General features: G+C 43.8%; 2 protein-coding genes across 4 annotated transcripts in view; both read left to right on the plus strand.

Moving 5' to 3' along the window:
- CASP7 (caspase 7) overlaps nt 1-17,022 on the plus strand; it is a 29,131-nt gene extending 12,109 nt beyond the window's left edge. For all 3 annotated transcript variants that reach the window (XM_035029392.1, XM_035029402.1, XM_035029384.1), the window contains exons 3-7: nt 12,556-12,692; nt 13,160-13,288; nt 14,055-14,230; nt 14,616-14,745; nt 15,448-17,022. In XM_035029392.1, the coding sequence (XP_034885283.1) occupies nt 12,556-12,692; nt 13,160-13,288; nt 14,055-14,230; nt 14,616-14,745; nt 15,448-15,671 (796 nt within the window). In that variant the 3' untranslated portion in view covers nt 15,672-17,022. The remainder of the gene's footprint in view (nt 1-12,555; nt 12,693-13,159; nt 13,289-14,054; nt 14,231-14,615; nt 14,746-15,447) is intronic.
- Nucleotides 17,023-31,205: 14,183 nt separating this feature from the next.
- PLEKHS1 (pleckstrin homology domain containing S1) lies at nt 31,206-54,175 on the plus strand. Its single transcript, XM_035029424.1, has 13 exons — nt 31,206-31,464; nt 33,151-33,197; nt 39,703-39,791; nt 39,903-40,009; nt 41,043-41,177; nt 42,733-42,808; nt 43,689-43,805; nt 45,693-45,818; nt 46,913-47,019; nt 47,501-47,665; nt 48,418-48,519; nt 49,777-49,912; nt 52,363-54,175. Exons 2-13 carry the CDS (start codon nt 33,170-33,172, stop codon nt 52,540-52,542), a joined length of 1,368 nt encoding a protein of 455 aa, XP_034885315.1. The 5' UTR covers nt 31,206-31,464; nt 33,151-33,169; the 3' UTR covers nt 52,543-54,175.
- The last annotated feature ends 11,493 nt before the right edge of the window (nt 54,176-65,668 follow it).

The following is a 65,668-nucleotide window of genomic DNA, read 5'->3' on the forward strand; positions in this document are numbered from 1 at the left end:
CAAATTCTCAGACTTACCTTGGCTTTGTTGCCTATGTGTCACTAGATGGCATCACAACATCGTTTTATTTCCAACCCGTTGGGCCCTGAGTAAACCTGGCTGTTTAACTTACTTTAAAAAAAAAAAAAAAAAAACAATTTTATTAAAATGTTTTCTAATACCCTGATTATTGAAGAACATTTGGAAAACACAGGAAGCCACAAAGGAAAAATATTCAAGATATTAATTTAAAATGCATAAAAGTGTCCGGACTTGTAAACAGAAAAGACTTAGAAGAAATCAGTATGTGCACCGTCGGCATTCATTATGAACCACAGTTTATGGAACAAGTTCTAGAATCATCTGTGCACGCGAAGAGGGCTTCCTCTTGAAGTAAAGGTAACCTTAGCACCTGGCACGAGGTACCTGCCATCCAAGGTCGCAGCCTGGTCCCTGCCCTGGATGTGAACTCAGGTCCTTATTAAATGTCTAGGCATGGCTACGGAAATGACTGCAAAGAGCTCATTGCTGAATTGTAGTGTACCAGGAACTGTGGGAGGCAGGGGCAGGGGAGGAGGCGGAAGGAGGAGAAGAGAGAGCCAGAGGAGTTGGAAGTGGAGTTACCAGGGGACAGGAAGAGCCTGCCTGCCAGGGCCAAGCTACAGTGAGAGTGATGATCAGGCCGGGTCTCGAAGTGCACATTCTTGGAACGGGGGTGGAGGCCCATGGACAGGGTGAGTTTGGTCCTGGTGGCACCACTGAGATCCACCGTAGGTACAAGGCCGGGCCTCACCCAGCAGCCTCCTGCATGTCCTCCCTCGGGCACACGTGAGCTGTGAAATCAGAGGCGCCTTTCTCGGTCCTGCTCAAGGTCCCTGTTAAAGGAAATAAAAAGGCAAAGTAGCAAACAGATTTCACACACTCAGATTTCCCTGGGACCTTGGTGGAACCTTTTGCCTCCCTGCAGAGGGGGGGTGTTTATCCTTGCATTTCCCAAGCGAAGGGGGCAGGAGAAAAGCCTCATTTTCAAAACTTGATAAACTCCCAGCTTTTGAGGCACTCGTTCAGAGCCCATGGGCTTTCTGCTCTGTGTCATCTCTGTGCTCTGGACTTTGTGCTCCTCGAGTGTATATATTGAAGGCCACTGGCTTCTGATTCTTTCTCCTCCGTTGCTACTCGGGTTTCTCCACCAGCTAAGTGTTATATGTAAACAGATCCCCATAAAAATATGTATTTGTATAATTATAAGAAAGACCCAGGCAGCCTGTCTTTTCATTTGGTGGGGAGGGTGTTTCAGAAGCAATGCTTTGGAATTAGAGAAAAGGACAAAGAGAGCAGACCTTCAGCTCATTCCAAAGAATATGTTCCAAATTAAACAAAAGCTCTTTGATCACACCCATTGATTCAAAGAGCCAGGACCCCCCCCCAAAGAAAAGGAATGTTAAAATAAAATCCAGGGAGTTGACTTTTCCATAAAGGAAGTCTTTGAATTCAGGCTATAGAATACCGGATGCTTGTCTCCCAAATTTGTATGTAAACAGTACTCAAGGTTCAGTGTTGTATTTGAGGTGGACTTCCCAGGTTCTGGTCCTGGCCTCCCAGTCACTCGTTGAGGGACTAGCAGCAAGTCCTTTGACTTGTTTGAGCCTCAGTTTTCTCCTCTGCATAATAGGGGTATGAATACCTGTCCATGGGATTGTTTGTGAGACTTGAATAAGATAACTGTCAGCTTGCTGAATAGCCTGATGAGGAAGAAACTGTTAGATCCTTCCTGAGGGGGAGGAAATCCTCCTACTGTAATGTTAAAACTGGAAGATTCCTGAAAACGTGATATGTCGCAATTTCTTCCTCTAACGGTCGAGGAAAGTTAAGACCAGAGAGGTAAAGTGCTTTCTTTACCCATAGTCACCCAGCAAGAACGGGCCCGAGACCCAGGTCTACCTTGGGGTCCAGGACTCCACCCCTTATATCAAGTGCCGGTCCCGACTACAGTGGCATGGAGCCTTTCAACCACATTAATCCACCAGCAGAGCAGTTTTTCTCTCCTACCCAAGTGGGTCAGCAGATTTAATTCTTCATTGAAATTGCTCCCTTTCTGCTTCACTTCACCTGAGGGATGGACAGTGTTACAGCAGGGCTGGCGATGGGCTTTATGATAGAGAGCCAAGGGCCCATTACAGGAGCAGAGAGCCACACCTCTAAAACATGGTCACAGGATCTAGACACTTTGAAGCTCCGCACATGCAGAATTCCTCCAGTTATTTTAGGTTATTGCTCTCCTAGAAGGGAAAAAGTGAGCTGGAAGGTTAAAAGAAAAAAGAAAATGAAGAAGGCAAGTAAATGATCAGGTTTTCATAGAAATAAAAATGTTAAAACACTATTCTAGGGGCGCCTGGGTGGCTCAGTCGGTTAAGCATCTGCCTTCGGCTCAGGTCATGGTCCCAGGCTCCTGGGATCAAGTCCCGCATCAGGCTTCTTGCTCAGCAGAGAACCTGCTTCTCCCTCTGCCTGCCACTCCCCCTGCTTGTGCTCTCTCTCTCTCTCTCTGACAAATAAATAAAAAAAAATTTTTTAAATCTTAAAAAATCACTATTCTAGAAGTAAGTCTAAAATAAAAAAAAATAAAATAAAAAATAGAAGTAAGTCTAGTTATAGAGAAGTACTGTGAGGAGCGCCTAGGTAGCTCAGTCGGTTAAGCGTCAGACTCTTGGTTTACACTCAGGTCATGATCTCGGTCCTGAGATCGAGCCCCGCGTCAGGCTCCACACTCAGCAGGGAATCTGCTTGAGATTCTCTGTCTCCCTCTGCCTCTGCTCCTCCCCCCCATCTAAAATAAATAAATAAAATCTTTAAAGAGAGAGAGAGAATGAAAAGTACTGTGAAACTAGGGCCTGTCGTTTCTCTGGGGCACATGCGACCACAAGTGAGATGCACAGTGTGGCCTTGCATGCTCAAACCTCGAGCTTGCTGGGGCTCAGGGTGTTCGGCCTGACACACTTCTGTTATGAAGAGTCTACCGTTCCTCTGAAGGTGGAAAAGATACTTGCAGTGAGTGTGTCAGAATGCGGCCATTCTAAGTTCTGGAGCCTGCAGCCATAATACAGACATCAGTTTTAGGCTATTGAAAGGGAATTCTGTCCTTGATTTACCCCTGGCTGATTTTTTTTAGTCTTTTATCAATTTTTTTTTTTTTTTTTTTTTTTTTAGACCGAGAGTGCGTGCATAAGCAGGGGGCGGAGGGGCAAAGTTAGAGGGAGAGAAACCTGAAGCAGGCTCCACACCCAGGCAGAGCCCAACGTGGGGCTCTATCCCAGCACCCTGAGATCATGAGCTGAAGTCAGGAGTCGGCCGCTTAACCGCCAGAGCCACCCAGGCACCCCTTTTATCAATTTTTATCGTCGGAGATCTATCTCTCTGTTCCGTTGTGTAGGGGGGAGGAGAGAAACGTGCATGTGGATAAGCTTGGGGGAAGGACTTTTTCTCCCTAGCCTATTTTAAACCAACTTCATTTCCCAAAGTAGGTGTATGCTTGCAAATCTGAGTTTCAGAAAATAATGTGCAGAGACAGTTTTCCCTTTGTCCACAGACCTGAGGACGGCAAATGGTTCGGTGTGCCCAGGGGTCATGGTGTCAGCCCCACGCCTTCTGCTGGCCGTGACCTTGAACCAAGAAATTGAGAAAAGCATCCTTGAACCATTTGCTTAATAAGTGTTTCATTTTTATGTGTTCACATTTTCCTCTTTGCGTTTGGAGGGTGAGGTGGGAAGGGGTAGGAACTCCTGGATCACTCATTTGATTCAAGACCACTGAAAAAGGTTTATCTGCCTCATCTGAAAATTAAAGTATTTGGTCTGCCTCTGTAGTCTTTTATTTGTATTACTACCTTGAATACCTTTATAAGGAGAAAAATAACCTAGAGAATTTGAACTCTGATCCACCACAAAGTCACCTCCTATTTTTGTTCATTGACTTACCTATAATGTTACATATTTTGCCATTTCTGTGTGTGCTTTTCTGCCACCTTTCGTAGGCTGGCACTTTGGTGGGTCACCCCCATCTGCATGCTCATCACTTTAAATAGCTGTGTGGTATTTTATTCTAATGACACTCAGTCTCTTGCTTAGCCATCCCCCTGTTTCCATGTTTTCACTCTTAAAAACGGTGCTGCTGGCTGCATCTTTGTGGATGTTTGGGGTTCCCCCCCCTTTGGATCCCATGCTCCTAGAAAGTCACTTTTTCTCTAGGGAGCTGTCCCGGGGTGGGGAGGATGCAGCAGTGTGGAGCCTGGGCATTTCTGCTGGTCAGCAGAGAAGGGGGAGGCCAGTGTGACTTTCCCAGCCCCAGTGTGAATGGTCCTATGGAAAACTCCAGCGTGCAGTTCACTGCTGATTCAGTCACGGGCCTTCAGGGCCGGGCGGGCTCTGCCAGTCTGCTGTCCCCTGCTGAGCCCCGAGCATGTTGAGTTTTTATTATTACAGAGAAGAAGGAAACTCGCTGCCAGTAGTTGCCGGGCGAAGCCTAGTTCTGATGCACAGGGGGGTGCTTTCAGATGGAGACACGAGGTACCACCTTGACTCTTTCCTTTCCTCTCTGCCTCGCTCTGTGCCTTGGTATGTCAGGACCGTCGGGGATACCCGCCGCCATTCAAAATGTTGAAACCATGAATGAATCATCCCAAAAATATTTAGACAAAGCAGCTACGAAAACCAGAGCTGTAGTTCCGAATGAAACAGCCCTGGAGAAATGTGTGCCTGGTGGTGTGTTTACTTTCCTGCTGATGAATGTCTGCAAACAGATAGAGCTTCTGGGGATCCTATTCATGGAGACGCTTTAGAAAATAAACAGTAGCAGGTTTGCATGTTTCTATCCCCTTCCAAATATAGAAAGGTATAATTCACATCTCAAGCAGTCTAGGGGATCTGTAAGAGGATAAAAACCTGTATTTATCCACTCTGGTGATGGGGAAAATTATACTCACACCCAGAGTGAATTGTAAAAATTCATTGTGCACTTTCTGAGGTTTTTTACTTCTTCATAAAGGAGACAGAGTATTTTTATCCTGTAATGTTTTCTGGTATGAGTTGCTCTAGGCTCTTCAAGGACATCTTTTTATATAAATAACCATCGGAGCTTGGTTGTAATTTTTTGCCCCCTGACTTTGTTGAAATGACTGAGTTGGCCTCGCACTGTGGAATTTGATGTTCCCCCAAAATGGGTCTCTAACCTAAGAAGTTAGGATCATCTAGTTTCTTCCTGATAATCAATGCTGTCATGATCTGTGTTCCTAGAAGAGATTTGAGCTTATCTGAATATGTCTGGGAAGAGAAGATAATGGTCCTTGCTCATACTGGTGAGGAAAGGCAACACGGAGAAACAAGAGAGATAAGGTTAGGAAGCATTGTAGTAAATTAACCGCCCGTTGCATTTTAGTGCACACTTATGAACACTTACTAAGTCGTTCTGCCAGGCTGTCCTGGTTAGTGCAGTCTTGCTTATCTGGCCCGAAGAACAGTGATTTCATGGCCAGATTTATTTTTTAAAATCTGTAGCCAATTGTGAAACACAGGATCTTTTAAGAGGATTTGGAACTTTTTAATTCACTGTTCTGGTTTATCATGAGCCTTGTACTTAATAGCACATTTCAAAACAAGAATCCTGTGTTTCTTCTCAGCATAGTAATCTTGGCCAAAGTCTTCAGAAAGTGAAAAAGGCCAAGGTAAAAGCTGGGTTTATCAGCAGGGAATTAGCAGAGGCAGAGGAGAAGGGGTGGAGTGGGGGGGAGCAGGTAGAACGGGAAATACTAGAATCTGACTTAAAAAAACATACCATGGCCAGCTTTTATTTGCTGTGTCTTCCCATGCCTCTCATCTATACTTTGCAGAATAAACGGGATAATGGTTATGAACAGACCTCGTAAAACATAAAACACTACACAAACATTAACAATACTTGTTGCCGGTGACGTAGGGAGATAGGAAGTTGTTCCTCCACCATTTGCATGGTTCGTCAGATTCAGGAGAAAGGCCGGCTTCCGTTGATCTAGTCCTGAAAGAAGCTCTGTGCGCCCTCCCTTTTGGGGTCTGTGCCATGGCCATGCACACGTGCTCCCGGATCTTCTGCAGAAAAGTCCTATGAACTTAGGACAAGGAGAATGGCCACTTTTAGAAGCTCTTATCTCTGGGGGAGGATCACCAGCTGAAGAAATGTCTAATCTGGATCTCTGAAAGCTTCTTAGTACCCCTCGTTCCCCAGCCCTGGGGGAACCTGCCGTGCGATTGGACTGTTGGCATCTTTCTGCAGTGGCTAATTAATGAGCCCAATCTCTTTGGAGCCCTTGAGGCTCTTGCCCCTGTTGTTTATCTGAGGATCGGCCTGGCTCTGGCAATTGGTTTCCAAACAGACAGTAACTCTTTATGAGCTGCCGGTGCTGGGATTGCTAAGCTTCCCGCCCCTGACTCAGTTACTGCGCCACCAAGACCGTGCAGGGGACTCTCCAAAGGCAGAAGAGGAGTGACATTTCCCGGAAGCATTTCGGTTGCGGTGTTAAAGTAATTGCAGCCTCCAGTTCTGTTTGCCTGGCACCCCTAGGAGACCTTGCAGGTTTCTCAGTAAGTTGTAAATCATACACACGACCCCACAGACAGTCTCACTGCTGCCGAGGGGCACCTTCCACAGGCCGCGCATCCCAAGGTGTATCTGGTTCGACCTTCTGGCCACAACCAAGGGTCCCAAAGGCTGCGCTCCTGTGGAAAGTGGTGTTTGACAGGAGAGGGCGAGCTGGCTCTTCTGCCCTGCATGGGGCTCAGCAGTGGAAGGTTAGAGTCAAGAGGGCCCATGCAGCGGCGCCTGGGTGGCTCTGTCGGTTAAGCATCTACCTTCGGCTCAGGTCATGATCTCAGGGTCCTGGGATTGAACCCCACATCGGGCTCCACATTGGGCTCCCTGCTCAGTGGGAAGTCTGCTTCTCCTTCTCCCTCTGCCCTTGCCCCCCCCCCCACTGCTAATGCTTGCTTGCTCTCTCTCTCTCTTTCTCAAATAAATAAATAAAATCTTAAAAAAAAAAAAAAAAAAAGAGGGCCCAAGCAGTGGGAGGACAGGCTAGTGCTGAGGCCCTGGCACATCAGAGGGTGTGAGCGTCTCCAGGAAGACACCGAGGCCTGGCTCTGATTCTCTAAGTCTAGGGCAAGGCCCTGGAATCTGGATTTTCACAGAGGCAAGAAATGCTGCATAGGGGACTTGGTGTCAGACCTGTGAGTGGGTCTGGGCTCTCACCCCTGTCTGGCTTTGTGTTCTCGGACAAGCTAATGTCATCTTTTCCTATGAGATGGGGCCAGTGCCCTAGACAGTTGTTGTAAAGACCTTATGGGGTCATGTGTACAAAGCAGTGAGTGTTCCAAAATGGTACTTACTATGACTGTATTTATTAATGCCGTTGTTATTGACACAAAGAGGAGAAAGAAGCTCAAAAGACTAGGGAATCAAGTCACATGTGAAATCACAGTGAAACACAGAATCATGGGCTCTCTCAGGAACCCTTTCAACGAGTAGCACAAAAAAGTATGGCTCCAGTAATCTTCAAAATAGGCCAGATAATGAAATCCATTTGTAGCAGGTGATTTTTAACTACTAAATAATTTGTATTTTAACCTTTTGAATAACTTATTCACATGTACTAAAAAAGAGATACAGTCACATTCTTCTTCCTTCCTGCTGTCCTTGCCTCTGACCCCCCTATCACACAGGTGACCACTCATCATGATACGCAACAAATACCATTACTATCCACTGCAGGCCACACACTGTTCTAAATGCTTTGTGAATATCAACTTGTTCACAAGCTGTGAAGCAGATGGTGTAATTTTGTCCTTTTTACAAAGGAGGAAGCAAAGCATAGAGAGGTTAAGTAACTTGCCTGTGATCACTCAGCTATGTGGTGGGGCCAGGTTTCAAAGACCAGCAGTCCAGCCCTGGAATTAATGGGTTTATCCATTATGTCACCCTTCAAGAGTCTTTATGCAAATACAAGCAAACATAAAGATACGGTATTTTCCCCTCATTTCTTCCCAAAGGGTAGTATACTGTTCTCATTGTCCTGCTCCCTCTGTTTTCTTTCATGCTTAACCTACTTACTGGAAATCATCCCACATCAGGACACAGAAAAACTTCCGCATGCTTTCTTGCAGTACTATGTTATTCGGACTAAAGACCCTCCCCTTCATGGTTCAACCAGGAAGCAGGAACTGGATCTTTGTACCTGTCCTGCAGGTCCTGATTGCAGGCCTCCAGTTCTGTTGACAGGAGAGGGCGAGCTGGCTCTTCTGCCCTGCATGGGGCTCAGCAGTGGAAGGTTAGAGTCAAGAGGGCCCATGCAGGGGCCCCTGGGTGGCTCTGTCGGTTAAGCATCTACCTTCCAATCTACCTTGTCCAGTGGCCAGCTGGACAAATTCCTGCCAGCCAGGTCTTTTCATTGAGGCATGCTATTAAGGTTGACGATTGGAGGGGCGCCTGGGTGGCTCGGTCGTTAAGCGTCTGCCTCGGCTCAGGTCATGGTCCCAGGGTTCTGGGATCGAGCCCCGCATCGGGCTCCCTGCTCCGCGGGAAGCCTGCTTCTCCCTCTCCCACTCCCCCTGCTTGTGTTCCCTCTCTCGCTGTGTCTCTCTCTGTCAAGTAAATAAAATATTAAAAAAAAAAAAAAAGGTTGATGATTGGAAGAGCAGCGGGGGAAAAGGGAAGAAGACTCGCCAGTCTACCAGCGTTTGCAGATAGCATTAGGTGTCCTGCACAAGAGGAATACTTAAGCAAGACCCCTGCCCCGTGTGCAGAAGCAGCTGGTAGCAGCTACCCTGAAACGCTCTGCCTCTCGGAATTCATTCCTCTTCCCAAATGTGAGGTTCTCCTACTATCTCTACGGCAGCCTTGCAGCCGGAATTAGCAAAGTGGAAGTGAAGGCACTGCTCTCAGTGGGGTCTTTTTTTTTTTTTTTTTAAAGATTTTATTTATTTATTTGAGAGAGAGCACACGAGAGGGGGGAGGGTCAGAGGGAGAAGCAGACTCCCCGCCGAGCAGGGAGCCCGATGATGATGCGGGACTCGATCCTGGGACTCCAGGATCATGACCTGAGCCGAAGGCAGTCGCCCAACCAACTGAGCCACCCAGGTGCCCTATCTCAGTGGGGTCTTGAAGGAAAAGTGGAACAGAAAGGGTGCTAATCCCCAGGACAGGGTGCTCAGAAGCCTCACAGCTAGTAGGGGGCAGACTCGGATCCCTTGGACTCGGATTCTAGCAGAACGTATCTATTATGTCGTGGACTTCGGGTCTCCGTCTTTTTTTTCCTGGTGCTTTCTGCATCTTGATAATCGTTTCTTCCTTTTGTTTGTCTCTCCAGTTACATGCTTTAGCCTGATCACAGGGGTTACTTACCCAAAGTTAAGCTACAGACGGAGTTTTCCCAAGGCTGGTGCCTCTTAGGAAGATGAAGTCAGTGGGATGGAATGGGCCGCTCTCTAATACGCATCTGCGGTCTGGGAAGACCTGGGTTTAGCAAAAAGCTCTTTCGGTTAGAAGGAAAAACAAATATTGACTGACTCAAATCCAGAAAGAGGAAACAGATATTTTATATCATTTTGAAAATGAGAGTTCAAGTTAGCGGCAGGCTAGGTAAGGGAATTCCCTCCCTTTTGAAATATTTGCCAGGAATAAGAATCACATTTCATATTCAATTTTAAGGTACTTTTTGTAACCATGGAAAGTATTTTCTTTAAAGGGTGTATATCTTTGTTCCCCTTTTGAATTCCTTTAAAAAAAAAGTTTACTTTTTAAATCTATTCTAATAGAAGTGGAGTCCTTTTTTTTTTTTCATGTAACTTATAACCAAGCCAGTTTTTCTTATAAAAGATGCTCACCAGCCTTGTTTTGCTCATCATTGTGGATGGGCTAGTGGCAGCTTTAAAATATCACAGTTGCTGCTGTTGTAGTTTGTTTCAGAATAACTCATATTGCAGAAGGTAGAAGTAGAGTTTTATCTCTTAAAGACCTCCAGCCTGTTAGACTTAATACAAGTCTTATTAGGGTCTTGGAGTGGCCTTCCATTAGCTAAAGACTTGTCCAGAGGCAATGAGAAAATGCAGGGAGAATTTTAACGAGGTCCTGGTCCCTCGTAAGCCCTGACCAGTGTTAGTTGTTATTATAACCTATAAAATGCGTATAACAGAGCCACTTCCATCTCTTTCGGAGGCACGGATTGAAGATTTTGTGTGCATGTGAAAGACCACCTGCAGATAATTTTCCACATGCACAGAGGACACCGTCGGGATGGGTCATTGTCAGGAAATTCAAAAGTAAATCCTACTTCCCCCATGCACAGCATGTCCTTGAACACTACAGAAGCTTGCTTTGTTGATATTCGTCTCCACTGAGCTTTTCTGGAGGCCCAGGAGAGGGAGAGGACTCCATAAGAGTATTTACTGCCCACGAAATCGGCCACGTCATTCTGTGACGGTCACAGAAGGCTCTGTTTTCCAGGAGAGGGGGTCAGGGCTCTGTGAAGGGTCCCGCGGGCAGATGCCTGAGTCCCAGCCCAGTGCTCGTTTGTGCTGCCTCCTTGGGGAAAGAAGCATGGAGAAAAGCTGGCATCGCACCTGTAGACCAGACGGAAAATGTAGGGAGGAAGAGTCTGGAGAAGGTGGAGGCTATTTCTCTTTTAAAAATCAGATGATGGGCGCCTGGGTGGCTCAGATGGTTAAGTGTCTGCCTTCAGCTCAGGTTATGATCCCGGGGTCCTGGGATCGAGCCCTACATCGTGCTCCCTGCTCAGCGGGAAGCCTGCTTCTCCCTCTCCCTCTGCCTGCTGTTCCCCCTGCTTGTGTTCTCTGGCTCTCTCTGTCAAATAAATAAATAAAATCTTAAAAAAAAATAAAGGATTCTCTCCTTCTTCCTCTGCCCCTAAACGCTCATGTGCTGTCTCTCAAAAAAAAAAAAAATGCGGGGCGCCTGGGTGCCTCAGTCGTTAAGCATCTGCCTTCGGCTCAGGTCATGATCCCAGGGTTCTGGAATCGAGCCCTGCATCGGGCTCCCTGCTCTGCGGGAAGCCTGCTTCTCCCTCTCCCCTCCCCCTGCTTGTGTTCCCTCTCTCACTCTGTCTCTCTCTGTCAAATAAATAAATAAAATCTTTAAAAAAAATGCATCTATATTCATAAGGGTTATTGGTCTGTAGTTTATAAAAAGTATTTATGGAGCAACGTATATGCCAGGCATTGTTCTAGGTATTGGGACTTCAGCAATTTTTCAGAACAGATCAAAAAACAATCTTTTCTCTCGTGGAGTTTCCATTCCTGTGGATGACCAGCACGGTTGCTTTCCACTCACACTTGACATTGTTTTCTGTGTCCTCTCAATGATGCTGCATGTTCCATCCTCCATGCCAGACTTTTGGTACCTGGATGGTCAGTGTTGGGAGATTGGAAGGGGACTATTTCCTTTTTTAAATTGCTGTTCCTGGGGCGCCTGGGTGGCTCAGTTGTTAGGCGTCTGCCTTCGGCTCAGGTCATGATCCCAGGGTCCTGGGATCGAGCCCCACATCAGGCTCCCTGCTCCGCGGGAAGCCTGCTTCTCCCTCTCCCACTCCCCCTGCTTGTGTTCCTACTCTCGCTATCTCTCTCTCTGTCAAATAAATAAATAAAATCTTTAAAAAAAAAATTGCTGTTCCTTGGGGCCCCTGTGTGGCTCAGATGGTTAAGCATCTGCCTTCGGGTCAGGTCATGATCCCAGGGTCCTGGGATCGAGCCCTGCGTCGGGCTCCTGGCTCAGGGGGGAGCCTGCTTCTCTCTTTCCCTCCCGCTCCCCCTGCTCATGCTCATGCTCTCTCTCTCTCTATCTCAAATGAATAAACTTAAAAAAAATAAAAAATAAATAAATTGCTGCTCCTTTTCCTCCCTTTTTAATGTAACTACTTCTGACCTCAGGTATTTGTGTTCTGAATGGGGGTTCTTTCATTTAATACTATTGTTGTGCGATTGGGTTCGTGTTGTCATGCTTTGTTCATTCTCATTGTTATATAGTTTCTCCTTATATACATATTCAGCAGTTTATTCACTGCTCTGTAAATGGACATTTGGATTATTTGCTGCTTGGGGCTCCTGCTGAACAGCACTGCTGTGCACATGCATAGATCTGGCCCTTTTGCAAACACATTTGCTCTGCTCTGGGGTCTATCACCGGGAGTGGAGTTGCTCTGTCATAGGATGCGTTTAAATTCAGTTTGGGTAGATTCTGCCAGTTTTCCACAATGGAAGTACAAAGTAGATTCCCAGCAGCTACGAGCGACACCTTGCAGGTGCCGTATCCCCCTATAGCCATGCTGGTGGGTGTGTCCGGGGATCTCATTGTTTTAGTTTTAGGGCAGGAGATCCTGTTTGTTTTAAATACGACAATTAAACAGAGCCATCTGCCCACCTCGGGCCTTTTCTTAACAGAGATTACAGCTTTCTTGGGCACCCCTTCCATGCTAGCAGTAGAATCAGGAGGCCATTCCTGTCCACACATCTTCCACAGCCCCTGACTGGCTTTCTGTTTCCCCAGTAAGAAGAAGAAGAATGACGCGGGGAAATCAATCAAGACCGCCCAGGACCGAGTGCTTACATATCAGTATAACATGAATTTTGAGAAGGTGGGCAAATGCATCATAATAAACAACAAGAACTTCGACCAAAAGACAGGTCAGTGCTGTGGGCCTGGGCTGACCTTTCCTGTCCCCTTGTGTCATCTTCAGCTTGTATCAGACTTTGATTAGAGAAGGGCCGTGCCCATCTGCTGGGGCAGACAGCCGCCCACCCAGTGCTCTTTACGTGCCCAGGAAGAAGGCACGAGGGACATCGGGAGCTTCGAGTCTGAGGTCCCACCACGTGCATTCGCTGATGTGGGACTTGGACCAAAGGGCTACGAATCGAGGGGCGCTCTTTGGTCTCGACTGAAGCAGAGAGTTGCCGTGATGAGGCTCACCTTCTGTGGGCAGACTGAATGACCTTCTCCTTTGAGTTTGCTTCTTATCTCAGTTGCTCATTTCAACTGTGACCTTGGAAGCATTGAGACCGGAGCCCACAAGGCTACACTTAGTGCCCGACCGGATGCGGCTCGCGGGCGGCACTCAGCCAGGAACCGCTCATCATGGCCTTCATTCCCACAGGTATGAGCGTCCGAAATGGGACGGACAAAGATGCTGAGGCCCTTTTCAAGTGCTTCAGAAACCTGGGCTTTGATGTGGTCGTCCATAATGACTGTTCTTGTGCCAAGATGCAAGATCTGCTGAAGCAAGGTGCGTGCCCGTCTCCTCCCCGCACCTCCTCCCTGCTCCGGGATGGGCCAGCACGCCAGCGGTCTCGGGAGGGCGCCTTGGCGGGACACAGCGATTTCAGCCCGGGCAGCCTTTCCTTCCTCTGGGCTACTCCGGCCCAGGCGGAGGCCTTTCAGAACTTCCACCTCTCCCTAAAAAGATGAAATCAGCAACTAGGACAGCAAGTGATAGGTTTGGTATCTACAGAACAGTCTCCATTTCAGAAAGCTAATTCATAGGGAAGGAACAAGTCTGTATCTTTCTGTCCAGAACGGAGTTGAAGTGTCAACCTTTCCCTGGTGGCAGATAGAGAAAAATAATCTCCCTGTATTGCAGATGTTTATGTTTTAAACAGACTTTGCAGATACGGGAACTAAGGCACAAAATGGTGACGTAACTTGCCTGGTGTCGCAGGCCTAACAAACAGCAGGGCCTTGCCCATTCAGTGCCCCCGGACGCTGCCTCCCAGCAGCCGCCTGAACCCCTCCCACGTGGGGGGCACACCTCCTCACGAGGGGCACACCTCCTCACGAGGCAACCCCATCTAGGTTTCAGACCGTGTGAGAATTCTAGAATCCCCTGTCTCTAACTTCTCTGCACTGGTCTTCCTTCTCTCCAGAGAGGTGCTCCTCCCTCTGCACACCTGTCTGACAGTCAGTGGCCACTGCCAGGCTGGGAGGGAGCACCCTCTGGAGGTCCCGCAGGACTTACATCTTAACCTTTCCATCCTCGAACCACTTGCTTGCAGCCTCTGAAGAGGACCACAGAAATTCCGCTTGCTTTGCCTGCATCTTGCTAAGCCATGGGGAAGAAAATTTAATTTATGGAACAGATGGCGTGACAGCAATAAAGGACTTGACCGCCCATTTTAGGGGGGACAGATGCAGAAGCCTTCTAGAGAAACCCAAACTCTTCTTCATTCAGGTAATCCCTTTTTAAGCCAGTGCCATTGAAAAAGGACAAAGATGACAGAGCGATGACAGCGTGACTTGGGTTCTATCACCTTTACAGATGTACGCGCTGTTTCAGTTGGGGTTTGCAAATTTAGGTTTTGTTTTTCTATCCCTCCATGCTTGGCATCTGTATTTGCATCAGCTCAGCCGTTGTGAGGGTTTAAGACACTGTGATATTTTCATTTGCTTTGCTTGCTAATTTGACGCAAGCTTTATTCATTATGTATTTATATTTCAAATTCTCATTGAGCTGCGAATGCATGCCAAGCGCAGCCCTGGGCACCAGGATGCAGCAGTGAAAAGCTCACACATTCCTATTCCCAACTCCATGGAGTGATCTCTGCTTTGGTACTTAGGCTTGCCGGGGGACAGAGCTCGATGATGGGGTCCAGGCCGACTCGGGGCCGATCAATGACACAGATGCCAATCCTCGATATAAGATCCCCGTTGAAGCCGACTTTCTCTTCGCCTATTCTACAGTTCCAGGTATCAGATCCATTGCCTGTGAACCAGACCATGCCATTCCACCATCAGAATGCAGGCTTGAGGCTGCATGCATTTCCTGTTGCTGCAGGGATAAGTCCCCGAAACATAGTGGCTTCAGACCCACAAGCGTATTATCTTATGGTTCTGGAGGCCAGAGTTCCAAATGGGCTGGCAGGGCAACCCAGAATTCCAGAAGGAATATTCTGGAGGCTCTAGGGGGGATATCCACGTCCTTGCTTTTTCCAGCATGTTAGAATTCCCTGGCTTGTGGTCCCCTGCCTCCAGCTTCAAAGCCAGCAACCTCGAATCTCTGTGACTCTTCTCTCCTGCACATTCCTCTCTTGAGGCTTGATTAGAAAGTAGCTCTCGCCCCCCAAAGGGCAGTGGGGAGTTCCAGAGTTCTTCTCAAGCATTTCCTTTGGAAAGCTCCATGTGCCCATTTGTCTCCTACACACTTAGGTATTTGGTATGTATCCATGCAGGACACTGTGTTGGGCATCTTCAGGCAGCCTTCTAAACCTAAGATGCTTGCTCTCTGCTCACACAGCCTAAATCTCACAGGGAACTTGCATGCAAAGAAGAGTAAGATAATTTCAGAAAAGCAGGTGTGAAGGCCTCATATACCGAGAGCTCCTTCTTGGTGGCCCGTGGGGCAGCGGCCAACTCAGCTGATCTGATCTTCTCCTTTCTGTCTTGTTGAAGGCTATTACTCATGGAGGAACCCAGGAAGCGGGTCCTGGTTTGTGCAGGCCCTGTGCTCCACCCTGAACGAACACGGCAAGAGCCTGGAGATCTTGCATATCCTCACCAGGGTGAACAACAGGGTGGCCAGGCACTTCGAGTCCCAGTCTGATGACCCCCACTTCCACGAGAAGAAGCAGATCCCGTGTGTGGTCTCCATGCTTACCAAGGAACTCTACTTCTGAAAAAATAACCATTTCAGGGATGCGTTCAAGCTGAAAAGCTACGGATCATTTGTTCACGAGTCTTTTTTTTTTTTTTTTTTTGATGCTCTTGAAATACCCAGAAATTCTAAAGGATTTTAATTCAGGAACATTTATTGATTCAACAGGAAAGAAACTTTCTGGTGCTGTCTTACGTTCTTATGTTTTTGGAGACTTTTTTTTTTTTTAATAATGTTACCTATTTGATGGCTTTGTAACTTCTTCTTCAGACTAATTTTCTGTTTGTATTTTTCTCCTTGTTGTCCTACTTAGTACATACAACAGAAACAAGCTCCGCAGACTCTTGGCTGTGTCCATCATGATTGGTGGTGACATGGCAGACAGGGTCTACCTGGCCAGGAGGGTTCCAGTGCTTGGAAAAAAGCAGCCTGTATTCACCTGTATTGCAGAAAGTGGGTATTGAGTGCAATTTGAGTGATTTCTCATCGGCTTAGGGCAGATTCTCATGCAGAACTTCCCAGATAAGTTAAAGGGGGAAAAATATTAATGATTCTAATATGTCTGTCTGATAGAAAACAGAAACCATTCTAGGTATTTCAATAGAGGTAATTTCATAGAGGAAATTGACCTACAAAGATGATAAAAGAGAAGCCAAATAAAAGGAATCTGTGACCACCTAGGACTATGAAAAGGTGTGGTCTCCTTAATCCAGAAGCTGGGGTAGCTACCCACAGGAGCCAGCAGTGTGGTGGGGGCTGCCTGGTGAGAGCCAGGACCACCGAGGTATTGTGGAAATTGGAGCCATGGCAGACACAAAGCCCCTGCCCGAGGTGGGGCAAGACCAGCTGGGTCAGATATGGAGAGATACCCTGGCTTCATCTCTCCTGCCCTCTAGTCTTCCTCCCGCACCTTACCTGGAAGCCAGATGACAAGGGCCCTGGGAAACGTGATTTTCTGCAAATACAGAGCACAGCAAAGCCTAGTGAGGCAGGACAGGAACAAGAAATGGATATCAGAATGGCCCATAATGTGAATATAAGTAATCCTATTCCCTGATGTGCAGCGACTCCTTCCTTCAATCATTTATTTACTGAGTTGTCAGATAATCTCCGTATTGCCCACTATGTGCAAAATCTTTTTTTAGCTTTGAAATCTACCTGGAACTTTTTAGATTATTCCAATCCTTATTCTGAGTAAATTCTTTGTTACCTCTAATTCTCTATGGGGGAAAAGTTTATGGCAAAGATTTTTGCACTTTGTTTTCAAGGTTACCTTTTGAATTCTTGACTGTTTTATTCTGGCTTAATAACTGGTTAACATACAGATGTTCATATTTATTGATTAAAATGTGGTTGCTTAATTCCTAACCAGCTCAGTTTGCTTTCCTTCTAAAGTTTTTTATGGCAGTGGAAAAATGGAAAAACAGGATAAGAATTGACCCCACTGACTTTACCTCCACACAAAATATAATTCATGTCTCTTTGAAGCTGGAACACGAACAGAGCAGTAAGTCAATCACTTTGGGAGCTGAAATGCTTCACATAAAGGGTTAATTAACTTAACAAAGCTGTTTGCAATGAGCTACCATTTATTAATTTGGCGACAAAATCGGAGCGAGTAGAAGTATTTTCTTTCAATAAGAAAACTACTTTAGGGCCAGTTTATTAGACCTGTCCCTGGTTTCCTGCCATCTAAAATATACCAAATGTACAAAATTTAAGTGCAGATCATGAATCAAGAATCAACAAGCATCCTCCCTACCATTTGCAGAATTCACCAGCTCTTCTTTGGAAAACAGACTACCCTACTAAAGGAAACTCTCGTAGAAATAAATGTGCCTAAGTGCATTGTAACTGGAAGTAAAAATTACTGTAATTATTTCCCTTGTAAGCTTCATTAAAAATCCCAAGTGGTAGGGTTTTGGGTTTCTTTAAAAATTCTCTGAGAGATCATAGGTACTAAGCTCACAAATAATGAATATTCCTTCATAGATCAGAGATAGAAAGGGCTATTAAGAAAGAGACTTCACCCTTGAATACTTCACTGGGCAGACACTCTTGTTTATCAAGATCAGAGATCCTATTCCAAGTTGGGTATGTGCTCAGTCACACCTCCATTCTTAAACTTTCTGATATTTCTATAAATCGAAATTCCGATAAGAACTCAATCCTGGTGAATACACATTCCTATTAGAACCCAACCTGCCCCTTGCAGGAGTAACAGCCAAAGCCCTGCCTTGGCTCCGGAGAAAGCCAGTGCAGGCGTAAGCTATCCTTGCTGGAATCATGGGCTCAAGTCTGGGCTTCTCTTTGTTTTTCTCAAGGTGCCATTAGCCTATTTTAAGTGTTAGCTGTTAATACATTCACAGTCAGCCTTAGGCTCTGCCCTGAGCCTTTTCTCTGAGCAAATTTCCATAAACCAGCTAAGCCTATTGTGTTTATGAATTGCCCAAAATAGGTCTCAAAGTGCTGGAGTTCAGTGTAGTCACATGGTTTAAAACCTCCAGGAAGGGAAGGCCCCGCTGGGAGAAAGAAGATGATGTCTTCTGGAAGGGCACAGGCCCTACGTGACAAATCCTTTATTTTGTCCAGTCTTGCAGCCCATCGCCTGAAAATCTTGGCACCAGCTCCTCTGGGAACCAAAGATTGCCTTTGGACTCCCAAGGAGCAGACTCCTCCCTCCTTCTAGCTTTTCACCTTTCATGCCCCTTTCCAGCAAATGTCTGGCCCAGTGAGAAGCTGCGATGGTCACCAGGTTAAAGCAGCAATTCATCTGCGTCATTAGCCGGGAGACAAGTAGCAGCCCAGGTGTCTCTAATGTCTGAAGGAATGGGATCCTTTAGAATTCTTCAAAGATATGCAGATCAGAAGGTTTGTATATTGTTTGCCTTGTAGATATTTCGTATCTTGCAGCATCGAGTGTGTGAGCGTGTGCGCAGTGACGTCAGCATCCCCAGGGAGCTTGTTGGAAATGCAGGATCCCAGGTTCCGCCCCACACCTGCTCAACACAATCTGCACTGTAACCAGGTCCCCAGGGGATCCAGGTGCACGTTACAGTCTGAGAAGCTCAGTTTTGAGGGCAAGGAGCCCTTGTTTACACATTTTTGCTTGCCCTTTGCACTTCTGAACGTGGAACTGATTATAATAGAGTATAGGCCTAAAAAGGAATTAGTGAAAGGACAGGTATATTGTGAAGCTTCCACAGAAGATGCGTTTTTAGGCATCTCTTAACTTTAATATTTTCTTGTGAAATGACATGTTGCCCTTAATTTACATGGGAGACTTTTTATGCCCTTCCCCATTTTAAATGAGCCTTCTGAGCGACATAATAGGATTGCTTGTATGTTCTCAAAGTGTCTTCAAATGTGAATTGCAGCCTTTAAAATGTCTTCATAAATAGAATGGGATTAAGGGAGCCAATCCTTGCATGTTTTTGTTGGTGCAGGAGCTGATGTGCATTGAAGCCTCAGAGCTTGTCTCTTCCCAGCTATCCTCAGAGCCCGGGTGGACACCAAGAGAATTTTCCTTCTCCCTGCCACTGTGCGCTCAGGCCATAGATCACCCTTTGATAGACCTCAGAGCCTTGTTTTGGATCAGATGGCAAGTAGTTCTTTTTGATTTGTAAGTAATTAACAAAAACACACCAAGAACATATTTGGAAGGCCCCAGCTACCACCACAGTACTGATGTGGACATGGAAACCCCATTAGCTTGCAGGTTCGTGCATGAATAGCCATTAAAAATTAGTTGGTCAACAGTCAAAAACACACAAGCCAAATATGACGAGTTGGCTTTGCTATGAGTTTTGATTTATAAGGCACTATAAGCATGTATGGCAAATTTCTAATAAGTTTGTTTTAAGCATTTAAACCCAAACCATGTCAAAGATTTAAATTTAGGCACATGGTGTTATAGCTGCAGATAGCTCTACAAGGCTGAGCACTTCTTGGGTTTTGATGGTCTGACCAAAGTAGATAGCATGAGGTTCAGGGAGGATTTGGGAAAGAGAGGGAAGTATAAACAGTCTGATGGGTTTCGTCTAAATTGCTGGTTCCAGCTTAAGTGGTTTAAGCATATCTCAACCAGCACAGCATCATACTTATTTCTTAGGATGCAAGGTTAGCAAAGGTGTTTTAACCACTAGTGTTTTGAAATTTGGCTCTGAGTCCCATCTGAATTCTAATCCCAGCTCGGCCATTTGACCACCTAACATTCATGTGACCTTAGGCAATCTTTCTATTTCCTCATCTACACATGAGGGTAGTAACATCGTGGAGATTAAATGAGATGATGTATGTGAAGTACTTATTAGCACAATGCCTGGCACAAAACACTCAGTAAAAAGGTAGGTGTCAAAGATGATGATGATGACAATGACATGAAGCTTGTAGAAAAGCAAGAAAGGAAGATGCTCCACTGGACCCTCCACTCACTGTTTTCTGCCTCAAGGACTGTTCCTTTGCTCATGTCTTCCAGTCTGTGCCTCTCACAGTGAGGTCTCCCAGAAGTGCCATGATGACACCAAAGATTGATTTATGCAGCAACCATTGAAAGAGTCCTACTAAATGCCAGGTGTTGGGTTAGGGGTGGGGCTAAAAAGATGACCAAGAAATGATGCTTTCCCCAGAGGAGGTTAACATCACTCCAGTAAAATAGAGGCTGTAAAGGAGTTGTGCATACATTACTCCAGAATGCAGATGAGGGGGTGTCCCCCTCTGCTTAGGGATTCAGAGAGGGGTTCCCAGAGGAAATATCTAAACTTCTTTCATTTTAGCCACCCCAGAAAGGCTGAGAGGAGGCAGTACAGGAGGGGAAATTAAGGTCAGTAGGTAGAAGATGACATTTTTATTTAAGAGATTCTCAAGCTCTGGGTACTTACCTGAGGATCCTGGGGGATCTGTGTATGAAGCAGATTCCTACATCCAGTATTCCTGGGATGGAGACCAGGAATCTGCTCATTTAACAAACCTGCCTGGACATTCTGATGTAGGTGCTTTATACTGATATCAAAAGGCTGGCTTGCAGATCAACATGAGTGACAGCAAAGCCTAAATTAAACAGCTGGAAAAAGATCACCAAAGGTCCAGCAGTGCACTATTTGCACACCTGGCTATTCACAGTCTTAATCAGCTCAGGTTGCTGTACCATCACCATAAGTGGGCAGCTTAAACAACAAACATGTATTTCTCACTGTTCTGGAGATTGGGAAGTCCCAAGATCAAGGCACTGGCAGATTCCATGTGTGGGGAGAGTTGGCTTCCTGGATTATAGATTTCACCTTTTGCTGTATTCTCACCTGGCAGAGGGTGGGAGGAGTTGGGGGGGGGGTCTCTTTTATGAGGGACTAATCCATTCATGAGGACTCCACCCTCATGATCTAATCACCTCCAAAGGCCCCCACCTTCTCATATCATCATATTTAGGGGCTAGGATTTCAACATAGGAATTTTAAGGGGACACATTCAGTCCGTAATACCTGGCTAGCCATCTTACCCCAAGATTGAATGGCAAAGGATCAAAGGCACAGACGTGCTCAGGACTCAAGAACACTTGCCCAGGAACTTCAGAGCCTGTCCAGGAGCTTCAAGGCCATGGCAACTTGTGAGGAAGCCCACGATGTGTAAGGGAGGAGCAGACAGCACACAGCTTACAGGGGATGGGTCCAGGTGCTCTGCTTCTCCAGCTGGTGTCAGCAGGCCCACTTCTTTCCTCTTCCTCTCCAATCACTTAGGCAATCATTTCTAAACAAGATGGGCCACCCATGTTTTTCCTTCCTCCAATACTTCATGGGTACCACAATGCAAAACACTCCCTTTGACAACATTACTAACATGTTTAAAGGAACTTTCCTCTACATCACCTTTCATAATTAGTATTAACTGGATTAATGTTAAGTAGGGAAGGGAAAAAATAATTTTCAAGTGAATGTTTTTTATACTAGGGTAAAGGACTAACTCTTTAAAGCTTAGGAAAATCAGCTTTTGCAAATTATCTTTTCTGAAGCTTCCAGCTGTATTAAATGCTGACGGTTTTTAAGCACCGAGATGAAAGAGACAAATTCTTTTTCTTTTGTGTTGCTAATTACAATTTTGCTTAGCATTATGAAGCCTGCTTTCCTCTTGAGACATTTGCCAGCATACATTAATTGCGCAAATATTTAGACTGCTAAAGCACGGGGGCATCTTCCACCAAAAAAGATATGAAACACTTGAAAAAAAGCCTCTCTGACACATTACATTTGTGGCCAGCGACCCAGAATCAGTGTAAACTATCTGCCCCTTAGCCTCAGCAAATGTGTTTAAAGAACACTGTCCCTAGGTTGATTTAGTGTTTGCTTGGCTAGCAGTGGCCGCTGAAGTCTTTCTTCCAAAGCCTTCTTTTTCTCAGGGTTTAAAATAAGGTTTCCAAAAATGTATATTCATCTTATGGATTGCTATACTGTCAACACTTAATCTCTCAGGCCACCCATGTGGCATGGAAGAGGTCTATCCAGGGGTTGTTCCAAATGCCAGGAGTTTCAGAAAGCTAAAGTGAACAAGCTAGAAGATTTGACTAGCTACTCCACAAGGCTCTTAGAACCGCCTTGTCTTCCTAGCACGCTAGTTAAGAACCAGGGCTCTGGGGTCAGACAGCCCTGTTCAACTCTTAGCTTTGGCAACTTCCGAGTTGCATGACCTTGAAGAATCTCTCAACCTCCATAAACCTTGTTTTTCCATCTTAAAATGGGAAAGAGTCCAATGTAGATACCTAGGAAATAGTACCAACCTCCAAGAGCCGTGTAAGGAGTAAATGAAATAATGAATGCAGAGCACTTAGCACAATGCCTGGCACACAGAAAGGACTGAATAAATGTTTGATTGCGTTTTTTAAACCAGCCTGAACTTATAAATAATTTAGGCCACAGACAGGAGAAAGGACAAGGGGGCAGGGAAAGGAAGGACAAGTGGATTCTAATATCCAGAAGAGGCTCTTTCTGAGGATAATGGCTACCCATACAGAAGAGAGGAGGAACGTGGGCAGGAGCTCAAGCTGACGAGTTGCTAGGAGATCACAGGAAGGCAAGAGAATGGCAGAGCCACCAGCGTGAGCTTCAGAAGAGGAATGCGCCCTGCAGATGCCCAGTACAATACAGGGTGCCCAGTTAAGTTAGAATCTCAGAACAATTTATTTTAGTGTATGGATGTCCCAAATATTGCATGGAACATACTTACACTAAAAAATTATTGTTTACCTGGACTTCCAATTTAACTGGGCCTCCTGTTTTTGAGGGGTTTTGTTTTTGTTTGTTTTGCTCTGTTTTGTTATTCTTGTTTTGTTTTTGTTATTGTTTTTTTAAGATTTATTTATTTGACAGAGAGAGACACAGTGAGAGAGGGAACACAAGCAGAGGGAGAGCGAGAAGCAGGCTTCCAGCTGAGCAGAGAACCCGATGTGGGGCTCGATCCCAGCACCCTGGGATCATGACCCGAGCTGAAGGCAGACGCTCAATGACTGAGCCACCCAGACGCCCCTGTTTTTGTTGTTTTGTTTGTTTGTTTGCTCACTGTGGCGACCCTGGCCCTAACTTCAGACAGCCACTCCAGCTGCCCTCACCTCACCCTGGCCCCAAATTCTCACCTCACGGGGAAGTAGGGAGGAGTCAGGGAAATCGTGTGGGGGAAGTGGCTGTGCAAACTCCACAGAACTATAAAATCAAGTAAGGAGACATTTCTTTTGGTGGGTGTCGTTATGAAAACTCTGAATCATCAAGCAAAAGCCAGGTCTTTGTAAATTTAAGGAGATGTATGGAAAATTCCAAGGAGTTTGGGGAGTTTATTCCGAAGGGGAGGTTCTAAAGACCCCAATGACAGGGACTAGATGTGGTGATTCGCAACTGTGGCTGAACCTGAGTCTCACGTCAAGTGCTTTTGCAGTCCCCAGGCAGCACCTAGACCAACTAAGCCAGGATCTCTGCAAGTGGGACCAGGAATCCGTGTTGTTAAACCCCTCCATGCGCTTCCAATTTACAGCCAAGCTTGCAAAGCAGTGGTAGAATACTGTGAAAGGGAAGTTGAACGGGTCAGAAACCTTGGTCCCTGGGGAGGGTGCTGAGGGACGGTTACACCCTGTAGTGTAACCTTCCCTGAGAAGGTAAGGGGGGAAAAAAGAAAAACAAGTAAGAAAAACAAGGGAGGAGGGAATTTGTAAAGATAGGTATATTCCATCTGCTTAAAAAAACAAAACAAAACAAAAACATTTTAAACATTTTAAAGCAAGTACCAAGAACAAATGAGAAAGGCTACTTTTAAAACCAGGAGGTTTGGATGTGAGCAAAAAGCAGTGGGTTAGATAAGAAAAGCAGGTGAGAATTTTCTATAATTAACCCACCAACACCTAACAGCCACATACCCATTGGGAACAGTGGTCCCTCTCATTTGAGAGGGCAAAATGATCTGTTTGTGATTGAAAAGGGCTGTGTTGGAGGATTTGTACTTTCCATGAAATCACAGATGGCTCACAATTTTTCCTCTAACTTCTGACAGGACTTGTGGTAGCTGAGGACCAATTTCTCTTTCAGGCATAAAGATTTAGAAGTTGTGGGTGGTTATGTAAAAATGCAGGAATTCATGTGCTGAGTAAGTCACACCTACATGAGAAGCCAGCACTTGTCTTTGACTAGCTAACCATGATAGTCACCTACAGGGAAATAACCTTTCATATATTTTTTTTTCAATCAACAAATATTTATTGAACTATATGCTAAGCACTGTTCTGGCATTGGGGATAGAACAGGTAACAAAATAGTCTTGGTCTTCACTGAATTTATATTTTAGTAGAAAATACAGATAGTTCCTATATTTTCGTATAGTGAGAAGTGTTATAAAGAAAGATAAAGCAGGATAAGGTGAAGTAGGAGAAGGGCAAGTTAAGTTAGGTAGAAAGCTGGGAAAGCCCTTTCTAATGCCTATATCTGAGCAGAAACTTGAGTAGACTGAGGGGGCGCACCATGTGGGTATGTGAAAAAGGATGGTTCTAAGCAGAGCAAGCAGCAAGTGCAAAGGCCCTGAGGCAGCTACCACCTGGCCCTGTTTAAGAAACATCAAGAAAGCCAGCGCTGCAGAGCAGGGTGCTGGGCAATAAGGATGAAAGGCAGGCAGGGCCAGATCATGTAGGGCTTTCAACCATGGTGAGCACCTTGGATTTCATGCTAATGCAATAGGAAGTCACTGGAGGGATTTGAGCAGGGAAGTGATAGGATCTGATGAACTACTGTGAAAGACACTGTGAAGACTGGATTAAAGAGGGAAAGAGTAGAAGCAGGGAGCCCAGGTGGAAAGCCATTGCTGTAGTTGCCTAGGTGGGGTGATGGCAGGTTGGAGTGGCCACGAGGTTGTGAAAGTGGTCAGGTTTGGGCTTTATTTGGGAGGTAGAGCCAGCAGGATTTGCTGATAGATTTGAAGTGGGATTGTGAGAAATGCTAGAAACTGAGGAGGGCTCCCAGGTGTGTGACACAAGCAGGTAGATAAATGGTGCCATTTCCTGAAACCAGGAACATGTTTGGTGGGAGGGTTGAACGTGGTGAAATCAACATTTCTATTTTGCACAAGTTGTGTGAGCTATCTACCAGACGCCTGAAGTAGACCCCTCCATTAACCCATCCAATATCCATCCTCCCTGTATTCATTTCCAATTGCTGCTATAATAAATGAGCACACATTTAGTGGCTTAAAAAACCACTAATTTATTCTCTTAGAGTTCTAGAGGTCAGAAATCTTAAATCAAGGTCTTGGCAGAGCTGTGTTCCTTCTGAAGACTTAAGGGGAGAATCTATTTCCTGGCTTTTTCTGGCTTCTAGAGGCTGCCCACGTTCCTTCCCCCTTGGCCCCTTTCTCTAATCTTCAACCTGGCAATATAGCATCTTTCCTCTCCTATGACCAAATGCCTCCCTCTCACAAGGACCCTTGTGATCACATCAGGTCTACCTGGCTAAGCCAGGATAACCTTCCCATCTCAAGATCCTTAACTTACATCTGCATGTAAGATAATATAAGGTAATATATTCATAGGTTCCAGGGATTAGGATGTGGACATATTTGGGGGGGGGGGACATTATTTAGCCTACCCTGTGTCATGACTTTCTTTTCCTCAAAAATATGATTGAGGTCAAAAGAGCAATGTGCCTAACTAAAATACCACATTTCACAGGAGTATTTGCATGTAAAGGTGACTAGAGCATCTTGCCAATAGAAACTAGCACATACCGGTGGTGGTCACACCTAACTCCTTGTGCTCATCACTGTAGTGCAGGGGCTTACTCTCAAGTTCTTTCCCTGAGGAGTCCCTCTGGTCCCTGAGCCCACTTTCTACATGTGCGACAGGCCAGAAGTGCTCAGAAATTAATGTCGCCCTGATGATTGACAGGAGTTGGTATATAAATACCCCAACTCCCTCACCCCCAGATGAGATGAAAGGCAGATGTTGTGCCAGCTCCCAGAGTTTTTCAGTGGGATTCAGCTTCAGTTACCCTCAGTGGTAACTTATCTAATATCAAACCTTTTTTTTTTTTTAAGATTTATTCATTTATTTGAGAGAGAGAGGGAGGGAGAGAGAACATGTGAGCATTGGTGGGGAGGGGCAGAGGGAAAGGGAGAGAAATCTTCAAGCAGATTCCCCCACTGAGCATGGAGCTCTACGCAGGGCTCAGTCTTAGGACCCTGAGATCATGACCTGAGCCAAAATCAAGAATCGGATGCTCAACCAACTGAACCACCCAGGTGCCCCTGATATCAAACCTTTTATCAGCTAGTTTCCCTTCTTTGTCGTAAAACAGGAAGAATAATATCTGCCTTGCCTCCCTCAAGAGGTTTTTGCATGAACAGAAGGAGACATTGCAAATGCTTTGTAAATGGTAAACTACAGAATCAGTTAAGGTGGCATTATGAGACCCATAGAGTATTAGGGCTGTTAGGTACCTGGCAGTCATCTTGTCACCCCCAGCCCCCAGAAGGAGGAAGAGGACAATTCCAAGTTCTTCTAGTGAACTGAAGCAGACCACAGCATAAATTTGGTGTCCCAATTCCCGATCTAGTGGGGTTTGGCTCTATCATGATGTTTGTTACCCGGTTCTCTCTTAAATGATTTCTAAGCCTCCTGGGGCCTCTATTTATTCATGTGAAACATAGAAAGAATGACCTAGCACCCACACTGTCACTATGTGGAGTATTTTGGAGAGTCTTCAAAATCAGGGAGCTCAGCCCCTCTCATTAGAGGTGGGGCTTATGCTCAAACTCAGTTGCAAATTGCAGACACAATGCCATTGATTTATTTGATAAACACTTGTAAAGTACTTAATACCTTCTGAGGACTCTTATAAGCTTTTTACAAATAACTGCTCATTTTGCCTCATCTTAATGGATGAAGAACTAGATAGCTAGTACCATCAGGTACATGACAGACATAAATTAAAATCTCTCAAGGATGATGTCACCTTAACCTTCAAATTGTTTTCTACATATGGTGTTCTAAATATTATATCCAGTACCCAAGCAAAGGTAACTAGGCATGCACAGGGATAAAAGAGCATCTAATAAAAACTAACAGAGGGGTGCCTGGGTGGCTCAGTCAGTTAGACTTCAGCTCTTGATTTTGATTCAGGTCATGATCTCAGGGTCAGGAGATCAGGAGCCTCATGTGGGACTCCGCACTCAGCTGGGAGTCTGCTTGATTCTCTCCCTTTCCCTCTACCCCTCCCCCTGTTCATGCTTACACTCTGTCTCTCTCTCTCTGCCAAATAAATAAATCTTTTAAAGAAACGCAAATATCTGCTCATTTAATCCTCATCACAACGTTATCAAGTAACTACTATTATCATTCTCACTTTCAAGATGAAGAAACTGAGGCATAGAGAGGTTAAATGACTTCTGTAAGTTCACGGAGCATAGCAATGAACCTGGAAAGTCTGACTCCATGATCAAAAATTGTATGCTATCACCTTTTTTACCATTCCTTTTTTATCCTTTGTCTCCTTCCAAACTCCCCCCGCTCTCTATCCCTGAGCCAGTTCCTAATGTTCAAATCATAACATCTCCCAATCAAAATGATTTCCATTTGCACAAGACCATTTAATGTAAATTGACTTAAATAGTCAAGGGAATATTAGTTTCTCCTAACCAATAAGTCCAGAGGTAAGATGGAATTCAAGCATGGTTTGACCCAAAGTTTGCCAGTCATCAAGAGAAATGTTCTGCATCTCTGTAATTCTTTCAGGTCTATTCTTTCCTTGTGTCAGCTTCATTTTCAAGCTGGCTTCCCTCAAGGAAGCAAAATGCTTTTTCATCCACACGTTGCACCACCCAGAGGAAGAAAGGGAGACTTTGACCCAGCATCCCACTCACAAGGCAGATTCCCTCTGCCTCTGAACCAGTGGGTGAGGCCAAGGCTGGGATCAAGACAGTGTCTACTATCCAAGAGTCACATGTGCCCCAGGGATAATTGGGGAGTGGGAGGGTAGGGAGGCTTCAAGACTCACCTGAGGTGTCACCTCCTCCATGAGATCTCCCTTTTGGTTTCATCCTTTTCTGTCTTTGGAAGATCAGGTCCTTCCTCTGAATTCCCATGACTCCTGATCTGCATTGCTCTGACAGCACTCACCACTTCATATTATTCATTTTGGATTCTTTTTGAATAATCTTCACTTGCTTCTCCAAAGAACTCTCCACTGTTCTCCATTCTTCTCTGCTATGTTCTGTACCCCAGCAGATGGACCATTTCTCTTTTTAACCCACTCCCATCAGATTTTTCTACTCTACACCACTCCACTAAAATAGCTCTCGCCAAGATCATGATGGCCTCCATCTTGCCAAATCCAGTGACCAGTTCTCAGTTCTCATCTTGCTCATCCTCTTGGCAGCATTTGGCGTGGATGCCCCTTCCCTCCTTCCAAAACATTTGCTTCCACTTCCAGATACCACACGCTTCTGTGTTGTCACATACTCTTCTGCTCCTTTCTAATCTCCTTTGCTGGCTTCTCCCCTTCCTACTCCACCTCTACCCAACCCTGCTCTCTCCATGAGGGCCATAGTTTTGAGAGTGGCCATTTTCGCCTTCCTACAACCACTGCTTCTGTGTGATGGCACCTCATCCACAGCTACCACTCTCATCAGAATCTGGAAACACTGCTACCTTCTCTTATCCCAGCAGGCCTGGAGTTGGTAAAGACTTCCCACCATTGCTAGACACTGAATATTTCCCCACCCCTTGTTGGTTCTCTTTATCCAGCCAACACCTCTATAGATAGTCCCTTTAACAACTCTCTTCCATAAATCCTTGGAGCATGCTATTCCCTGCTAGGACCCTGAGTAACACATTGCTTGGTTTTGTTATGTCACTTAGCTCCCATATTAGATTATAAGGTCACTAAGAACACTGTCCATGTTTAATTCTTCTTTTATCCCCAATAGTGCTTGCTATCCAGTTGGTACCAATAAATACTGAAATAAAATATTCTTTCTTATTAACTGCCTTCAACTTGAACAGGAAATCAAAGTGATACAAGCATTAAAACACACACACACACACACACACACACACCTCCCAGGACAAAAGGCAAAAGAATGAAATAATGCTAAGTGCTGATTTTATGTGTTTTGCCTGATTCCTCAAATTCATAATTTATTCAAAATCCATATGGAACATGCTTTTTCTTCTCCAGGCCCAGAAATGAAAGATAGTTACTTCTGTTACAATAGAAATTGAAGTACAAATAAACTGAGAAGCAGGGAAGATCCATTGCTGACCAACAGGAGGATCTAAGAAACATAGGGTGCCAGGAGTTGCATCATATCTTATGCAGGAGATGGATTTTTGGGAAAGAAGCTACTCTGTGGGGTCCCAACTCTTGGGAGTCTCCTTCCTACTTTGCTTGTTTCTCTCTCTTCCTATTGTGAGCTATATTGCCACCCCTTCCCTACCAACCCTGATCCCACTGCCCCAATGCCAACCAGGTGGGCAATATAAGGACTCAGGTCAATAAAGGGAAAGGTAGAGAAGAAAAAAGAAGCCCCATCATCTCTCATCTGGCCCCAGTGGTGGTCTTGTTAGCTGTCTCCGTAGGCCACAATCTTCAGGCCATCCTCTATCACCTATAGACATTCCCTGTTCCCCAGAAACTGGACCCAAGAATTCTTTTGAAATAAAGAGGATTTTGACTTCAATCTTCTATGGATACAAGGGTCCTCCTTTGACATCTGTGTCTGCTTTTGCTTTTACAAATGAATTCAAGTATAAAAATAGACACTTGTGTATGTGTTGTGGGAGGTGGGTAGATGATTACCTTTATTCTCTTTCTCGTATTTCAAAAACCTTTAGAGAGCTTCAAAAAGCATAAACTAGATGTCCACGTGGAGGACCAAACACCCTACCCTCTCAGTTCTTTGACCGCATCACCAATGACCTTCCTTCTACACTATAGCAAAGCCACCCACTCCCTACAACCTCTCTACTTTTAAGATCATCAGTCAGTCATGCTGACTCCAAGCATCACTTCTTACCTTTCCAGCCAACTTGTCCTATCTTTCTTCAGTCTCACCAGTACTTCCTCCCTAGGAGTCCCCTTCTATTCTCTCTCCTCCATATGCCCCTCTGATTCCATGGTTCATCATTTGGGGCAGGCTTTTGCAAATATCCTAAGTTCCCTTGCTCCTTTGTCTATCTGTGGTATCTTCCTGGCAATAAATAAATAAATAAATAAATAAATAAATAAATAAAATAAAATAAACCAAAACACCATTAACCTGAAATGAACCTCACCTTTCAGCTTCCCCATCCTGTTCCCGAATAGCTGAATGTCACTAGAGAAAATCACACATCAGTCAGACAGGAATCTTGCTAAATTCAAGGGCACAAATCTCAAGAGACTCTCAACACTCCCAGCATCAAGAAATACTTGCAGAGTGGGCAAATATATAAGGAAGGAACTGGGGATTTTGAAATGAATGCACTGCATGCAGGTAGAGGAGCAAGCAAAGAGACAAACCAGAAGAGAACCAGATGAGAAGCGTACATTGGAAGCAAAGAGGAGAATTTCAGCAAGGCTTGACTGCCATTGCCTCTTGTGAGCAAACCCTTTTTTAAAAAGATTTTATTATTTATTTGAGAGAGAGAGCACACAAGCGGGGGTGGGGGGTGTTGAACAGAACTCTTATTTTTAGGAGTTGTTGGGTGGCCGTACGGGAGAGCCTGCCTTGTGCCACCCTGTTGAGGACAACTCTGTTATGGATGAAGAAGCAAATTGTCCTGGAAATCCTTGGCATGTGCAAGTGTGTTGGAGAAGTCAGGCTTTTGTTTCCTCATCTGGTACAAAGAAATCCCCCTACCTTCCCCGGGAGGACCTTGGGAGGATACGGATGGGTGGGAAGCAAAGGCATTATTTCAACAGTAATGAGGGTATGAGGTCAAGGCAAGGCTGACACTGTTCTCAATAAGAAGCATTGTGACTATGAACAAAGGCTAGTGGGAATTTTTTTTTTATTTGTTTGCTTTTATTTTCTGATGCTAGACAGTTGGAATGCCAAGGGCAGTTCTGTGCCAAGCCACAAAAAGAATGAAAGCCCAGAACTTTCCCTAGGACAGCAACTTCCATACGAGCTAAAGGCAAGCATAAAATCTGCCCTAAGGTAGTCATTTAGGAACTTCCTGTTGGTTCACATTTCAAACAGATTGTATTTAATTTTCACCTTACCACTCAGAGCTCAGAGTGAACAACGAGCGATAAGGTCAGGAGACCCAGGGACGGGGCACCTGGCTGAGAACTGAACCAGCGACCCCCTGGTTTCTAGTAAGTACTGCTTGGTTTAAATGTTTTAGGTTCTCAAGGCTGTGGTAATCTGAAATACTAATTGAGGAAAATTGCTGTTTTGGGCTCTCGGTTCCTAACTGTACAGTCAGAAGGAAATAGGACCTCTTAGTATCATGCTGATCAAATCCCAAATGACATTAAAATGAACAGGTTGTAGGCAATGATAGTGGGCAGATTCCTCTGAATGAGATCAAAGAGATAAATCTGAAAGGCTTTTTTGTTTGTGAGCAATGACAAGAAATGCAAGTAAAACTATGAAAAGGTTTAATTCTTCTTTCTTAAATAGGAGGAAAAGCAAAGTGGTTCAGACAACTCTCAGGTTAGAATTCTGGCTCTGCTTCTTTTTTAGTTACGTGGTCAAAGGCAAATTGCTTAGTATCTCTGATAACAGGTTCCTCATGTGTAAAATGGGTATTATACCATTGTAAAAGTAGTGTCAGTTTTATGGTATTATATGTAAAAATATATGTGAAATCTATATATTTTATAAATAAAAATATATATGAAATTGAATGAGATTTCATATATAATATATAATTTTGCTTATATAACATAAGCTTATGCTTATTTTGCTTATGTTATATAAGCAAAATTTATATAATAGGTTTCATATATAATGGATTTCACATACGTATACATATACTGGATTTCATATATGTAATACAAAATTCATATACATGATATGAAATATATGTTATGTAGGAAGTCCAGTATTTATATACATATACGCTTGAATCTTGAACAACATGGGGGTTAGGGGTGATGACCCCCCACACAGTTGAAAATCCACGTATAATTTTTGACTCCCCCAAACACTTAACCACAAACATCCTACTATTAACCAGAAGCCTTAGAGTTGGTTGACACATATCTTGCATGTTATATGTATTATATATAACATGCAAAATATGAATAGAGGGCCCTTTGCCTCCTCCCATTTTCCTGGGACTGCCCTGGCACTGCCCTGCTTGATGCACCCTCTATTTTGAGAGTTACTCTGATCACCAACACATGCCTGGTTGCAAAGATCTGCCCTGCCCCGAGGCCCTTTCCTCTGTGGGATCCCCCTTCTCACAGGGCCCCACGGTGGCCAAGGGATCCCGGCACAGCTGCCAGGAAAGAGCTCCAGCTCCCAGAGTCAGTTTCACCCCAGAGCCGGGCAGGTACCTGAGGCAGCTTAAGAACACGGCTATGCCCAAGTCCTTGCACTTCAGTTTCCCTCTGGAGAAAGCAAGTTCCTGGCATGGAGGAGGGCTTATCTTATGCTTGCTCTTGGCTAGACCTGCTTTCTCAGCTGCACTGGGTCCATAGCCTCCTGCCCCCTGCCCTGTTCTTGTCTCTCCTCCTCGGTGCTGTCTCCCCCAGGAGCTTTGTTATCAGAGTCCCTTACGGAGCAGGAGCAGAGAAAGTCCAGGGAACATGGCTCTTTCTGTTGTGCTAGCAACAGCTCCACAGAACTGCCACTTGGTGAACACAAGTTGCTTGGACGTGTCCTTGTTACTGTGGCGACTATCAGCCTTGGGTGCAGAATGGAAAGCGGGAGGCTGATAACCCATCACAGCAACATTCGCGGGCACCACCCCAATGCTCCACGACTGAGTGGCTAATCAGTGAAGCACACTGTTGTTTGAGGACTAACTGGCATTTAACTCTTCCTTTTGACAGATGAGAACAGACAGCCATAATGGAACCCAAACCTCAGAAGAGTCCAGGTACCCAGGGGGTATTCTCTCCGAAGTAAAAAACTTTATTGAAAACAACGAACAATTCTGGTCAAGCTAACCAGGATGCAGAAGACAGTTTTAGTGAGGCTAAGGGGTCGCATTCTGGGACAGTGATTCTTGGTACGGAGAGTGTGGTAGGGGCTGTTGGATTCGGTTAATTATTCTGTAAGAGTTCACCTATCCAGAAATTTGACATTTTCTGATTTTCATTAACCAAATGTTCCATCTGTTGCTTGGAGATGGTACTAAAACAAATAATAGCTCAGAAAAGACTGAAGAGTATTTCGTAATTTGGTAGGAAATTCTCACTGAGAAACCGCCTAAATTGTTATTAGAGAGGTAGCTCGAGTTATATTATTCAAAGGTCCTTGTTCACGTTGACATAGTTCACTGCAGGTGGGTAGTTAGGAAAGCAGAGGGTAGGATGAAATAATTTAGAAAGCAAATTACCCAATTCAATTTAAAAATAGTTTTGAATATCTATTCAAAGCACCTATGATTAGTAAAGTCACAGTGCTTCATATTGCAGAGAATATACAGATTGAGTTATAGAATCATTGCTCTCCGTGAGTTTATAAATTTTGTTGGGAAGTTAAGTGAAACACATGTGAGTAGTTGTATTAGAAGCTAAGATAAGCACAAATAATCAGGGTATGATAGAAATCAGAAGTGCGAAATGTCTTGGGAACCTAGGGAAGAGCATACAAGTAGTTGTGGGAATCCAGAGGGATTTTATGAGAAGGCATCTAAGCTGGACCCTAAAAGATGTGTAGGGTTTTAAAAGAGATTGGAAAAGAGCACGTCTCAGCAGAGAGGGATGACATGAGCAAAGGCAATGCGTGGGTTAGAGGCAGGGTGTGTCAGAGAACAATGCATGTAGAAAGTAGGGGAGAGTAGAGGATGAGGCCCTGGCACTCTGCTGTGCCAGGTCTTGACCTCACATGACCCGGAATCCTTGAAGGCTTTTGAGCAAGAGGAAGGGGTCATTAGATTTGCATTTTAGGCTGGTCATATTTTTTTGAAATAGCTCTGTGCGGTGCAAATGACATACAATAAACTGCACATATTTAAAGTGTACAGTCTGATAAGTTTTGATATGTGGATATGCCTGGGAAGCCATCACCACAATCAAGATTATGAACATACGCATCACTCCCAAAAGTTTTCTGTTATTGATTTCCAATTTGATTCCCTTAGGTTCTGAAAATATACTTTGTAAACCTTGGATCCTTTCAAATGTATTGAGACTGGTTTTATGGCCCAGAATATGACCTGTTGGGTACATGTTGCATGTGCCCTTGAGAAGTGTGTTCATTCTGCTCTTGTTGAGTGTTCTATAAATGTCAATCAGGTCGAGTTTGTTGATAGTGTTGTCCAAGTCCACTATATCTTTATGATTTTCTGCCTATTTTTTCTATCAGTTATGGAGAGAGGGGTACTGAAATCCCTGACCATAATTATGGATTTGTCTATTTCTCTATGCTGTTCTATCAGTTTTTGCTTCATGTATGTTGAAGCTCTGTTATTAGGTACATAAATGTGTAGGATTGTTATGTCCTCTTGATTAATTGACCCCTTTATCATTATAAAAAGACCTTTATCCCTGGTAATATTTTTTTGCTTTAATTTTAATTCTTTTTTGCTTTAATATAGCCAGCCCAGCTTTCTTTGGACTGTTGTTGGCATAGTATGTCCTTTGTCTGACCTTTTATTTATAACCTATTTGTGCCTTTTTTATTTGAAATACATTTCATACAGTTGGGTCTTGCTTTTTTGTCCAATCTGACTAATCTCTGTCTTTTAATTGGTTTAAGACAATTTATACTTAATGTGATTATTGATATGATCAGGTTTGAGTCTATCACAGTGTTGTTTTCTATTTATCTCATTTTTTCTTTGTTCACCTTTTCCCTCGTTTTCATCCATTCTTGAATTAATTGAGTACTCCTATGATACTATTTATCTCCTTTCTTGGCTTATTAATTATAACAATGTTTGTTTTGTTATTTTAGTGGTTCCCTTAGGGCTAATAGTATATATCTTTAACATACCACAGTCTATCTTATTATAAGTGATATTATACCAATTCACATATTATAGAAGAGTTTTACAAAAGTATACTTCTATTTTCCCCTCCTGGCCTTCATGCATTTTACTTATTGAAATTGTATTTTTCTTACACATATGCTATATAATCCACACAACATATTGTTAGTATTTTTGTTTGAACAATCAATTGAAGTTTTAAATGTTTTAAATAGTATTAAAACAACTCAAATAAACATTTACCCTTGCAGTTACCATTCAGTGTTCTTCCTTCATTTATATAAATTCAGATTTCCAGGGGCACCTGGGTGGCTCAATCAGTTAAACATCTGCTTTCAGCTTGGGTCATGATCCTGGGGTCCTGGGATTGAGCCCCACATTGGGCTCCCTGCTCAGTAGGGAGTCTGCTTCTCCCTCTCCCCACCCCCTGCTCATGCTCTCTCTATCTCTCTCTCTCAAATAAATAAATAAAATCATAAAATTAAAAAAAAAATCATTACCAAAAAAAATATTCAGACTTCCACTGGTATCATTTTTTTTTCCAGCCAGAGGACTTCCTTTAATGTTTCTTGTAATGCAGGCCTCCTGTTGATGAATGCCTTTAGCTTTTGTATGTCTGAAAAATGTCTTGAAATTGCCTTTATTTTTGAAAGATATTTTTGCTGCATTTAGAATTCTAGAATGACTGTTTTTCTTTCAGTACTTTTAAATATGTTGCTCCACTGGTTTTTTGCTTGCATTGTTTCTGATGAGAAATCTAATGTCTTACGTATGTTTTTTTTTTTTCCTTCTGCATACATATTCCAAACACCACCCCCCTACACACACCGGCTGATTTTAAGGTTTTTTCCTTTATCACCGGTTTTGAGCAATTTGATTACGATGTGTTTTAGTGTAGTTTTCTTCATGTACCTTGTGTTTGGGGTTCCTGACCTACTTGGATCTGTGGGTTTATAATTTTCTTTAAATTTATAAACTTTTCAGCTTAATTTCTTCAGATGTTTTTCTGTCTACCTTCCCCACTTAGGGATTTCATTACTTGTCTAGTAGGCCACTTGAAATTATCCCATGGTGCACTGGTGCTCTTTTACTGTTTTTTAATTCTTTTTTCACTCTACATTTATGTTGATAGTCCCTATTACTTTGCCTTCACGTGCACTAAATCTGCTGTTAATGCTATCTACCCTGTGTTTTTGTCTGTCTGTTGCTGAGACATTGTAGTTTTCACCTTTAGACATTCACTTTGGATGTTTTTTATATCATCCATATTGCTACCTAATTTCTTCAGTCTATAAAATACAGTTATAGTAACTTTTTATGGCTTTCTCTGCTCATTTGAACATCTGTGTCAGTTCTAGGCCCATTTCAATAACTTATCTTCCTAATTATGGGCCATGTTTTTCCTGCCTCTTTGCATGTTAGGTAGGTTTTGATTGGTTACTGGACATTGAAAATTTGACCTTGTTGGGTGCTGCATATTTTTATATTTCTACAAATCTTGAGCTTTGTTCTGGGATGCAATTAAGTTTTTTGGAAACAATTTGATCCTTTTAAGACTTTCTTCTATGTTATGTTAGGTGGATCTGGAGCAGGCCCTGGCCCAGAGTTAATTATCCCTCACTACTGAGGCAAGACCTCTCTGAGTACCCTACCCAATGTCTTACCAGTCTTACCAGTCTGGCCGGAGGGAACAGGTAATTCTTCTGGTTCTGTATGAGTACCAGACATTGTTCCCTCTAATATTTTCTAATGGTTCTTTCTCTGGCCTTGGGTAGTTTCCTCACACTGATATACTGATTAAGACTCTTGAATACTTAAGAAGAACCTTATGCATGTTTCTGTGATTCTTTCTGTGTGCATCTCTTTCTTCTCTAGCACTCTATCCTGTGAACTGTAGTGCCTTGATCTCCCTGAACTCTTAGCTCTGTCTCCTCAACTCAGGAACCCACCTGGTTCCACCTCAGTTCCCCTTTCCGGTGCTATAGCCTGGAATCTCTCTCAAGGGAATTGTAGGGCCCACCTTGATTGTTTCCTGTCTCTTAGGAATCAGTGACTTTAGTTCCCCAAGCTCAGTGTCTTGAGAACCACTATTTTATATATTCTGTCTGGTAAGCCCAGTCCTTGTTATTCTGTCTTTGACCAAAGTGTTAGATCAGTCAGAGTTGGCGTTTAGTCTCAGGGGTATGTCAAGGATGGATTTGAAGATGTCAAGACTGGAATTAGGGGGTCAAACTGGACAGCTACTGAAACAATACAGTGAAAAACATATAAAGGTCTCAAATTCACATGACTTGAAACATACTGAAACGTTTGAAGGTCTTGAAGGCAGTGTGGGTAAGAACAGAGAAATAGGGATGGATCCCGGAAGTATTTGGGAAGTGAAAATAGGCATGATTTAGTCATTGACTGGCCATAAGGCTGATGGAAGGGTGAGAGTTAAGGTGATTCCTCAGCATCAGTTCTGGAGAAAACAGTGCCATTGCCATGGTCAACAAACACCGTCAGTTTTTGTGCCCTGGGTCTGGTAGTCAGTGTGAATACTGGGGACACCCTGGGAATGCCCAAACTGGGCAACATCTTCACAGATATTTACTTTACTTTAAGATTCTGTTAACTGTAGGGGCACCTGGGTGGCTCAGGCGGTTGAGCATCTGACTCTTGATTTCAGTTCTGGTCATGATCTCAGGGTCATGAGATCGAGTCCCGTATCTGGCTCCATGCTGGGTGTGGGCCCTGCTTGAGATTCTCTCTCCCTCTCCCTCTGCCCCTCCCCCCTTAAAAAAAAAGATTCTGCTAATTATATACAATGTTATCAGAGACTTCTAAGACCAAATTTTCATAAAATATCTACGTCTATTGAACCCTCTAAATTTAATACCAAAAAAGAGCACCAATGTTATAGGCGGATGAGAGACTGGTTTATTCTGCAAATGATAAAGGCTAAAATTTCCTCTATTATTAATAATACCTACTCTTCAGTGAGCCTTACTGTGTGCCAGGCCCAGTCCTGAGAGGTTTCCGTGCATTAACTCCTTCAGTCCTCACCACAAATCTGTAAGATCTGTGCTATTGTCTCCATTTTACGATGAGGAAACAGGGAGACTTAGTGACCCAAGGTGCACTATAAATACTTGTTCAGTAAATAAATTTGTGACTTTTGTCCAAGGCCATGCAATGGTTTTAAAGACGAGCTAATGGCAATATTGTTTCCTTCTGTTCCTGTGTGTGTGTGTATGTGTGTGTGTGTGTGTGTGTGTGTGAAGGGATGAGTGGTGGGGAGCAGGCTGATTTGCTGCAGAGGGAAGAGAAGGAGGCAAGGTGAGGACAGCTGCCTAAGAATTACTAGATTCTAGTAATTACTAGATTCTAGGAAGATGCTAAAAAAGCACCTGGCTGGTTCGGTTGGAAGAGCATGTGACTCTTGATCCCAGGGTCATGAGTTTAAGTTGGATGTAGAGATTACTTAAATAAATAAACTTAAAAAAAATGTTAAAAAGGGGGCGCCTGGGTGGCTCAGTTGGTTAAGCGTCTGCCTTCAGCTCAGTCATGATCACAGGGTCCTGGGATGGAGTCCTTGCTGGGCTCCCTGCTCAGCAGGGGGTCTGCTTCTCCCTCTGCCCCTCCCCCTGCTCATGCTCCCACTCCCTCTCACTCTCTCTCTCAAATGAATAAATAAAATCTTAAAAAAAAACTATTCTAAAAAAATGTTTAAAAAAAAGAATCACTAGATAGACTGTAGCATAATGTCCCCATCAGCTGTGCTACCTAATCCTGATTCTGTTTCCACTTAATAAAAAAGCTCTAACTCTTTAGTAAAGGCTGTCTTTTATAAAACCATGGACAAACTAGAACTAACAGACTGGATGTGAAAGCAAAACCAAGCTCTTATTTTTTTAAAATAAATTTTATTTTAACAACATTGCATTTTTCTAGATAATTGAAAGTAGTGCAGATTTCTTGAAGACATTTTTGAAAATACAGGGAAAAAAAGCCCCTATAAATTTCAATATTTACTGAGAAGCAGTTAACATTTTGGACAACTTGTGATTGAACCACTCTGCCACCTCATTTTCAATAGCAGGTGGTTTTGCTTTTGTTTGTTAAGCCAAGGCAAGGCAGAATTATCCTGCTCCTCTGGCTGGTTCTTCAGTGAGAGTAGAGACAAACCTTTGCTTACATCTAGCAAGCCAGCAACGTGCCCCCAGATGCTAGAGCTAGACATTAAGGAGCTTCTACATGTCTTCTGAAGGAAGGTCCTGACTGTGGACGAAATAAGAACACTCTTGGTCCTTTGGCTTCTTTGTTTTCCTGGCCTATTATAGATGTTCTTTCCCACAACTGAATAATTTGAAGACCTTTCCAGAGGTAAATAGTGTTTTCCAATTGAAGCAGTTCTTTTCCAAACTTTACAGGGAACAAACTGAATCTGTTCACTTTCTTTTATTAGGCAAACAATTTACATTTTATTATGAAAATGAAGTCTGCAAACAAGATTACTTTATTAAATCACCACCTCCTCAGCTTTTCTTCTCTGCTGTAAGTATTCACCATGATTTAACAGGCCTCCCACCAGGCTTATGAACATTTTTAAAATCCTTTCTCTTCCTCTGAGATTTAACTAAGATGAAAAATGTTTTCATTTTTCAGTCTTCTTGGAAAAAGCGGTTTTTCATTCTTTCAAAGAGTGGGGAAAGGAGCCTTCGTCTTTCCTATTACAAAGACCAACATCGTCGAGGGTCCATTGAAATTGACCGGTGTGTATCCAATTGAGAAAACGTTTATAGCAGCAAGTATTAACAAGGTGCATGCAAATCAAAATTTAAATCATTGACTGAAAGAACCAGACTTCACACTCAACAATATTTGTTGCTGAAAAGAAGCTAAAATGAGGAACATTTTTGAGTAAAAACATAGCTAAATACTTATTTTGTATTGTATACTATAGCTCATAAATTATTAATTAATAAGCATCTAGTTACAAAAGATTTTGATTCACTTAACTTATGGATGAGGGCAGATAAAATCATCATTTCATAAAGCCAAGATGGATTTTTTTTTTTTTTTAAGATTTTATTTACCGGGCGCCTGGGTAGCTCAGTTGGTTAAGTGACTGCCTTCGGCTCAGGTCATGATCCTGGAGTCCCTGGATCGAGTCCCACATCGGGCTCCCTGCTCGGCAGGGAGTCTGCTTCTCCCTCTGACCCTCCTCCCTCTCATGCTCTCTGTCTCTCATTCTCTCTCTCTCAGATAAATAAATAAAATCTTTAAAAAAAAAAGATTTTATTTATTTATTTGACAGAGAGAGATAGCGAGACCAGGAACACAAGCAGGGAGAGTGGGAGAGGGAGAAGCAGGCTTCCCGCCAAACAGGGAATCAGATGCAGGGCTCCATCCCAGGACACCAGGATCGTGACCTGAGCCAAAGGCAGATGCTGAACAACTGAGCCACCCAGGCGCCCCAAACCCAAGATGGATTTTTTAAAAGTATTTAGATTGGCTTTTTTTGTCTTCTCTTTAAGAAATTACGTACAAAAAAGAAAATTAGAAAACACGATACTTTGTAGAACAAAGACTCCAACTGAAAAAAGAATTTTTGAATTAAGTTTGAGGCTGAACAAAGTATTTTCAATCAGTGTTGAACCAGATCTAAACTTGTTTCCTAAAATTATTGGACAGTTTCCAAAATATTGATCAAGCAGATCTAAATTTTATTCAATTTGAATCTTAATATGAAACACTAGTCTTCGTGTTTGAATCTGTTTAATACTTTTTGTCTATATCTGACAGAAATTCCAGTGTAGAAGTTGGCATAAGTGGCCATGAAAAAATGGAGTCCATACATAAGATGTTTAAATGCCGCCCTGATGAGGTGATGTCCATCCGAACCACTAACAGAGAATACTTCCTCATTGGCCAGGACAGGTAAGTCACAAGACAGCACAGAATGTTTCCCATGTGTGCAATAAAAAATAGACACACAGACAAATAAAACATTTTAAACCAATAAACAACATACTTTGAACAGAAGCCCATGGCCACACCCTTCAAGACCATCTTGATAGTCTTCCTTATTTGTGAAAATGTCTTGAAAAATCCCAGTATTCGTTTCCTAGGGCGGCCATACCAAAGTACCCCAGGCTGGGTGTCTTAGAACAATAGAGATGTATTATCTCACTTTTCTGGAGGCTAGGTATCTGAAATCAGGGTACCCAAGGCCATGCTCCCTCTGAAGTCCTAGGGAAGGTCTGTTCCAGGTCTCTCTCCTAGCTTCTGGTAGTTCCTGGGCTTGTGGTGGCAGAATTATAAGGTTCACACAGCATTCTCCCTGGGTATGTGTCTCTGCATCCAAACTTTTTATAAGGACACTTGTTTTATTGGATTAGGAGGCCAGTATGATGTCATCTGAACTAAGTACATCTACAAAAACCCAGCCCGATTTCCAAGTAAGGTCACATCCTGAGGTACTGGGGGTTGGGCCTTCAACATCCAAATTTTGAGGGGATGCAATTCAACCCATAACCCTATCACCATCACCCCAGATGCATTTCATGTAGAAGGACCCAATACACAGGGATGCCTGGGTGGCTCAGTCGGTTCAGCACCTGACTCTTAATTTCGGGTCAGGTCGTGATCTCATGGGTTGTGGGAACCAGCTCCCTGCTCAGTGGGGAGTCTGCTTGTCTCCCTCTCCCTCTGTCTCCCCCGCAGCTCTCTCCCTCTCTTAAATAAATAAATAAATCTTAAAAAAAAAATAACCAATTCACAAACATCTGTACAAGCTACCTATGTTAGGGAGGGGCAACGCTCATCCCTGAGGGGGGTCTTCAGTTTTTAAGAGGGGCTCCTGGTGCTAGCAAAGTGCCTAATGGATCCTTTATAGATGATTATCTGCTTGGCAGAGAGGCCAAGGTCAGGGGAGGGAGCTGTGAGAGGAGGCAGCGAATGCTAACGCCAAAGTATGAAGAGCCTTGATCTGTTGCAGAGGAAACCCAAGGCAAAAAGCTTTCTTTTTACATTGTCATGAAAAGTCAATAGAAAAGAAGATGTGATTTATATAAATTCATTCGAACCCATTCTTCATAAACACATGCCTTCCCCCAAGGGGTGGCATACCTGGATAGCTCCACAAAAGTGGTGCTGACAGGTTAAGGGGCGTACTTAAGAACACAAAAGAAATCAGTGTCAAAGCCAAGAGCTCCAAACCCTATGATTATTACTGTTATTTTCCAGTGTACTTCCATTTCCCTGAGCTCTCCTCACGGAGGTGGTGTGAAGATTAATTCTAGTGTGCAAGTGTGGAGGTGGTGAGGAGCCAGTGGGTCATTTAAGCAACTTCGAAAAAAAAAAATCTCTATTTCCCTGGTACCTGCTCCCACTGCCTGTTCCAACCTTAATAAAAGAACCCTTCCCTTGTTCAAAAGGAGTTCAGGTTAGATTGTGGCCACGGACCAAGCTGCCACTTTATTCCTATCAACAGGGAGAAAATTAAAGACTGGGTCGGCTTCGTGTCATCATTCTGCCGCCATGGAGAGCCAGCACGCCACAGTCCAGAGGTGACTCTACATCACTCATAAAATAACAGGGGCACGTGAGCACACCCTCTTTAATGAGGAAACAATGCTAGCTTTTTCTCTTCCTCCTTAGCAACTGGCACTAATCCGAGGAATAAGTAAGTGAGAGAATGTACATCCTTGTTATTTCTATGATTAACAATAGGAAAAAATAGTTTTGTGTTTTGCAAGACACCCAAAATACAGACACTTCAGATCTTCATTACTGGGGTCAGAGGACTGTGGCATTTTTTCAGGAGTAGCTGAAACTAGAGTATTTTCCATCATTGTTACGCAAAGTGCATACAACGGCTACCTTTTGAATGACGTCTAGGGTTTCTATAAAAACGCTTCTCCTATCTCTTGCATTTTCAATGTAATACCTCTTTAATGTAAAGACTAGTAGCTTTAAGTTTGTCATTTACTTCCCAAGAACCTTCGCTAATTTACACGAGTCCTTTCTTAGGGCAGACCTTTATAAATGAAACTCAGTCTCCAGGCACTGTTCTGACATGTTTTCTAAGTTGTTCGATGCTGACAAAGAAAGCAGAGGCCAAGGAGGAGGGAAAGCGAGGCGTGTCTATGAGTAGATTCAAATGATTAGAGCCAAGGGGCGGGGTGCAGAGGGGTACAGCCTTGAAAAGATGGGTGGAGGGAAACTCAGGACCTCTGAAGGCCAGGCGGAGAGTCCTCAAGGGTTTGGAAACAGATGAGAGGCACAATTACATCGATTACGTTGTGTCTTAGTGAGAGAAGCCTGGCTGGGGGTACAAATGTTCGTGGTAAAAGACTGGAGGCAGGAAGCCCAGCCACGAGGCTGTTGTTTAATTCTAGGTAAGAGATCAACCGTGCCCTGACTGCAATATTCCTTTTCCATAAGCAGGAGAAATTCTCACTGGGTGGTAAAAGGCCCTCTTCAGACCCCAGCCCTCTCCTTGGTCCTCCCTGCACATCAGAGGCTGTCGGCCCCACCATGCCAAGAAACAGTCTTCCAGACATGGTAATCAGACTTACGTCTCTCTCTCAGGATGCCTTGCCTGGGGGTCAGCTGATGCTGCAAAAGTCTTACCAATGTATCTGACACCTTCCTCTAGGCCTAACCCACATAAGAATGATTCTTAGCCCTAGTGTCGGTCTTAGGTTTAGTCTGTTTCTTATACCACAATGAGCCTTACTGCTTGCCCTGCCTACCTCGGAAGGCGTTCATTCATTCTGGGTGCTCCTCGCCCTGCATCCGGGTATGTGGGGTGGAGACCCCTCCAGCTAACTAAAAGCCTGGCCGCCAACCTTGTCCTCCCTTTCACACAGAGGGCACAGAGTACCTCTGTAAAAAGATTCCTGAAACACCACTTGGTTTTCTGCCATACCATCTATACAGATTCTGAGGTAAAATCAAGGTTCTTATTAATAAATTTCCTTCATTTACCCAGATCAGTCTTGCTTCCCTGTGTGTGTGTGTGTGTGTGTGTGTGATTCCATCTTTCTTTCTAATGAAATCCATTTGAGGAAAAAATACATCTGGCCCTTGAAAGTGATTTGTGATTATACTCTCTGGCTCTCTCAGATTTGCAATCTTCCCAAGTTTGGATAAGTGGGCTGTTGTTTGTTTGGCTTTTTCTTCTGCCATGGATACCATTTTGTCCTTTAGAGATGTAACCATTGACTTTCCCTACTCCCTGGGTACCAAGCACATCTTAATATGGCATAACCTCCTGTTTTATCTAGTTGGGAGCTCTCCAACTATTTTAAAAGCTTTTCTATAGCAGATCAAATTCACAAAGGCCAAACACCTCATTTGGTATTTGTAGGAAATGGGTTGCAAAAGATAACTCTTTTCAGTAAATACCTCTTGTTTTTCACTCACGATACGCCTTCTCCCTAAAGATAACATTGCTGGTCGTCTTGCTTTTTCACACGCTGTATTCCAATTCAGTTAAGAGTACCATCTGCCTTGTTGGGGTTTGTTGTTGTCGAAATTAAGTGGAAAGCCTTCTTCATCCCCAGCTCAGCATGGTCTGGCTTCATGATCTTGGTGCTAGAGAAATGGACACAGTTGAAAGGATTATGCTTTTTAAAATCACTTTCCTTCAAGGACTTCTTAGAACACATTCAAGATCTTTTCAAAACCCCCTGCTCTCAGGCATTGTTCTTAGAAGAATTAAGTTGTGCTTATAGCAATTTTCCTGCCATGCAAAGCAGCTACTTTAGTAGAGTATCTTATATCTACCAGGGAGGGAAGGCAGCAATTGGTTGAACCTACATTACCTTGAAGACTGTAATTCATACTATCACATGATCAACATTAGCAAATTGCATTGCTATGGAAACAATAGAAGTATGTGAGCAGAACACAAAAGAAGAATATTGAGCAGGAAGAGGAAAGGTGTGGTGCCTTGACCGTGGGCTAATTACCTTCTCAGATGGCACTGGGTGAAAACTAGTAGGTGGGGATGGGGACTTCTGTGGCAGAGCTTAGTGCCTCAGAATACTACCCCCACCCCCGCCAGAGTGAACCACTTGTTCTGAGTTACAGATCCCAATGGTAGAGAAAAGCCTGAAAGATGGGCTTATATTTTTACATCATCAAGGTGACCCAGACACAACAGGCAAGTCCAAGTTGTGCGGGCTTCTTCATGTAACCTTGGAAGATCCTCTGATCCTTTCAACCCAATTAATCTATTATGGCTTTTCCAGAGAGCATATGGTTTAATTCTGTCCCCTGCAAAAAGAAGAAAGAGAAAGAAAGAAAGAAAGAAAGAAAGAAAGAAAGAAAGAGAGAGAGAGAGAGAGAGAGAGAGAGAGAGAGAGAAAGAAAGAAAGAAAGAAAGAAAGAAAGAAAGAAAGAAAGAAAGAAAAGAATTAATTCTGTCTTCATCTCTTTATTCAGCATTTAATGGGAAAAAATTTTCCAGGACTCAGACAAGCCCATTTACTACATGATTTCTCATCAGAGACTACTGAAGATACAGAAGAAGAGAGTCATTATATTAGTCCTCAAAGTATTCTTTTACAGGTAAGCCCTTCCATCCATTAATCCTTCATTTCTCGTACAAATATTTGCTGGGCCCTGGCTGCGTGCTGTTCCTGAGGTATTAGGCTGGGTTTGGTGGAAAAGAGCAATGAATCAGGCGCAGGTGATGTGCTCACAGAGAAGACACTTGAATAAGAGGTGCCACGATACCAGACAGAAAGGGTTCCGTGCTGAGGAGAGATGCTTACAAAATGCATGGAGTGCATCAGGGAAGGAAGGCAGGGGAGGTAATTCCCAGAGAGAAGACCAGCTAAAACGAAGTTAGTAAGGCTGATAGAATGAAGCTAAAAGGCCATTGAAAGAAAGACTCCCCCCTCCAAATTAAGTACAAAACTGTGCAGGAGAAGTTCAAAGAAGGAGGGGATGGGCGAAGGCTGAGATGGTCAGAGGGGGCTGTGGGACCTCGCAAAGCCTGAACACAGCTTCGTCAGGCCAGAGGGCAAAGGGGTACCCCAGGTGAAGCAAGGGCCATGAAAGCTGGCTCTGGAAGACCACCATTCATAGGGGAGAAGCAGAAAGACTGGCTTGACTGGAATGAATTTTTCCAATTATGGGTTCATGATTAATCTGTTAGGCAGGCAGCTAAAAGCCCTCAGGGTTTTTGAGCAACCATTCCCCCAAATGACTTAGTTGTGAGGGGCTAGTGGAGAGTCTCCTGGGGGACAATATTTTCTAGGACCTTTGCAGCCCTTTGCAGCCATTGGTTAGCCTGTGAGCAGAGTAGCCCGAGGACAGCCCTGTGTTGTGTGGGAGTCTGACCCAGCTAGGTGACATGATTCTAAAGTAGCACCAGTTGGGAAAAAGTTCATATCATATCATTTTCTGATGAAACAGAAAAATAAATAGCAATTTAGTCCAATAAAACACCGTATTGGGAGCATGGGGGAATCCAGGAGGTGATAACAGACTTAGAGTCAGAGAAGCTTTACTGGTTCAGTCTCCTAGAATGAGCACCAGTATTCATCCAGTGGTGGATGTACTTACTATTTCAGGGCCCAGAACCATCATGGAAGGGGTAAAGAGGCACCTGGCTATTGGTGGATTTGCATTCTTATGTCTATTCCTCTTGTCTATAGTTGGATACTTTTGTTGCTTCCAATGATTCTGGTGAATCTGCTGAAGCTGATAGTCCAGACCAGTTCTCCGAGAGAAGTGAGAATCACTACATGTCGATGAAATCCTGGTATGTAAAATTGCCATGTTCTTAAAATTGATTTTTAACTAATGCACTTTTATAGAACAATTACTGTTGATATATTAATTCAAAAGTATTACCATAGACCAAGTTCACCATATTATTCCAGTAATCTCAAAACAAGAAGAAGTGAGAATGATTTCTCTACCCCTTGAAAACCATTTAGTGACTGCCTCAGACCCTATTCTATCTCCTGGGGAACGGATTTTCTATTCTGAATTTATGTCTCACACTCTCCCTTTTGTGTTCCAAGTCCTCCCAATGTAAAGAATTATTTTGACGCCATTTCCACTTTCAGAAGGAAAGTTTGTCAAATTTGATTCTAAGTGTGATTCTGAGAGTAAGGCATACTTGAAGACCTTGTTAGTTTTCGCATGGCTCCTAGCTACTGAAATCTGATTCATACACCATAGAAAGTTATAAATAGATTTGCTGAAAAAGGGTTTTATATTAATTTCTTATACCATAGTTTTTTCAGAGAGATATCCCACAAGACTGCTGATAGCGAAGAGGAATCCCAGGGCCTTCCAGAGAGCCAGAATAGTGGACCTCACTTGCAAGAACAAGATTCACGAAGTGACTCTTGTCTTCCACCTGCCAATATGGAAGCACAGACCATGAATGACAAAAAGCAGTCAGCCTCACTTACTGTTGTGCAATTATCTATACTACTCAAGTAAAGTTCTAATTTCTAAACCTCTGTGGGCCCTTAGAGCAAGGCAGCCTTCCCTTTTTACTTAGAATTCAAATTTTAAAGTAGTTCCTAAAAATCTCCAAGTCAGCCAACATTTTGACCAGCTTCCCCTTCTCACTGATGTGGTAGCCAAGGACAGTGAGTAACCGAGCTGGAAGCAAAGTGGTCCCCTGGGCTCTGGGTAGCATTTTCAAATATTTCTAAAAATTCTCCTTTGGCTAGTGTTTCAGGCCCTGGAACTTTGGATCACGCTGAACTAGGTAGTGTGTCCCCCAATGTCTACAGTTAAAATTATGGGCACATAAGTTGCATGATGTTTGGTTATAGAATAGGAGGGGCACGTTTAGGTTTTAAGTGATGCCAAGGTATTTGATGAGATTGTTCTCCATTTTCACTCTTTCCATTGTCATCTTCTATGGGATCATTTCCAGTGGAGAAATGAGCAGATGAATGTGATATATAATCAACTTAGTCTACCTTGTACTTCACTGTCTGCCATCCATTACCACATTCCAAGAGGGGTGGGGAGGGCATCAGTGAGTAACTTAAATTCATATTCTCCAAATTTGGGGGACAATCTTTAACTGGAAAATACCATCTTAGATGTAGGAGGCCAAAGTCTACTCAGGAAGTCCAGTTCAGAGCCAGAGACAGTGGCCTGATGTGACTTTTACAAACATTTTATCTCATAGTAACATCCCTGATGAAGGCCAAGTGGAGAAGCTAAATGTATTCCTTTCTCCTTCCGACATCATCAATTATCTCACTCTCATAGAAGCCGCAGGACGGATATGGTAGGTTGAAGATTTGATGGTTCTTGATTATAAATGGGATTGGGAGATAGGGAGACAACAATTTTATCTTGAAACTCTGTATGTGGCAAAACAAAGGGTTTGGACAGTGGTGTTGCTTTTATCACCAAAGGTCTTTGGTTGCAGCAGAAATAAGGGTGTACCTGCTGGAGCGTCAGCTGAGAGGTGGGTTGCGGATAGGAGGGCCCAAAAGTCCAATAAGCAGCAAGTCTCCGATACTTTGAAGGTAAGGAAAAGCAGGAAGGAATAGGTATGGTCCAAGGAAATCATCCCCAGTCACTGAGCAATGACTATTGTATAAATGAATGAAGTTCGTGAAGTCAACAAGAATCTAAGGTCTAAAAGAAAAGGTTGGACCAAGGTCAAAGACTTTCAGACACCTCTTGTCAGGGGCAGACACAAGAGAGAAAATTTTCTTAAAGTCAGCACTGTTTATTTGGCTCTGTATCCTTTTAAGAACTTTGCAATTTATTTTGGTGGAAGATTACATTTTTACAAGGGAAGGAAGTCCTTTAAGGTAAAGGGATGACAAGTTCTGTAAGAGGACAGGAAACATAATCTTCCACTTTTCCAAATTTCCTACAATCTCAGAGGTTCAATAAATAGGGCATACTTGAAGACCTTGTTAGTTTTCGCATGGCTCCTAGCTACTGAAATCTGATTCATACACCATAGAAAGTTATATGTGTATATGTATATGTATATATGTGCCTGAGTTTGCTCATTCCTCAATTCATTTATTGTTCATTAGATAGTCATTGTATAATCATCATGTGCTCCCTTTCAATAAATACTTATTAATCATCTTCTGTTTACTTGGAGTTGTGTGGCTATGAATTTTTTTTTTTTTTTTTTGGAAGGTAGTGCTATACTTCTGGGGTCTCATAGCCTGGTGAAAAAGACAGCCACATAAACAAGCAAATGTAAAATGCATGTGATTTAAATATACAATAAATGGGTGTTCCCACCGTGCAATAGAAGCCCAGGGGCAAGGAGGGTCATTAAAGGAAGGGGAATGTAGGAGGACCGTGTAGAGGGTATGCTCAGAGGTGGTTTTGGAAGAGGGGGTGGAGTCCAACAGTAGTGACAGATGAGAGAATATTCCAACAGAAAATGGAGTTTGTCTGCTTCAGATGCAGTGCAACATAGCTGAAGAAACTGGTGACAGTCATGAGGGAAGGCCAATGTGTCCCGCGAGCACAGTCTCACACTTGTGTTGAATGTTATGTCCCATTGCAGTGTGGCTCAGTGGCAAGGCCCCCCGCGCCTGGGATGCTTATTCTTTCACGGAGATCATCTTTTGGCCGTGAATGACCTGAAGCCCCACGGCCTGGATGAGGCCTCCTTGTTTCTCAGCCGGTCTGTCCAGAAGGAGGTGAGTCTTGCTGACCGGTCCCGGCCAGGAATAAGATCAAGGTCTCCAGTGGAATCTGAACAGTACATGCAAATACATGCAAATAACAGAATGTTGTTTTAGAAGCTTTTCAAAATTGCTTCATATAAAATAGGTATTTGGAGAGGCCCCCGGGGTAGGAGACCGAACATTGGGGTCCAGGACCTCAGACGGAGCATGAGGTGGTGGAAGGAGCGTGCAAGGGAATCACGTTGGCTCAGGGTGTGTGTTGCATTTTCTTTAGACAATTTGTACCTCAGCTTTCTCTTCTGCAAAATTGGGGGTAAGGCTAATACTTATTGGAGAATTAACTGTGATATGTGTCACATTCTTACAAATGGGACCGGCCCCCACTAGGCACTCCATAGCGTTTGCTGCTTTTGCTTCTCCCACTGTTGGCTGGGGAACATTGGCCAGGGTCAGCTTTTTTACTCTTCGCACTCCTCATCTCAGAAATTGGCCTCGCCATACCTTCCTCACAGAGTTATTGGAAGAATTAAACAAAACATGTGAGTGTGTATTAACGATGTATGTTTTCAAAGGGCTCTCCACGGCTCCGCCTGTGGGTACCAGCTCGGCAGGGCGAATTCCTTCCCTGGCCTATGTTTATTTCTAACACGCCACATGACCTTGGGAAAATCACTTTCTCTCTGGGCTTCAGCTTTGTCTGTCTACAGTAAGATAGTTGGTTTTCAACCTGTGCTTCTTGAACCCCCTAAGAGACAGGGACTTGAGGAAGAGGTGAGGAAGGGGACAGTATAAGAGACTTCAACAAGAATGATCTACATTTATCATTTATCTGCTTTCTACGTTGGCTCTGTTAGCTCTCCCAGAAGAAATATTTCCTTGGCTTAAAATTCCTGAAAACCACTGTGCTAGATGATCTCTCCAATTTCTTCCAGCTCTGAGGGTTTATGATTCTATAGGTCTTATCTCTGCATTACACAGTAACCTCGTTGGTTAAACAAATGGTGCTATGAGTATTCTCTAAATGGGGAAAGCCAGCAAGGATGATGAGTTGTCTAAGGGACATAACTAGTTAGTGGCAGGGCAAAGACTTACTCCTTCATTCAGCCATTCATTCACTATTTATTGAACACCTCCTGGGTGCTGGATCTTGGGCTAAGTCCTAGAGCTACATAAATGGCCTCAGCCCAAGCTTAAGGAGCTCACATATTATGGATCAAATAGGCATGTTATGTGCTGGTTACAATACAGTGTGTGCCCTAGGATGTGAACAGAGGGCCATGGGAGCAGACAGAAGAAAGGAGTAAATCTGTATGAAGAAGGCCAGAAAGGTGTCTCAGAGAAGGTAGTGTCTGGCTTGGGTTTTGAAAACCGGGTAGGAGTTTGGAAAAGAAGTAGATGTCAGGGGCTCAGACCAACAATCAGGTGACTATAGTATATTTTCTCTGCCAGACACCTACCCTGGGGCCAGGCGTTCAATATAATCTTCTGAAAGTTACCAAACAACATTCTGACCCAGAGATCCAGGCATCAGCTCTGAAGCCAAAAATAAAAAAAGGATTTTTGCCCGGGAGCAAATTCAGGACCTCCCCCTGGGCACTGCTGACTGCGGTGTATGAAGACCACCCTTCTAGACTGTCGAGTCTCTTGCACGGGAGGGGACAACAGCATTTCTCCTGCGCCGATTCTGCCTGCCCCTTTCTATTGGCTAACAGTTAGGGGTGTTTGCCCACATGGTTATCTGGGAGGTCAAAAACGTCTACTTTCCCATTCCCCCCCTCCCCAGATCCTGACTATTGTTTATGTTAAAATGAATGTCCAGTTCTTTTTAAAAATTCAAATAGCTGGTCCCTGGAAGGGAAAAGAATGTTGGAAGAAGAGGGATATGGAACCAAAGGAGGGGCAGCCAAGGGCCCTAATTGTTTTAGAGCATTTGGACGGATCACATCTACTTTCCTTCCTGCTGGGCCGCAGTTGAGAGACAAGGAGGTTGGCTTGGGGATGGGGAAGGGACAGCGAGAGGAGACCATGTGAGATTTTAAGAGGAGGGGGAGAAGGGGTGTGTGTTAAAAAAAAAAAAAAAGGAGGAAATGCTAGATTACGGGAGAGACACATCAAACTTCAATTTCCCCCTGATCTTGTCCGTGGCTGGTTTTGTATGGTTTCATCTGGATGTTCTAGCTTCAAGAGGCTTATACTTCCTGGTACAACTGGGCCCCTCGGGCCTCATCAGCGCTCCCTGCAATCTACGCTAAAGGTTCAGGCTGGTGGCCGCCAGAGAATAAAAAGCCACCCTCCACCTGAATATACAAGTCATCCTGACTTCCTCTGGCCCAGATTTTGTGGTTCATCGTAGGGTTTTTCTTCAAAACCAGCTTCAAAGGGTGTTGATGAGGACAGACTGAGAACAAACAACCATAAGGATAATCTTTAGTCATTTAGTTTCCCTCATACTTGTGTTTTAGAAAATGAAACTCACCATCGGCCGGATCCCAAATTCAGAGAAATTCCATGCTGTCGCCTGTACGTGCTCCTTCAAAGATGAAGGTGTTGTACCTTTTCAACTGGATAGGTCTGGATCAGAGAAGACACTGAAGAGGAGTCCAGCCATTAGAAAGGGTCCGTCCAAAGGAAGTAGAGAGTAACATGCCAGGACCCACTGCAGAGGAGCAAGGATGGGCCCTGGACTCTGCAGGGGCTCTGCCTCTCACCGCTGTGTGTAAGATAAAACAAGTCAGCACAGATCTCTGATTTTCTGCATCTACATCCTAATGGCGGGGATAGCTCCCCTCTCTGGCTATTGCATCAGGGATGTTGCGAGGGCCAAGGGTGATAATGACTATGGAACACAGAGGAAATGGAAGGCCTTATTATCTTAGACTTTGTCCCACACAGCACAGAGATCGGATAAGTCCCTCATCTAAAATGCACTGTGTTCTATGAGGTCGTGCCCCACACAATCCCTTCTTTGTCAGGGAACATACAGTTGGAAATAAATGCTCATTCCAGGAAGGCAAGGTTCCCGAGAGATGCGATATCATATCAGCCCTCCCAAACACCTCCTGCTCCTTGTCATGCCCCCGGTCCAAAATGCTGAGACAGAGCCGCCTCTTGGACTCAATAATTATCTTGTTTTCTCAAGACCCAGTAACTATTCTAGAAGTCGAAGCAGTTTTAGGTCATATACAGCAAAGATCTGTTTTCTCTACAAGGAATTAAGGCAACGACTTAGCACTTCTAAGTTTGAAAGGTCTTAACTAACTGATACCATAATTCACTGATCCTACAAGGCCAGAAACATCAAATCTTTTTCCATAAACAGGAAAACAGAGGCAGAGAGCAAAAGGACTAATCATATCTGGGAGTGGTAGAGCATAAGGAGGCTTCAGAAAATATATCTTACCATGTTCTTATTTTGTGCCAGAAGACATTAAGGCCCCATACGTTTAATACAAACAAAACAGAAACAGACTCATAAATACAGAGAACAAACTGGTGGTTGCCAGAGATGAAGGAGATTAAAAGGTACAAACTTCCAGTTATAAAATAAGGAAGTCTCAGGGATGAAAAGTGCAGCATGGGGAATAGAGTCAATAATACCGCAATAACATTGTATCATGACTACACTTAACTGTGGTGAGCAGAGCATAATGTACAGGATTGTTGAATCACTCTGTTGTACACCTGAAACTAATAGAACACGGTGTGTAAAAAAGTAACAATAGTAATAATATACTTTCTCTGTGGTTCCCAGTTGCATTGCCGTTTAGTGGCAGAACCAAGAATCTAAAACCAGCTCTAAGAAACAGATGTCCTGATCCTCACTCTGTATTTGGACTGAGGTTTGAAAAGACCTTCAGCAGATAGAAGACACATTCAAATACAGATCTGTTATCCAGATTGTCTAAAAATTCTTACCTACTGTTTCTTTTTTAAGCTGGATGGAAGACTCTGCTTTCTCCCTAGTTTTATTGAAATGTAATTGACATACGGCATTGTATCAGGTCAAGGTATACAACGTAATGATCTGATGTGTGTACAGTCACCTATGTTTCTACTTCCGGAAATCTGTCCTACAGAAATACTCAACACACAGATTGTTTTGTACTGTTCACTGTAGCATTGTGTAATAAAAAAAAATTATTCAGGGATTGTTTAATTATGAGGACTTCATGGGATGGGATGCTCTGCAGATGTTAAATGTTCGGTTAAATGTGCAGTCACAGAAAGATGTTAACAATATAGTGAGAATGACAAAAGCAAGTTGCGGGGGGCGCCTGGGTGGCTCAGTCGGTTAAGCGTCTGCCTTTCGGCTCAGGTCACAATCCCAGGGTCCTGGGATCAAGCCCCACGTCAGGTTCCCGGCTCAGCAGGGAACCTGCTTCTCCCTCTCCCTCTGCCATTCCCCCTGCTTGTGCTCTCTCTCTCTCTCAAATAAATAAATGAAATCTTTAAAAGAAAAAAGCAAGTGGCAGAACAGTAGGCATGACATTGTTATAGTCTTACAAAAATAAATTATTGGTATTTACATATACGTATGTGTGTATACAAAATTTCCCCAACCCTAATAAGAGAGAAATGCCTACCTCATCAGGTTGTCATGAGATTTAAATGGGTGATGTACGGACAGCAGCTAGTATGCTGCCTGATACACAGTGAGCACTCAGTGCTGGTTATGAAGCTGCCGCTTTGACAATGCTGTTTTGTCCAGTAAGAATCACCTCTGAGAAGTAGGAGCAAGAATGAGCATGTCACTTTTATTTAAAAAAAATACAAGTGTGGATGATAAATAAATTTTATATATTTATGTAAATTTGTGTTTATTAAATATATACTTATATAAATGTATATTTGTTATATAAATATATTTTATATGTTTATTTATATTTATATATTACTTACATTTATTATACAAACACACATTTAAATACATATATTTATATAAATATATAGAATTTAGATAAATATTTATTTAAAAAAAAATTTTTTAATCTTTTTAAGTAAGAAACCCAAGCCACTTCAGGAAAGGAAATGCAAAACCATCAAGGTAAAACTGTCCAGCAACCAACAATGTGGGTGGATACACTGCTTTGAGTCCCAAAGGTCCTTCCGTTGTTTGGCTCAGAAGTCCACACCACAATGCTAATAAAAGCTAAAATGAGATAGATGGACAGACCTTAGCCACCAGACACTAAGCCCCTCATGGGATGAACTAAATCCTTACCGGGCTCACGGAACTCCTAGCACCCAGCCCAGCCTCTACTCAGCACTCCAGTGTGAGGACAGTGGGCCCGCTCCCGGCCATCCCTCCCTCCCTCATGTTCTGCCTGTTGCTGAATCAGCTGGGGACCTTGTTAAGCAGGATCCCGCTCCCGGTGCTCCTCCCACTTGAGGGCTTTGCTCCTAAAAGGAAGCCTCAGAGCACATTCCAAGATCTTCCCACCCACAACCCAAGGATTCTGATTCCAGAGGTCCAGGGTGGGGCCCTGGAATCTGCATTCTAATGGCCACTGCCAGATGATTTGATTAGGTGGACAAGGGACACTCGAGGGACATCACCCCCAGGGTCATGGGAAGAGGCACATGTGTCTTCTGAGAGGCGTCAGGACGTGGAATGAGCACATGGGTGGTTCTGAAGGGTGAGGGCCCACCGTTTTCAGTAATTCTGGGGAAGAGGCTAATGACGGCCACCCCTTGCCTCCTCCTCCAAAAAGAACCCTGTTCCAGAGGTGAGAAGCCCACTTTCGTTCCTTGCTCTTGGCCCCTGGGGAGTGTCCCAACCAGGGCTCCTAGAGGCGTTGCTGTCCCGACAGGTGGGAAATAACAATAATTCTTTATTTTTTAAAGATTTTATCTATTTTTGTGAGAGAGAGAGAGCAATCGCACACGAGTGACGGGGGAGGGGCAGAGGGAGAAGCAGGCTTCCCGCCGAGCAAGGAGCCCGACGCAGGACTCGATCCCAGGCCCTTAGATGCGGCAGGAACCCGGTGCTCGGCTGCAGGAGAAGCCATTCCTGCAGGCCGTTCCTCATCGTCAGGCATCATTCCTCTTTGCCTTGCCTCCCAGAGCCAGGGGCCAGCCAGTCTCTGCCGGGATTCAGCCTGGGTCCCTGCCCAGCGAGGGGCCTTTCTTCCTCCCAACAAAGGTAGTGCCCCCAAGGAGAGCTGCTGACTGAACCGGCCCCGAAGTCTGGTGATCGAGGCGTGTGTCCCAGACCCCAGTTTTTGGAATCCTCTCTGTCGCTGGGCTGAGAGAGGCTGGAGGACAGTCTGCTGAGAGGCAGGGGCAGGTCTCCAGGCCAGGCCTCAAAAGACTTGTGCCTCATAAATATAATTTCCCCAGAGCAGAGAGGGTGGGACAGACCTCCTCACAGTGCCCACCCACCTCCAGCCACGTCCACACCTGTCCTCAGGGCATAATGCCATCTCTGACCTCTTTCCTTCCAGAGCTGCCTCGATGTTCATTCCGACCCAGTTCCAGGTGGATAAACGTGGGCAAAGGTGGGGTCGGGGACTGCAGAGTGACTGACCCTTGTCCCCACGGGGCAGCCCTGTTCTAGGCATACTTGCGGATGGAAGGCAGTAACAAGAATGGATTATAAGCTATTCTTGGCCATCATTTCTCGGGCCTGGTGCAGTGCTTCCATTCTGCTGGGGAAGAAACCAGAGCCCAGACATGGGAAGAGGCTGACCTGGGCTCCCCGAGGCCCCGGGCCACGCCTCCAGCTCCCAGGCCAACAGCTTTCCTGCAGGGCCTTTGCGATCTCTCTGGGCTCTCCCTCTTCTTCATGGCCTCGCGCCTCTGGAACCGACACCAGAGGGAGTCTCTATCTTTCCACTCTGTCTCTCTGCTGGGGACACAAACGATTCAGTCAATTCTAAATAGCAGCTGGTGAGATATGCAACGAATGTGCAGGGCCAGACACATCCACCCCTACTCGAAGCTGCTGACATGTTTGCGTGGGTTCCAGAAAGGCATTTGTGGTTATGTAGAGTGAGCCCCTGCACACTTACATATATGTACGTGTGTGTTGAGAGAGAGAGAGAGAGAGAAGACAGGTGGGAAATAACAATAATTCTTTATTTTTTAAAGATTTTATCTATTTTTGTGAGAGAGAGAGAGAGAGCAAGCCGCACACATGAGTGACAGGGGAGGGGTAGAGGGAGAAGCAGGCTTCCCGCCGAGCAAGGAGCCCGACGCAGGACTCGATCCCAGGACCCCAGGATCATGACCTGAGCCGAACACAGGCGCTTAACCCACTGAGCCACCTAGGCGCCCAATAACAATAATTCCTTACTGAGCTGAGAAGCCCAAGCCCACAGTGTCCCCCGCCCCCACCTTTCTCTTCAGGGCTGATGCCAAGTGACTTCCTCTTAGGATGATAAGGAGAATTGAAAGTATCATAAACAGGCCCAAAGAGAGAGGCCTTTCAGATTCAGAATGTGGATTAATTCAGAGTTCTTTAGTGAAGTTGAATTTCCAGATATGCAAGAAATGTGTTTTATTGGAAAAACTCTTCAAACATTTGAGTTAATGAATTCTTTGTCTAATGATCAAGGATCAGGAAGGATCTCAGAAGCCATTCTCAATACCGTCTCTGGCTAGATGGTTCTGGAAAACTAAGGGTTGACGTGAATCTTGCACTCACAGTACTAGACTCTGGAGCTGCCCGATTCCATAGCCACTAGCCACGTGTGACTTTTAAAATTTGAACTAATGAAAATTAAATAAAATTTAAATTGCATTTTCCAGTTGCACTAGCCACATTTGAAGTGGTCAGTAGTCCCATGTGGCAAGTGGCCACAGTATTGGACAGCATGGATAGAGACTATCATCACAGGAAGCCCTGGTGGACATTGGTGCTCTAGAACGTTAAACCCCCAAGAGGGGAGCAATTCACAACTGCCTTGTTCACCATCATGATCCTAGCACGTAAATACAGTGCATCACTCATGACGAGTGCCCAAGAGATACATGTTGAAGGAAGGAGTCACTAAATTTGGGGTTGCATTATAATTCCTAAGCATTCTGTTTGATGATGTTTTCAAATAAATATTCACATCAGTGATTCTGATAACAAAAATTTTTTGGGGTAGGGGGTCAGAACCAAATTAATTTCAAAGTCAAACTGCGGGCCTTTTTAATGTAATCTGTTTTCTCAATAGTTAACAGGTTTCTCTGAGTAATTGATATTGACTTGGGAGCTGTTATAGAGATACACACACACATACACACACAAATACAAGATCTAAAACCCTTTCACAAGGGTTTTTGTGACATGGTGAAGAAGGGAAGAATGACTTGTGATCTCTGGCTTACCTATTATCATTTGAAGAGGCACTATTCCATAAGTTTAATTTTAAAATTATGTTAATCATCATTTTCCTAAAACTTGTTAGCACCTCCTTGCCTTCTTCAACTCTTCTTACTCGGGGTCACGGCTTGGGAGTCTTTCATCACACTGCGTATTTCCTAAGGAGTACTGAGACCTGGAAGACTATTTCCTCCTCTACCAAGTGACCCGGGACTGCCTGTGTTTATGCCGGGGGCTGGGGAAGCGGACGAGGCAGCTCGTTTTAAATCTGCACAAACGGAGAGTTAATAGGCTCTGAGTGTGAGAGGTTTTGTGACTAAAGCCCACTCGTTTCTAGTACGGGGTTCGGTGACATTGATGTGGGGTGCTTGGTTCTCTTGACAGCGATGTCTGTGGTCTGATGTCTGCTGTCATTTGCTTGCCGCTTGAGGTTGAGACCACCAGGAAAATGATCGGAAGCCAGGTTCAATTACTCTGTCAGAGAAAGTAGAGAACAATGAACTACCAGACTGTGTGGTGACGGAGGAGATGGGAGAGGCAAGCGGTGATGGTGGAACGGAGCGCTAATGAGGACTTGCACCCGGCGTGGCCATGCTACGGAATCTTACCACAGCTTCCTGAAACCAGAGCTACGGTCATCCCCATGGTGTGGATGGGGAAGTTAAATAACTCGTTCGTGGCTAGTACATGACAGAGCCAGAATTTAAACCAGACAGACTGGCTTGGAGGCCGCAAGCCGACCTCTACCCCATGCTGAAAGCCTCCTGGAGGAGGAGGTGGCTCGAGCTCTGGAAGAGGATAATCCCCAAGGCTCAGGGATGCAGACTGCGAGCCTGGAGCGCACTTCCCCAGTGAAAACAGGGAATGTGAGGAATGACTCAGTTTTCTCATCCAGCACTGGTTTCAAGAATATCCATTCATCTTCTGGGCCTCTCGCCCAGGAGAACGTTCAAAGTCCACACCGTATGTTTCAGGAACCAGGAGAATTCTCTGGAGGCTCCTGTCATGACTGTTTAGCATTTTTTACAGCTCTCCTTTTAGATGGCCATCTGGCTCCATATAATGTTCAAGTTAACAAGCAATTAACGCACAGTTCCAATGACAAAGGCTGCTAGGCTGGTCCCCTGGACAGAAGATGAGGAATAAAGAATCCTTGACTTTGCAAGCCTTATCCCTGGGTGGAGGTAATACAAACATATACATAGAGAGCTGCAAGGCAAGTCCATGATCCTAAATCCTTTGTTAAAGTACAAATTCAGTGTTAAATGAGTAAACAGTTTATTTTTTTTTAAAGATTTTATATCTTTATTTGAGAGCGAGCGAGCGAGAGAGAGCAGGAGCAGAGGGAGAGGGAGAAGCAGGCTCCTCGCTGAGCAAGGAGCCCGATAATGCGGGACTCAATCCCAGAACTCTGGGCTCATGACCTGAGCTGAATGCAGATGCTTAACAGACTGAGCCACCGAGGCATCACTTAAATGAGTAAACAATTTAAAGACTAATCCTATGTAGTGGGTTTGGGAAAAGCTTCATAGGAAGGGTGACTTTCCTTTTTTTGCAGATGTGGGGGGGTGGAATTTTACCTCTGGCCAAACCCTCATCACAATATGCAGCCATCACAATACAATTGTCAGGACCAAAGAAGTTCTCAAAATCCATAGTACAGAATTCCTTAACTCTTATGCAATTTGAGCCCTTTGAACTGTCACCATCAGTACTTTTGGAGTACTTCTTGGGTTTAGGGCACAGTGCCAAGCACTGGTGATATTAAAAGGAATAAAAGATGGGACCTCAGGGAGGTGATAATCTAATTAAGGATATGGGTGTAAAAATTGCTTAGGGGTAAAAACTTCCCAAATAGAACTGAGGTATATATTCACACAAAAACTTGTCCATAAATATTCATAGTACCATTATTCGTAGTAGCCAAAAAGTAGAAATGTCCATCAATTGATGTAGGGATAAGTAAAATGTGATATAACCATATGATATAGATAAATATGATTTAGCCATAAAAAGGAGTGAAGTACCAACAAGTGATACAAATGGATGAACCTTCTAAACGTTATGCTAAGTGAAAGAAGCTAGTCACAAAAGGCCACATGTTATATGATCCTGTTTATATGAAATGCCCAGAATACACACGATTGTACAGATAGAAAGTAGATTAAGGGGAGAGGGGGAAATGGAGGGAGGGTGACTGCTCATGGATACCGATGGGGTTTCTTTTTGGGGTGATCAAAAATTTTTGGAATTAGATGGTGGTGATGCCTGTAAAACTCCGAGAATACACGAAAAACCACTGAATTGTACACTTTAAAAAGGTGAACTTTATGATATATAAATTATATATCTCAACAAAAATATATAAAAATAAATTTCACTCATAGACTCTAAACTGGGGTAGGGAAATTGGATACTAAGGCATTCCCCCCACCCCAACCTTGGAGATAGACTTCATTTATAGTTGATGAAGAATAAGGGCAGGAGCCGTCTTCCCCATGGACTGATTGAGCAGCCTTTTCTAAAACATTACCTCATGTGAAGATGGTAAGGGCATCCCTGTGTAAGAAACAGTTGATTACCTGATTAGTAAAAATCTTTAGCTCTCTTATAGGTAATAATTCTTATTACCATCAAATCTCAAAAGTACCTCGGGGCACCTAGATGGCTCAGTTGGTTAAGCGTCCGACTCCTGATTCTAGCTCAGGTCGTGATCTCAGGGTTGTGAGATCGAGCCCTTCGTCGGGCTCGGCACTCAGGGTGGAGTCTGCTTAAGATTCTCTCTCTCCCTCTGCCTCTCCTCCTGCTCTCTCTCTCTCTAATAAATAAATAAAATCTTTTTAAAAAATTTAAAAATAAATAAAAGTACCCCAAGGACCAAAGAAACTGCTTAAAGACTCATTCATACTAAGGTGTAAATAACTAGATGAGTCTTAACTTAGAGCAGAAGGATGGCAAGAGAGGCAAGATAGCACTCAGTACCTACAAGGGTAGGATATGCATTGCCAGACCACAGAAAAAGAGGAAAGATACCAATAAATCATCTAAGGCAAACTATTTCTCAAATTACCAATAGCTAAGTAGCTATTGCTACTGTCTAAAGGAGCTAGAAGTTATATTCCCTACTCTAAAGACTTCTACGAACTGTTTCGAAGACATAACTGCTATTTTTGCTCAGTCATATTTAGGACTGGTAGGATTTCTTGTGCTCCCAAGAAAGGTAACTCCTTGATCAAATGTTTTTTGCCTTATATGCTAATCTGATCCTGTTTTCTCGTGAACTTATCTTGCCACCAAAGAATAAAACAAAACAAAAAACCCACAAAAAACGAAAAACCAAACTCACACAAAATTTAACACTGTAGTCAAAAGGTCTTCACAGAGCCTAAACAATGACCAAATCGTAAGGACCCAGTTAGGAGAGGAGAAGCTCTAGCAATGAGCAAAGCGGAGAAGGAGTGAGGCTTGAAGTCAAGGGAGAGATTTAGGAAGGAATCAGTCTTAACCAATTACAGATGGCTGGCAAGCTGCTGCCAGCTCAGATCAGCCTGCATGCTGTAATCCCACTTTTTCTTTAATTAATATCTCACACTTCCAAACAAAGTGGGTGAAATTGTAGAGAAGTCTGCCAGGACTCCTCTCAGCTTACATAAGCCAAACCTGAGCTGGGCTGTGGATTTATTAGGCAGTGCTGTGAACATTTTTAATGCAGTATTTATTTACTGAGCTGTATAAATAGACCTGATACTAGGGTCACCATCACTTTAGGAAAGATGCTTCTCTTCGTATGGTCTGACGGTGGCTGTGAGGCATTTGCACGTCGTTCATTGCTTCTGAGCTGTTCCATATCCACCCCTGCCTCTCGCAACCCTTCCCTCCCATTTTGCTGAATTTGAGAATGTAGACAACAACCCACATCATTAAAACCGTATCAGAACTGCCTGATTAACTCTCTAGGATTCAGGAATTAACGGGAAAAAATAAGAGTAAAGCCAACCCCCGTGCTCCACTTTTAATGGAGCATTTACTCACTTTTACTCATTTAAACACTTAACCCACAAGGTCTAACCAAATGTCGTCCTTCTCTGTCTCTCAGGTAGAATTGATTGCCCATCTGTGTTTCCACAGCACTTTGTACCTATTTCCTCTGTGGCACATAAATCTATTAAGGATGTTTGTCAGTATCCATGTTATTCCACGGAAGTCTGGATTCTTTGCCAGCAAGCTGTGTCTCGGTCCCTGTTACATTGTTAGCGTCTCCGAGAGCGCTCAGGCTAATAACAAAAGCCTGGTGAATTAAAGTGGAATCCAAGGTTACCATCTCACAACGCGAAGCCTTCCCCAAAGTGCAGCTTTGCCCACAGGACACAAAGTCTCCACTTGGTTTTGGCTATAAAGATGAGTTTTTAGGGCCCTATAGGTCAGAGATTCTTGGGATAATAGAGTTCTAACATTCCTCATTAGCAAATATCCCCCACTTTGCCCTGAGTCAATAAACAAGTATTTATTCGGTGCTGCTTAATACAGGCTTGGAGCTTAGAAGCTCTAGAAGGTACCTTCTTTATTCTTACAGTTATAGAAAGGAATGGAAAGGGTCTGATTTTTTTCTTTTTCTTTTTCTTTTCTTTTCTTTTTTTTTTTTTTTTTTTTTTTGAGCATCTATTCAACAATGCTAGGCCCTGAACAGGGGTTTTATGTACATTGTTTCATTTAGCCTTTCAAACGATCCTTCAAGGTAAGCGCTATCATTTCACACATGAGAAACCTCATTTTGCAGGTGAGGAGAATGAAGCTCACAAAGGTTAAGTAATCATCCCAAGGTCACAGATTCAAACCCAGGTTGGCCTGGCTCCGAAGCCCATGTAACAGTCCCACTGACCTGTCACTTAGTTTGACCTTGGGCCTAGAGCATATACTTCACCTCTTGGGCCTCAACTACAGTTACATCTGTAAAATGGAAATAATACTACCTTTTTGGAGAAATGATAATCTAATCTTTTAAGGAACCCTGATCACCCTCAGGCCTATCATTCTAAATCCACTCATAAAGCTATGACTAATTATTATGAGACAAGTGTGTAATATAAGAAAGAGTGTATTTAAGTGCCAAAATCTACCATATAAACAACAAGCGATGCGGGATTTCAGAGGAAGAAGAGGTGCATACAAGCAAATGTCTAAAGCCCCTTGGAATAGACCAGGCTTAAGTTGGGACTGAAACGATGAATGATATTTGGACAGATGAGGGAGAAAGCAGGTTGAGCAAAGGGAGAAAGATGAATTTGAAATGAGCATGACAGTGAAAATATCACTGCACATAACGATAATGAAAAATACCATTTTTAAAAAGATTTTATTTGTTTGAGAGACAGTGTGTGTGCGTGCATGAGTGGGGGTTGCAGAGGGAGAGGAAGAGAGAATCTGAAGCAGATTCCCCACTGAGCATGGAGCCCTATGGGGCCTCCATCCCACAAGATTATGACCTGAGCCCAAACCAAGAGTCAGATGCGCTTAACCAACTGAGCCACCCAGACACCCCACAAAACGTACCATTTATTTTGTGTTTGCTGTACAACAGGAATAAAGTGCACTTTGGTAGCATAATTTCATTTAATCTTCACACCAATTTTAAGAGGTTACCTACCTCTTTGCTTACCTCCATTATACTCATGCGAAAACGAAGGAGCAGAGAGGTGAAATGATTTGCCCAGGGTCACATAGTTATTACGGTGCAGAACGAGGAGTCTGGCCCCATGCTCTTGAGCAACTGGAAAGAGTGCCCATGTTGCAAATTGGTTATGAGAGGGATATGCCAAGGGGCCTCTACAGGCACTGGGATGATAGATCTATCTGAGCTGATTGTCCCCCCAAAATGTTAAGAAATGCAAAACCTTAGCGACACCTCCCCCAAATTCCTAAAACTTGTCCTTCCTTTTGATGAAACAACAAATCCAACTCATCTGACTTGACCTTTTCTGGGTATTCAGTGTACCATTTCAGTTTTGCCAATGTCAGTAGATTTCATGTTTTGTTTTTATGTCCTGATGTCAACATAAAATCAAGGTGGTTCCCAGTAACTCCTTTCCCTTTGGAAAATTATCCTTTCTTCCCCTTTTTAAAGTTAATATCTAAAAACGTTTTTGGGGCGCCTGGGTGGCTCAGTCGTTAAGCGTCTGCCTTCGGCTCAGGTCATGATCCTGGGGTCCTGGGATCGAGTCCCACATCGGGCTCCCTGCTCAGCAGGAAGCGTGCCTCTCCCACTCCCCCTGCTTGTGTTCCTGCTCTATCTCTCTCTCTCTGTCAAATAAATAAATAAAATCTTTAAAAAAAAAAAATAAAATAAAAAATAAAAACGTTTTTTACTGATTAAATTGTCTATTATTTCATATCGAAAGACAACGATGAGAGGTTGGCTGGCCAATGAATTAGCAGCTTTATTCCCTTAATCCCATCTGATAGATGGCAGTCACATGAATTACTTTTTTTTTTTTTAAGATTTTATTTATTTATTTGGCAGAGACAGAGACAGTGAGAGCAGGAACACAAGCAGGGGGAGTGGGAGAGGGAGAAGCAGGCTTCCCGCTGAGCCTGGAGCCCGATGTGGGACTCGATCCCAGGACCCTGGGATCATGACCTGAGCCGAAGGCAGTCGCTTAACCAACTGAGCCACCCAGGCGCCCACATGAATCACTTTTATAGAGAATACATCTCTCAGGGATTCTTTAGAGGAAATAGCTCTTTGTTTAAATTTCTTTGAATTTCATTACGTTTTATTGTTATTATTATTATCTAGATGTATTTCTTATGTGCCTATTGGCATTTTTTTCCTCTTTTTCTCCCAGGCTTTTCACTCTCTGCTATTCTCCTTGAGCTGTTTAACTAAGACAACTCTTTCTATATGTTGCTGTATCAGAAAATTTCTAGGCTGGAGCAATTCAAGAATTTAAAGCTAGACCTCTCATATAGAAATGATGTGACAGAAGTCACGTTCTCGCTTCCTTGCACAAAACAGAACGATCAAAGGCTGTGACTTTGGGCTTCAGGGGTCAAGAAGTGATCTGGCTTCACATGGAGCCACCTTCGATCATGGGCCTTTTGGGTTCAGAAGAAAAGCCACTCTTTATTTATTTTTTCTTTATTTATGTTTTTACGACGTTCAGTTAGCCACCATATGGTACATCATTAGTTTTTGATGTAGTGTTCACCCCTTCGATGGCCATTACAGTTTGAGGCATCCCTACCCGCTTTTATTCATCCACAGGGGCAGAGATTCAGCCGACCCGTCGCTCAGCTTCACGGCATAAATGTTGGGCCTTCAAGTTGGAGCTCCCAGCTGCTGGCGGGGGTTTGTGGCCAGAGTGTGTGGCAGGAGCGAATCACGTGAAGCTTCAGTGCTCTCAGGTGAAGTTGCTTGCATTGACTCTCCCGAGACATCCATTCTAAAAACCAAACCGAAT

The sequence above is a fragment of the Mirounga leonina genome, unplaced genomic scaffold (genome assembly GCF_011800145.1).
Source record: "Mirounga leonina isolate KUSES-001 unplaced genomic scaffold, KU_Mleo_1.0 Mir_114, whole genome shotgun sequence".
Lineage (NCBI taxonomy): Eukaryota > Metazoa > Chordata > Mammalia > Carnivora > Phocidae > Mirounga > Mirounga leonina.

Coding starts and splice junctions, on each gene's coding strand:
- PLEKHS1 (XM_035029424.1), top strand. CDS start 33,170: ATGGAACCCAAACCTCAGAAGAGTCCAG. Junction 41,178..42,732: donor TTCCTCATTGGCCAGGACAG/GTAAGTCACAAG, acceptor TCCTATCAACAG/GGAGAAAATTAAAGACTGGG. Junction 49,913..52,362: donor GCCGGTCTGTCCAGAAGGAG/GTGAGTCTTGCT, acceptor CTTGTGTTTTAG/AAAATGAAACTCACCATCGG.